This window comes from Dendrobates tinctorius, unplaced genomic scaffold (genome assembly GCF_039654945.1).
Source record: "Dendrobates tinctorius isolate UK_male_01 unplaced genomic scaffold, ASM3965494v1 ptg000250l, whole genome shotgun sequence".
Lineage (NCBI taxonomy): Eukaryota > Metazoa > Chordata > Amphibia > Anura > Dendrobatidae > Dendrobates > Dendrobates tinctorius.
The window spans coordinates 44,406,171-44,478,259 of NW_027361917.1; the positions used below are offsets into that span (position 1 = coordinate 44,406,171).

Below are 72,089 nucleotides of genomic sequence, written 5' to 3' on the forward strand. Positions count from 1 at the left end.
CTCTCCAAACGCACATGACACCCGCAGACCATTCAGTCTGCATTCCAAAACGTCACTACTTCCCTTCCGAGCCCTGACGTGTGCCCATACAGTAGTTTTCTCCCACATATGGGGTATCAGCGTACTCAGGACAAATTGGACAACAAATTTTGGGGTACAATTTCTCCTGTTACCCTTGGGAAAATAAAAAAATGGGGACTAAAAGATCATGTTTGTTGAAAAAATGCGATTTTTTTTATTTTCACGCCCGGTCGTTATAAACTTCTGTGAAGCACTGGGGGGTTCAAAGTGCTCACCACACATCTAGATAAGTTTCTTAAGGGGTCTAGTTTCCAAAATGGGGTCACTTGTAAGGGGTTTCCACTGTTTAGGTGCATCAGGGGCTCTCCAAAAGCAACATGACACCAGCAGACCATTCCATCAAAGTCTGCATTCCAAAACGTCACTACTTCCCTTCCAAGCCCTGACGTGTGCCCATACAGTAGTTTTCTCCCACATATGGGGTATCATCGTACTCAGGATAAATTGGACAACAACATTTGGGGTCCAATTTCTCCTGGTATCCTTGGGAAATAAAAAAATTGGTGACTAAAAGATCATGTTTGTGGAAAAAATACGATTTTTTTATTTTCACGCCCGGGCGTTATAAACTTCTGTGAAGCATGGGGGGGGGGTGGTTCATAGTGCTCACCACACATCTAGAGAAGTTCCTTGGGGGGTCTAGTTTCCAAAATGGTGTCATTTGTTTTGGGTTTCCACTGTTTTGGTACATCAGGGGCTTTCCAAACGCGACATGGTGTCCGATCTCAATTCCAGCCAAAAATGTCAAATGGCGCTGCTTCCCTTCCGAGCTCTGCCATGCGCCCAAATAGTGGTTTACTCCCACATGTGGGGTATCATCGTACTCAGGACAAATTGCACAATAACTTTTAGGGTCCTGTTACCCTTGGAAAAATAAGAATTGAGGGTGAAAAGATCATTTTTTTGGGAAAAAATATGATTTTTTTATTGTACGGCTGTACTTTATAAACTTCTGTGAAGCCCTTGGGGGTTCAAAGTTCTCACCACACATCTAGATAAGTTCCTTGGGGGGGTCTAGTTTCCAAAATGGTGTCATTTGTGGGGGGTTTCCACTGTTTCGGTACATCAGGGGTTTTCCAATCGCGACATGGTGTCCGATCTCAATTCCAGCCAAAATAGTCAAATGGCGCTGCTTCCCTTCTGAGCTCTGCCATGCGCCCAGATAGTCGTTTACACCCACATATGGGGTATCAGCGTACTCAGGACAAATTTCACAATAACTTTTAGGGTCCTGTTACCCTTGGAAAAATAAAAATTGGGGGTGGAAAAAATATGATTTTTTAATTGTACCGCTGTACATTATAAACTTCTGTGAAGCCCTTGTGGGTTCAAAGTTCTCACCACATATCTAGACAAGTTCCTTGGGGGGTCTAGTTTCCAAAATGGGGTCACGTGTGGGGGATTTCCACTGTTTAGGTACATCAGGGGCTCTCCAAACGTCACATGGCGTCCAATCTGAATTCCAGCCAATTTTTCATTGAAAAAGTCAAACGGCGCTCCTTCCCTTCTGAGCTCTGCCATGCGCCGAAACAGTGGTTCCCCCCCACATATCAGGTATCAGCGTACTCAGGACAAACTGCACAATAACTTTTGCAGTCCAATTTCTCCTGTTACCCTTGGTAAAGTAAAAAAAAAATTGAATCTGAAGTAATTTTTTTGTGAAAAATAGTTAAATGTTCATTTTTTTTAAATATTCAAAAAATTCCTGTGACGTATGTGACATACCTGAAAGGTTAATAAACTTCTTGAATGTGGTTTTGAGCACCTTAAGGGGTGCAGTTTTTAGAATGGTGTCACTTTTGGGTATTTTCTATCATATAGACCCCTCAAAGTGACTTCAAATGTGATGTGGTCCGTAAAAATAAAATGGTGTTGCAAAAATGAGAAATCGCTGGTCAACTTTTAACCCTTATAACTTCCTAAGAAAAAAAAACTTTGGTTTCAAAGTTATGCTGATGTAAAGTAAACATGTGGGAAATGTTACTTATTAATTTTTTTGTGTGCCGTATCTCTGTGATTTAAGGGCATAAAAATTCAAATTTGGAAAATTGCAACATTTTTGCCAAATTTCCATTTTTTTTCACAAATAAACGCAAGTTATTTGAATGAAATTTTACCACTAACATGAAGTACAATATGTCACGAGAAAACAATGTCAGAATCGCCAGAATCCATGGAAGCGTTTCAGAGTTATTACCTCATAAAGGGACAGTGATCGGAATTGTAAAAATTGGCCTGGTCATGAACGTGCAAACTACCCTTGGGGGTTAAGGGGTTAAAGAGATTGTCCCTACTCAGTGAACTCCTCAATCCCTATGTTTCCGCCTTGCAAAATAAAAACATTTATACTCGCCTCCAATGCCAATGCCATTCCAGTGGTGTCAACACTGGCTCTCCCAGCGATCTCGTGACATAACAATGCCATGTGATCCCCAGGAGAACCAATGCCAACATTGCTGGAACAGCGACAACACTGGAGGTGATTATAAGGGCTCATGTACATTTTCTCTGTGAGAGAATAGGATTGATTATGTTAATGATACTCTGCTCTGAGTTTGAGCAGTGTGTCAGCTTAGGCCTGTTTCACATTTCCGTCTTTCAAGGTCCATCAAAATCCGCCAGGTGGCTAAAAAACGGATCCGTCTCCGTCATGGGCCAAACTGATGCCATTGGATCTGTTATGTATATGGATCAGCTGCAGCCAGCAAGAGGGTGAAATTTAAAGCAACCGCAGCCTGGAAAAAGAGGAGAGAGAGAGAGATTTAACGGCTTTTCTGGAACGCTATTCAGGGTTAAAATCCCTGCCAGAGCAAATCTGCTGGGCATGCGCAATGCAAAATAGCGGACCGCCGCTCTGAAAAAAAATGTTTCAGAGTCCGTCTCCTCCGCCCGGGAGCCGCTAAAATTCTGATGGATCTGTCAAAAAGGTACTAGAGAGATTGGTTCTCACACGTCTCCGTCCTCTAGTGAGCTCGGATATGGACCCTCTCCAGTTTGCCAACAGGCCGGGCATTGGTGTGGATGATGCCATTATCCACCTTCTAGATAGGACTCTCTCTCACCTGGAGAAACCTGGGAACACTGTGAGAATAATGTTCTTCGATATTTCTAGTGCTTTTAATACCATACAGCCAGGTCTACTGAGAGACAAGCTGGGCCTTGTTGGCGTGGACCTCCAGCTCTCCACCTGGATCCTTAACTACCTCACGAACCGACCTCAGTTTGTAAAGGTTCAGGACAGTGTGTCAGACACAGTGATCTGCAATACAGGGGCATCTCAAGGTACAGTTCTTACCCCTTTTCTCTTCACACTGTACACTGTGGATTTTAAGTGCAACTCATCTAGCTGCTACTTGCAGAAGTATTCTGATGACTCTGCAATAGTAGGCCTTTTCACAGGAGGAGATGAAAGAGAGTACAGAGATACTAACCAAGCTTTTGTGAAGTGGTGTCAGAGGAACCACCTTAGGATTAATTCCGGGAAGACCAAGGAATTGGTGGTGGACTTTCGCAAGGGAAAAAATCCACTAGTAGTGGTGAACATTCAGGGAAATGACATTGAGATAGTCGACACCTATAAGTACCTTGGTGTGATCCTCAATAATAAGCTTGACTGGGCCCATCACTTGGATGCAGTGTACAGGAAGGGCCACAGTAGGCTTTATCTGCTCAGAAGACTGAGAGCCTTCGGAGTTAGGGGGGCACTCCTTGCATCCTTCTTCAACTCTGTTGTGGCATCAGTCATCTTCTTTGGTGTGGCGTGCTGGGGAAGTGGCATATCAACCAGGGACAGGAATAGGCTGGACAAACTGATTAGAAGGGCCAGCTCTGTCCTGGGATGCCCCCTTGATCCAGTTCAGGAAGTAGGCGACAGGAGGATACTGGTCAAGGTGAGCTACATGGTGCAGAATGATTCCCATCCCATGCATGAGACCGTGACAAAGATGTGCAGTACTGTCAGTGACCGGCTACTTCATCCTAAATGTGAGAGGGAGCGCTATCGAAAGTCCTTCCTTCCTGCTGCAGTTAGGCTGTATAACCAGCACTGTCCAAAACGGAGAACGACCCAAACAGTGAACTGATAGATCCAAAGTTGTGATAGTCCGGTTATATCTTTTTTTTTTTTCGTATATGTACCTACCTACTGTCAATGTAATGCCTTTATGCATCTGTATCTGTACTTGTTCCTGCCTTGCTGCTGTAATGCTCTGAATTTCCCCTTGGTGGGACGATTAAAGGATTATCTTAAAAAACGGGTGAGACGGATGACCGTCAGTCAAAATCCGCCGCTAATGTAAGTCTATGGGGCAAAAAATGGATCCGCCAAAAAAGGGGCAGATCCGTTTTTTTCTAAAAGTGGCGGATATTGACTGACGTCAAAAAACGGAAATGTGAAACAGGCCTTAGTGTGAACCAGCATGAGCATGAGCGAATCATAGCACAGGTGCGGATAGAGAATTTAATTTCTCCATCTTCTCCACTGTTTGTGTCCACGGTAACTGGACTACACTCGGATGACGTAAATCTTGATGATTTTTATGGGCGGACCTTTTGTTTCTCTTCTTTCATCATTTCCATATGATTAACACACGTATATGGATCCTGTGATTTTCATAACTCCATGACTTGTGAGAATTCTACCTTGGCAGGACATAAGCATTGAATACTGTACGAGGACAGCAGGATAAATTGTAGATATAGCTGTAGCTATGAATGATCCAGACTAATCTTAAATGTTGTCCAATATCTTGCCGGTTTCCTAAAACACAGAGTTGTTTTTAATATCCAGTGACTTTATAATGGAGGGATTTCTTTTTTCTTTTTTTTTATTAACCAAATTCTTTAGGACCGTGCGGTTAACCTCAGTATTCAGGAGGAATTACAGAATCATATTAAGCTAAATTCTGCCACCTAGAGGCATAATATAAAAATAACAAATTCAGTACAGGGCAGTCTGTGCACGTCTCTCTATAGCATTTTTTTTTTTTATTATTATTATTATTATTAATAATCATCTTTATTTATATAGCATCAACATATTCCCCAGTGCTTTACAATTCAATCTAGGCTATGCCGTACTTTATGCATTTTGTGCACTTGTTCATTCAAATGTCCTTGTACAAGTGTCTTCAATACATTTAGAAATGTTACAGTGACTGGTATTACACCCTTTGCTGACTGTTATGATTTGTGCATAAGGATATGGACACCCTCGAGGAAAATTTATTTTACTTTCCTGCGTGGCTACAAATTTTTTTTTTTTTAAGTTGGATTTTATTACAAACTTTACACCGCTTGGCTTTTAATGGCCATTAGGCTGTGTGCCCACGTTGCGTTTTTTATGCGTTTCCTCCGTGTTTTTACAGCCGCGGAAACGCTTCAAAAACGCATTCCCATGCAATCCTATGGGATTCCGCAGTTGCTGTGTCAATGCTGCAGATTTTACCGCTGCGGAATCGCATAGCGGTAAAATCCGCAGCATGTCCATTATTTCTGCGGAATTGCGGCGATTCCGCCTCCATAGGATTGCATTGAAACGCTCACTTTATGCATGTGGCTATGCCCACCATGCGTGAAGTGAGCACTTCATGTGTGGATGGTACCCAGGGTCTGGAAGCGAGGAGACTCTCCTCCATGCCCTGGGTAACATAATCCTGTAAAAAATAGAATTAAAATCAAAAATAGGGATATCCTCACCTTCTGTCGGCCCCCGGAGCCCTCCCGCCTGTCAGCCACGCTGCCAGCATCTTCCGGTCCCAGGAATGCATTGCGAGAATGACCACTGATGACGTAGCGGTCTCACGAGACTGTACGCCATCAGAGGTCATTGTCGCAAGGCATCCCTGGGAACAGAACTTGCCGCCAGCGACAATGAAGTCCGGGAGGGATCCGGGGGCCGACAGAAGGTGAGTATATCCCTATTTTTTTTATTATTATTATTTTTATCATACTATTGATGCTGTATAGGCAGCATCAATAGTAAAACGCTGGTCACACTTGTCAAGCACTATGCTTGACAAGTGTGACTAACCTGTCAATCACTTTTCCAAGCGATGCTTCAAATCGCTTGGAAAACCGCAAGCATTCTGCAAGCTAAAAACACTTGCAAAATGCTTGTGTTTTGTGGGAAAATGCATGTGAATTCCGCATTTTACGCGTTTTACTCACGGCAGGGAGTTGCGGAAATGCTGCGGACATTTCCGGAGCATTTCTGCAACGGGGGCACATAGCCTAATTGCGAGAGTCCAACCTCTATACATACAGGACTTTGGGGTATCCATTTGTAAATGTAAATTCTATTGTGATCACTATGCAAACAGAACAATAAAATATAATAGGAATTGTTTTAATGAAACCATCACAAATGGACCCTAGTGACAATGGGGCTGTCTTTTCCGAAATCTTTGGGGTCCACTATTATGTTACACCCACTATGAAAGGCAAATGGTGTTTAATGATAGGAGAATACAAAGTAAGAAAACTTGAATAACTGGTATAGTAAGGGGATCTGATTTCCACTATCCTGCTCTATTGTTACAATGTTCTGGGAGGAAATATAAATATAAATCTGTCACCAGATTTCACCATGTAAACTGCATTCAGTACTAAATAGCTATATAAGGAAGAAAATCTATTTTAGTATGGCTGTAAAATCCTTTTTGAACGTCTTACCTGATAATTAATTGAGCAAATATCTTTTGAGAATGATTCTACATAGACATTCAAACATGGACTTTTTTTTAGGTAGGTACACCATGGTCTAAGAGATCTAGTTAATAATTAGTACAGATTGTAATGTGAAATCTGATGAAAGATCCACTTTAATATTGAAACTTCAAATGTCTTCATTAGGATGTGTTCACAAGAGTTGCAAAGGAATTAATTCCATGGAGTGTTCCCACGCTACAAACTACATGATTCCACCTGCTGTTGGCTTCTGGGAGGCCATACAGGAAAACCTATTGAATGGGAACAACTTGTTATGTTATTATTATTATTATTATTATTATTATTATTTATATAGCACTGTTAATTCCATGGTGCTATACATGAGAAGGGGTTACATACAAAGTTATTTACAATGACAGACTGGTACAGAGGAGAGAGAACCCTGTCCTTGTGGACTTACATTCTACGGGATAATGGGGAAGAGACAAAAGGTCGGAGGTGCAGCAGCTCTGGTGGTGGTAAGGTGGCAGAATAGTTATTGCAGGCTGTAAGCTTTCCTGAAGAGATGGGTTTTCAGGTTCCATCTGAAGGATCCAAGGGTGGTGGATAACCGGACGTGTTGAGGCATGGAGTTCCAGAGGATGGGGATATTTGGGAGAAATCTTGCGGCGGTTGTATGAGGAACAAATAAGTGTGGAGGAGAGAAGGAGGTCTTGGGAGGATCAAAGATTACGTGAGGGAAGATATTGGGAGATTAGTTCAGAGATATAGGGAGGGGACAGGTTGTGGATGGCTTTGTAGGTTAGTGTTAGTAATTTGAACTTGATTCGTTGGGGAATTGGGAGCAAGTGGAGGGATTTGCAGAGGGGAGAAACAGGGGAACAATGAGGAGAGAGGTGGATTAGTTGGCCAGTAGAGTTGAGGACAGACTGGAGTGGTGCAAGAGATTTAGCAGAATGAAATGTTATGCATTTCATTCTGCTGTTGCTAGGGAGAAGCTCTAACCCTTGAAGTTTGTCCCTTTTTCTCTCCTGTAGTTGATGATATTAGCTTTTGCTCCTCCCTTCTTCCTCATTATTAGTTTGCTGTAGCCATCTTTGGATGTACATGTATACTTCTCTGTTTGGGATTACTCTTTCCACCTGCTGCATACTTAATACAAGATTTCAGAGAAAAATCAACTCTGTGTCTCATTTACTCTTATTACAAGTCAGTGTGGCCGCGAGTTGGAACTATCTGAAGACGCCTGGCATGTGAGTACAACAATCATATAGTTATCTAAGGGATTGATGACTAAGGATTTAGAGATTCATACTGTCTTGAAGAGTCAGAATACCTATCACTGGCTCAGACAATATGGAACTTTACCATTAATCCCTCTTCTTTTTAGGCATTGTATCACTGCGTTATTTGGATGCTAAATGACAGTTTTATTTGGGTATTGAATAGCAGTAGATTCTATATCCAAATGCAAGAGCAAAAAAACAAACAAAAAATAGAGATGTTACATGACTGATGTAGGGTCCTGGGAAATGATGATTTGTTAAAGATTGTAGGTAGAGATGATGTTTTTAAACAACCACCATGATGTCTTCCAGCGGCTTTCTTTTTAAGTCTGGCACAGTGGCGTCTTTGCTTGCATAACCGACAGGAAGAAGCATGAGTAATTTTTCATTGACGGGACGGTCGAGCAGTAATCTCAGCCGAGGGCCACAGTTGAGAGGAGTTGTGGTTACTGTCACCAAACCTGCATTCTGGAACAAATGATCGGTTGTCATTACAAATTGGTAAATCGTTGATATCCACAATATCTATGTGTAAGGACAGAAACTTTTTTCAATTCTTAATTGGGCAGGAGTCTGATATCAGACACAGACAATGGTCTAGAGAATGAGGGAGAAGAGTTCTTCTAATCTCCTGCACACTATTTATTTACTGTAATTTATGTAAAATGCATCCATTAAATTAAATCTGTCAGTAAGATAAACCCCAGAAACCACATTTATGGGTATGCAGGGCCTTAAAATGTAAATCAATCTACACTTTTATATTTTCTATCGCATTCCTTAGTAATTAGCATTGTCAGTCATATGTAAAAGAGGTGCTAAGTGCTCTGGGTGTGACAGGGCAATTAAGGAACCACTCCCTCCCCAGGTCCTTCCCCTGCCCATCATCCGCCTCTTTAGTGTGATTGTTGGCTCACTTTCTAAGGTATGTCAGGCACCAAGCAAGGAAATCAAACAGTGAAACTATCAATCAGGTTGAAGAGGTCAATCTTGTGTAGGGAAACAAGCTCTGGAGGCAGAGGCTCGAAAAGTGGCCTCATTAGTGCCTCATTAGCATATATGCATGAAAGTGCAATTTTCTTGGGAGTGCAGAGACAGATAGAAGATATAAAGGTGTCAATGGATTTACATTTCAAAGACCTACATGTCCATTTGTGTAGTATGAAGTGGACGAGTTACTAAAAGATCTCCTTTAAGTTTTTCATTTAAAAGAGGACTTTTCACCAATTAGATCTTGTTGAACTGGACACACTATGTATTACTGGCTGCAGAGTGGAGGAAAACTTCCACTCTCAGTTGCGGATATATTAGCCATCCGAGTATTTGACATCTAATGAGTTAACTTTTGTTTAGTCCAAGCAGGGGTGGGATTCAAATTTTTAACAACAGATTCTGTGTTTATGTGTAGGAAAACCACACCCATTTTTAAGCCACACCCATTTACACACACCTTTTCCTCAAACATATACAAGTAGGGGCGCAGTCACACAGTTGAAAAAAAAATAAATTGGAATGACATCAGAACAGTGCACATTCTGGCCAGCGGCTCTCCTGACCCGAGTGTGACAGCTGCATATATTTCTATGCAGCTGTCTCACTTGACTGACCAGCTGGCCAGGCTGTGCACTACATTCTGATATTAACAGTTCCCATCAAACACCAGATCACTCATAAAACCAGCAGCTTTTGTTCTGGTCAAAAAAATTTTTTAAGCGGATACCACAACACGGGAGATTCTTTCGGCCGGACCCTACTCTAAAAATAAATATATATTTATGTATTTTTCATTAAGGGAATGAGTCACTTACATTAACATTTTTTTTAAACAACCACTAACATTACATACAAGGGACAAATATCGTCACACCATGACCAGACCAGAGTCACCGAATAATATCACATACAAGGAACAAGTAACGTCGCACCATGACCAGACCACATACAGTGGGGCAAAAAAGTATTTAGTCAGTCAGCAATAGTGCAAGTTCCACCACTTAAAAAGATGAGAGGCGTCTGTAATTTACATCATAGGTAGACCTAAACTATGGGAGACAAACTGAGAAAAAAAAATCCAGAAAATCACATTGTCTGTTTTTTTTTTCATTTTATTTGCATATTATGGTGGAAAATAAGTATTTGGTCAGAAACAAAATTTCATCTCAATACTTTGTGATATATCCTTTGTTGGCAATGACAGAGGTCAAACGTTTTCTGTAAGTCTTCACAAGGTTGCCACACACTGTTGTTGGTATGTTGGCCCATTCCTCCATGCAGATCTCCTCTAGAGCAGTGATGTTTTTGGCTTTTCGCTTGGCAACACGGACTTTCAACTCCCTCCAAAGGTTTTCTATAGGGTTGAGATCTGGAGACTGGCTAGGCCACTCCAGGACCTTGAAATGCTTCTTACAAAGCCACTCCTTCATTGCCCTGGCGGTGTGCTTTGGATCATTGTCATGTTTAAAGACCCAGCCACGTTTCATCTTCAATGCCCTTGCTGATGGAAGGAGGTTTGCACTCAAAATCTCACGATACATGGCCCCATTCATTCTTTCATGTACCCGGATCAGTCGTCCTGGCCCCTTTGCAGAGAAAAAGCCCCAAAGCATGATGTTTCCACCACCATGCTTTACAGTAGGTATGGTGTTTGATGGATGCAACTCAGTATTCTTTTTCCTCCAAACACGACAAGTTGTGTTTCTACCAAACAGTTCCAGTTTGGTTTCATCAGACCATAGGACATTCTCCCAAAACTCCTCTGGATCATCAAAATGCTCTCTAGCAAACTTCAGACGGGCCCGGACATGTACAGGCTTAAGCAGTGGGACACGTCTGGCACTGCAGGATCTGAGTCCATGGTGGCGTAGTGTGTTACTTATGGTAGGCCTTGTTACATTGGTCCCAGCTCTCTGCAGTTCATTCACTAGGTCCCCCCGCATGGTTCTGGGATTTTTGCTCACCGTTCTTGTGATCATTCTGACCCCACGGGGTGGGATTTTGCGTGGAGCACCAGATCGAGGGAGATTATCAGTGGTCTTGTATGTCTTCCATTTTCTAATTATTGCTCCCACAGTTGATTTCTTCACTCCAAGCTGGTTGGCTATTGCAGATTCAGTCTTCCCAGCCTGGTGCAGGGCTACAATTGTGTTTCTGGTGTCCTTTGACAGCTCTTTGGTCTTCAACATAGTGGAGTTTGGAGTCAGACTGTTTGAGGGTGTGCACAGGTGTCTTTTTATACTGATAACAAGTTTAAACAGGTGCCATTACTACAGGTAATGAGTGGAGGAAAGAGGAGACTCTTAAAGAAGAAGTTACAGGTCTGTGAGAGCCAGAAATCTTGATTGCTTGTTTCTGACCAAATACTTATTTTCCACCATAATATGCAAATAAAATGAAAAAAAAACAGACAATGTGATTTTCTGGATTTTTTTTTCTCAGTTTGTCTCCCATAGTTGAGGTCTACCTATGATGTAAATTACAGACGACTCTCATCTTTTTAAGTGGTGGAACTTGCACTATTGCTGACTGACTAAATACTTTTTTGCCCCACTGTATTACCACCTCATAGTCATGGAATAATACCACATACAAGGAACAAATACCGCCACGCCATGGCCAGACCACATATTACCACCACATAGTCACAGAATATTACCACATACAAGGAACAAATAACGCCGCACCATGGCCAGACCACATATTACCACCACACAGCGACTGAATAATGCCACATACAAGGAACAAATAGCGCCACACCATGACCAGACCACATATTACCACCAGATAGTGACTGAATACTACAATACTGATCATTAATTAAAAACACAATACTAAGTGAAATTGTATACAGGAACTCTGTATTTACTGTCAGTGTATAGGTAACACACTGACTCACCAGTGACGTCTCTAGCTGAAGTCCTTCATATTTGCTTTTCTTTTTCATCCAGCACAGATCGCCATCACTCTTCCAGCCAGGACTCGTCTCTGCATGAAATAACACAGTTACCTAGAGCATAGCTTCCAGAGCACATTCCCCACTTTTTCCCTTTCTTCTACACTACACATCTGAATACAGACATGCACCCACCATTAATACATAATTGGTTATTATGCAACCCACCATTGCAAATATAAATTATAATCCATCACTGTGCACCCACTAACTATAAATGCCATTTTCCCCATTTAATATATAAATTAGCACCTGTACTCTTTCCCCCAATTCATTACCAGGCACTTCAACCTCAACACCCCCCACTATGTACCTCCCGCTCTAACCCTAACCCCGATTCATTATATTTACATGCCCCTCCCACCTCAATTCATTGTCATGTCTTTCTCTCCCACCCTCTATTCATTATCAACTGCTCTACCCCACATTCAATACTTCACTTACTCCCCCACACTCAAAATTCTTTATTTGTTCTCCAGATAGATTTGCTCTCCTCACCCCCACCTTCAATTAATCATTTGCTCTCCTCATCCCCTCACTTTAAATTAAATTGCTGTGCCCCATCACTCACACTGAATTCATAATTTGCAGTCCCCCGTCCTCTCCCCCACATCATCATTTGCAGTCTCCACACTTTAATTTGAAGTACCCTTACTTCATCCATTGCAGGTCCCTATCACCCCTCACTTCATCTGCAGTGCCCCTTCATCATTTGCAGCCCCCTATCCCCCTTCCATTTCATCATGTGCAGTCCCCCTTACCCCCACTTCATCATGTTAAGTCTCCCTTACCCCCCCACTTCATCATGTGCAGCCCTACTCCCCCATCATCATGTGCAGTCACTCTTACCCCCACATCATGTCCCCTTTACCCATTTCATGTGCCGTCCCACTTACCCCCAATTCATCCTGTGCAGTCCCCCTTACCCCCCACTTCATCCTGTGCAGTCCCCCTTACCCCCCATTCATCAAGCGCAGCCGCACTCCATTGTGGGGAAGAGGACTCCCAGACAGTGAAAGGACAGGTACCCAGGGGACCGCCATCAGGGTTCCTGAGGGAACGATACTGGGAGGACAGTAAAAGGAAAGACTTGACTGAAGTTGTCAGGGAAGCAGGGGGCGGGGCAAGCTTAAAAGGAGCAGGGGGCGTGCTGAAGTGGCAGTTGACAGAGAGCAGGACAACAGACAGGAAGCCGTGTGAGACAGAGAGGACTGAGGGAGCAGACGGTGAGTTGTGGAGAGACCGACAGGGGCCTGTGAAAGGAAAGCTATGGACTCACCGACTAGTGACACGTGAGAGACTTGCACCGGCAGCCGCTCCCCGCATACGGTCCCATACAGTGACTCCCGCTCCTTCCCACTCTGTTGTGACAAGGTGGCTACCTCGGGCGACCGCTGCAACGACAGACCATTCCTTTACAGCGGTCAGGACACTGCCCCCCTGCCTTCTCCCACAGTTACGGCCCTGTCATCACCGGCCCCAGGGGGCGCCACCTCGCTACACGCGGTAGTAGAGGCCCCCGTCCGATTTGCTAAGGGACCCTGAGCAGAGGTTGGTGAATGGTTATATTTAGAGACTGCGTCATCACCGCGCCCCATTAGCACCGTTTCTTCAGGGCCTGTTGCGCCCCACCGGCATCGCTTCTTCAGGGCCTGTTGCACCCCACCGACACCATTTCTTCAGGGCCTGTTGCGCCCCACCGGCATTGTTTCTTCAGGGCCTGTTGCGCCCCACCGTCATCGTTTCTTCAGGGCCTGTTGCGCCCCACCGTCATCGTTTCTTCAAGGGCCTGTCGAGCCCAGTTTCTTCCCGGAGTGTCGAGGCGTCAAGGCAGCCGCATCAGCGACCTCTACGCGGCCACGCCTGTGATCCTGACAGACCCCTGGAAGGATAAGTGTACTATAGGAGATAAGGACCCCCAGTTTGGTCATACGTGGCCTATAGCACCCGGGCCAACCGGGTTAGTCGCATTTACCACAAGAAAGTGTTGTTAGGTTTGTTGAGTCCCTGCGTGGACTGTTGTTTTGTTCATACTTTTTGTTTGCTCGATATAGCCCCAGCGGCTACAGTTTATAAAAGTTATTTTCACAAACCACACCCAGTCTCGTGTCTCGTCACTGCATCCTGCGAACCTGCTAGAACCCTACACCATCATGTACAGCTCCACTTCCCCTTCATCATGTGTAGCCCCACTCCCCCCACTCCATCATGTACAGCCCCACTCCATCATGTATAGCCCCACTCCATCATGTACAACTCCCACTACATGTACAGCCTCACTCCCCCCACTCCATCATGTGCAGCCCCACTTACCCCCCTCCATCATGTACAGTCCCATTCACCCCCCTCCATCATGTACACCCCATTCTCCCCCTCCATCATGTGCAGCCCCATTCACCCTCCTCCATCATGTACAGCCCCCGCACCCCCCTCCATCATATGCAGCCCCATTCACCCCCCTCCATCATGTGCAGCCCCTTTCACCCCCTCCATCCTGTACAGCCCCTGCACCCCCTCCATCATATGCAGCCCCATTCACCCTCCTCCATCATGTACAGCCCCCGCACCCCCCTCCATCATATGCAACCCCATTTGCCCCCCTCATCATGTGCATCCATATTCACCCCCCTCCATCATGTACAGCCCCCGCACCCCCCTCCATCATGTGCAGCCCCATTCACCCTCCTCCATCATGTACAGCCCCCGCACCCCTCTCCATCACATGCAGCCCCATTCACTCCCCCTCCATCATGTGCAGCCATATTCACCCCCTCCAACATGTACAGCCCCTGCACCCCCCTCCATCATATGCAGCCCCATTCACTCCCCCTCCATCATGTGCAGGCATATTTACCCCCCTCCATCATGTACAGCCCCCCCACCCCCCTCCATCATGTGCTGCCCCCTCACCCACTGAATTCATTTAAAAAAAAAACAGTTTCTCATACTTACCTCACAACCGCTCCCCAGCAGCTCCTCTCTGCAGCCAGCATCTAGGTACATGTCGGCATTTGCGCGATGACGTCATGGTGCAGGCCCGACACCTGACCCAGAAGAGAGAGCGGGAGCTGGGCAGCTGTCAAGGTGACGGCCGTGCACAGCTCCCTGCCCGATACACTGTGACGCGGGCGGCTGTGTCAGACAGATCTACCTCTCTGTACCTGATATTACCCCCTTACTAACCAGAATCCTGCTTTGAGCAGGGGGTTGGACCAGATGGCCCAGTAGGTCCCTTCCAACTCTACGATTCTATGATTCTATGATTCTATGAATATCTGTCCGATATTTCATCTTTCTGCTATGCTAGATTTCTAAAACTTAACATGGGTATATCAGAATTCATCATCTTTCCACCATCACACTCACCCTGCCAACAGACCTATCCATCAAAGTCATTGGCTGCTCACTCTCTCAAGTCCTGCAAGCTCGCTGCCTTGGGGTAACCCTTGATTCTGATCTCTCCTTCAAACCTCACATCCAAGCCCTTTCCACTTCCTGCTGACTCCATCTCAAAAATATCTCCTGGATCCGCCCATTCCTCAACCAAGAATCTGCAAAAGGGCTAGTGCATGCCCTCATCATCTCCCACTTCGACTACTGCAACCTCCTGCTTTGTGGCCTCCCCTCTGACAATCTTGAACTCCTCCAATCTATCCTTATCTCTGATGCCTGACAAATCAAGCTATCTCTGCGCTATTCGCCGGCCTCACCCCTATGTCAAACCCTTCACTGGCTAACCCATTGCAAAGAGACTCCAGTTCAAATACCTAACCTTTGCATACAAAGCCATCCACAATCTGTCTCCTCCATACATCTGAGACCTAGTCTCCCGGTATTTAACTGCACGCTACCATCGATCCTCACAAGATCTCCATCTCTTAGTCCAAGAGTCCTCCTCATGCATCACTGGTGGCTCAGTGATGATTCATCAGACCGCAAACACGGTCCAAAGCCATAGAACACCCAAGATTGTGAGGCACCAGAGAAAATGGGGATAAAACATAACCTTTATTCCATTATTCCAGCCTTAAATATCACATGGTGAAGTACTATTGAGGTAGACGAGGGAAGCAACGTTTCGGCCCACAAGGGACTTTTTCAAGCAAGAAGTAAAATAAAAATTACAGCCTCATTGTACTTTACCATGTGATTTTTAAGGATGGAATAATGGAATAAAGGTTATGTTTTATCTCCATTTTCTCTGGTCCCTCGGAATCTTGGATTTTCTAAGATCAACTTATTTACTCCCCTCTTATCTCCTCTTCTGACAATCACATACAGGATTTTTCCTGTGCATCCCCTCTACTCTGGAACTCTGTACCCCAACATATCAGACTCTGGCCTATTGTGGAAACCTTCAAAAGGAACTTACAGACCTCTTACGACAAGCCTACAACCTACAGTAACCCTTGTTCCACCAAACCGTTGCACGACCAGCTCTGTCCTCACCTACCGTATCCTCACCCAACCTCTATCCTTCTGTACCAGTTGGTGACTCATTTTGTTCAAGATAATTGTACCTGTTTTTTGTTATGTTGTTATGTATACCCCTTTTCACATCTAAAGTGCCATGACTAGAGTTGAGCGATACCGTCCGATACTTCAAAGTATCGTATCGGATGGTATCGGCCGATCTTTAAAAAAAGTATCGGTATCGCCAATTCCGATACCGGAAGTCCCATTCAAGTCTATGGGACTTCCGGTATCGGAATAAGAAAAACCCTTTCCTGCCCTTGTACAGCCTCTCTGGGGTCTGTACGGGCCTTTCGGGGGGCTGTGCCGGCCTGCCAGGGGGTCTGTGCAGGCTCCGGTGGTCTGTGCCGGCCTGCCGGGGGGCTGTGCCGGCCTGCCGGTGGTCTGTGCAGGCTCCGGTGGGCTGTGCCGGCCTGCCGGGGGGCTGTGCCGGCCTGCCGGGGGGCTGTGCAGGCTCCGGGGGGCTGTGCCGGCCTGCCGGGGGGCTGTGCCGGCCTGCCGGTGGTCTGTGCAGGCTCCGGGGGGCTGTGCCGGCCTGCCGGGGGGCTGTGCCGGCCTGCCGGTGGTCTGTGCAGGCTTCGGGGGTCTGTGCAGGCATCGTCCGATGGGACTACAAGTCCCATCGGGCGATGCCTGCTACCATGACAGTGATTGACACATTAGCCAATGATGGGACAGTAGTAGTCCCATCATCCGGCTAATGTGTTAAATGTAAAAAAAAAAAAAAAAAATTACATGCTACATACATACAACATGCATACTACATACATGCTACATTCATACTACATACTACATACATGCTACATTCATACTACATAAATACTACATGCAACATACATACTACATATATACTACATACATACTACATATATACTACATGCATGCTACATACATACTACATGCTACATACATACTACATGCATGCTACATACATACTACATGCTACATACATACTACATATATACTACATGCATGCTACATACATACTACATGCTACATACATACTACATATATACTACATGCATGCTACATACATACTGCATGCTACATACATACTACATATATACTACATGCATGCTACATACATACTACATGCTACATACATACTACATATATACTACATGCATGCTACATACATACTACATGCTACATACATACTACATATATACTACATGCATGCTACATACATACTGCATGCTACATACATACTACATATATACTACATGCATGCTACATACATACTACATGCTACATACATACCACATACATACTACATACATGCTACATACATACTACATATATACTACATGCATGCTACATACATACTACATGCATGCTACATACATACTACATGCTACATACATACCACATACATACTACATACATACTACATACATACTACATATATACTACATGCATGCTACATACATACTACATGCTACATACATGCCACATACATGCTACATACATACATATATACTACATGCATGCTACATACATACTACATATATACTACATGCATGCTACATACATACTGCATGCTACATGCATGCTACATACATACTACATACATACTACATGCTACATACATACCACATATATACTACATACATACAATACATTCATACAATACATACATAGACATACAGTACATATAACATAGAGTAACATACTTACCAATACTTATCACATTGTTCCCCGAAGCCATTGTCTTTTCCGGAATAAATATTAACATAACAAACCACAAAAATACTCACCCACGATCCGAAGCAGTCCACGAGTGTGTCCCACGACGATCTTGGGTAGAGAACTGCAGCATCAGCTGATGCTGCCGTTCTCTACGGGCTGCAGGAATCCAATGACGGAAGGTAGGTATCCTTCCGCACTGTATTCCTCCGCCACTTAAAAAAAAAAAAAGTCCCTAGTCTCACTTTATGCCATTGCTGTGTGGGAATTTCCCACGCAGCAATGGCATAAAGTGAGACTAGGGACTTTTTCCCACGCAGCAATGGCATAAAGTGAGACTAGGGACTTTTTTTTTTTTAAGTGGCGGAGGAATACAGTGCGGAAGGATACCTACCTTCCGTCATTGGATTCCTGCAGCCCGTAGAGAACGGCAGCATCATCTGATGCTGCAGTTCTCTACCCAAGATCGTCGTGGGACACACTCGTGGACTGCTTCGGATCGTGGGTGAATATTTTTGTGGTTTGTTATGTTAATATTTATTCCGGAAAAGACAATGGCTTCGGGGAACAATGTGACAAGTATTGGTAAGTATGTTACTCTATGTTATATGTACTGTATGTCTATGTATGTATTGTATGAATGTATTGTATGTATGTAGTATATATGTGGTATGTATGTAGCATGTAGTATGTATGTAGTATGTATGTAGCATGCATGTAGCATGCAGTATGTATGTAGCATGCATGTAGTATGTATGTAGCATGCATGTAGTATATATGTATGTATGTAGCATGTATGTAGTATGTATGTGGTATGTATGTAGCATGTAGTATGTATGTAGCATGCATGTAGTATATATGTAGTATGTATGTAGTATGTATGTAGTATGTATGTGGTATGTATGTAGCATGTAGTATGTATGTAGCATGCATGTAGTATGTATGTAGCATGCATGTAGTATATATGTATGTATGTAGCATGTATGTAGTATGTATGTGGTATGTATGTAGCATGTAGTATGTATGTAGCATGCATGTAGTATATATGTAGTATGTATGTAGTATGTATGTAGTATGTATGTGGTATGTATGTAGCATGTAGTATGTATGTAGCATGCATGTAGTATGTATGTAGCATGCATGTAGTATATATGTAGTATGTATGTAGCATGTATGTAGTATGTATGTGGTATGTATGTAGCATGTAGTATGTATGTAGCATGCATGTAGTATATATGTAGTATATATGTAGTATGTATGTGGTATGTATGTAGCATGTAGTATGTATGTAGCATGCATGTAGTATGTATGTAGTATGTATGTAGTATGTATGTAGTATGTAGCATGTATGTAGTATGTATGTGGTATGTATGTAGCATGTAGTATGTATGTAGCATGCATGTAGTATATATGTAGTATGTATGTAGTATGTATGTGGTATGTATGTAGCATGTAGTATGTATGTAGCATGCATGTAGCATGCATGTAGTATGTATGTAGCATGCATGTAGTATGTATGTAGCATGCATGTAGTATGTATGTAGTATGTATGTAGCATGCAGTATGTATGTAGCATGTATGTAGTATGTATGTAGTATGTATGTAGCATGTAGTATGTATGTAGCATGCATGTAGTATGTATGTAGTATTTTTTTTTTATTTTTTTTTTAACATTTAACACATTAGCCGGATGATGGGACTACTACTGTCCCATCATTGGCTAATGTGTCAATCACTGTCATGGTAGCAGGCATCGCCCGATGGGACTTGTAGTCCCATCGGACGATGCTTGCACAGACCCCCGGACATCAGCACAGCCCCCCGGCAGGCCGGCACAGCCCCCCGGCAGGCCGGTACAGACCCCCACAGGGTGCACAGACCACCGGCAGGCCGGCACAGCCTCCCGGCAGGCCGGTACAGACCCCCACAGGGTGCACAGACCACCGGCAGGCCGGCACAGCCCCCCGGCAGGCCGGTACAGACCCCGGGCAGTCCACACAGCCCCCCGGCAGGCCGGCACAGCCCCCCGGCAGGCCGGCAGAGACCCCCGGAAGGCCCGAAGTGACGGCGCATCATGATGCGCACACACCGCGCATCATGATGACGTCAGTCTGTCAATCAACTTTGAACTTCCGATTCCGATGCCGAATTCCGATATTGAAAAAATATCGGAAGTCGGTATCGGAATTCCGATACAGCAAGTATCGGCCGATACCCGATACTTGCGGTATCGGAATGCTCAACACTAGCCATGACGCAATAATAATAAATAATAATAAAGTTGAGCTGCAGTACATGGGAATGGCCACTACTAGTGCAATAAGGAGCTGGGGTATTCTGGTTCCATTCGCTGTGTATTTTGGCATCCAAAATATCAGGTGTTAGCGACAAGCGAGTGTGGATATCCAAATCTATGAACACGAGACCTGGATTCAAATAAGGTGTAAATAACAATAAAGTGACTGTTGGTCTAGTATAATATCATATATCTTTTTCCTTTTATATATATAATTATGCTCAAAACATGAATTACTAACATGATAGGCAGACTGACATATGACAAAAAAAAAACACAATTATAAAGTGTCCTGTACCTGAATGGCAGCCAATAGAATTCCACAAGCTATGGAGACACTGATCTCATTATAATAATGGGTCTTCTTTCTGTTGTTAGAAAGAATTCCATATACTTGTTTGAAGATCAAGATTAAATAAGGTGCGGTATCTAAATATTCCTTAACCCAGTCTGTTCTAAAATATAAAAAAAAATGCTGTTAACAAATTGATGCACGAACATTTTATAAAAGTAATAAAAAGGCAACACATTTTGAAGGACAATCTAAAAAAAAATACCCGAACCTAAAATGGAGGATAAAATAGAGATATACTTTCATTATGTGGTTGCAATGTGTCCATCCACTGGGACTCTGCTAGTTACAAGAATTAGGGGATCACACTGAGCTTTACCTTTTACTAGAAATGTATCTAATACCTAATACTGTATGTAAGCAACCATGGACAAGGGGCAACATTTTTATCTAGGTAATGGAGCAGACTCCAATATGTGTAGACATATGGTAAAATGTGGACCAAACAATGTGAAAAATAAACAAACATTAATTTAATTCAATGATTAAGCTTTTAAAGGAGCTTCTCATAAGGATACTACACCCCTAACTAATGGTATGTGTGAAAAAGCACTGCAATGGTGAAATAATACTTACCTTACCTGTATAATTTCATTTTGATATTTTAGAGTAACCCAACATTTAAGTTTTACCAAAGCGCATGGGGGCGGATAGTACACTTACAGCTCTCTTTCGCTTTCACACTTTTCCCCGTTGCCAGACTCTGGTTTCTGAGGAACAGGTCACTCTAGTGACCCACCCCACATGAGACTTTGCCTCTGTGCTAGCGTGGCACCCCTGAGGTGCAGTTGCCACAGAGGTACTGCGCCTCAGTCAGAGGTGTAGTGCTCCGCTCTCGGATATGGAGGGGACGTCACCCAGAACCCACACATTTACATCCAACATCAGACCTCTCAGGGCCCGAGTGGGACTTGGTGGAGGGTGTTGGTGGAGGAAGTGAGAAGGGAAGTAGTTAGAGAGTGGTGTGCAGTGGTCTGAGAGACCAGAGGGACAGTCTGCTGTGGGGACTGAAAGAGCCAGGAGCTCGTCCCCAGATGACAGAGAGGGAAGAGAGTAAAGAAGAAGAGAGAGTGACTCCAGAGGGAGGAAGAAGGGGTCCTAGGGGCACGGGTAGCAAGGAATCCACCCGTGGGGCTCGTATGCACACCAACCATAGTCAAGTGGAGGGACCAGGTCGCAGTAGGGGACCGGCCCCAGACTAGTGGAGAAACTAAGGACTCAGCTAGCTAACCAGAGGTTTCAGTACCTGCATGTGCTACAGCCACATCCAACACATTTGCTGAAAACGCAAATAGGATCAAGGGGACCTAGAGCACATCACCGACAAGATCCGGGGCTGCTGGCTTGGGACACTGTGTGTGATGGTGCAGGGCAGGAGAGTGCAGGAGAGGAGGGAGCCAGCGCAGTGAGACAGCCAGGAAAGGAACATCTGAAGGGGGTTCTGACACCGCAATTTACCACCTCGGCTTGGGATTGTAACATCAGAACTGTGAGTAAAACCTATAAAGACTGCACACTGCTGTGTCCTCCAATTTATTTACTGTGTCACTTGCCCTGCACTACAACCACCATCATCACCATCGTATTGTAATACCACGGCCGCCGGGCGGTAGCCTCCGCAGCCATTCCGGTACTCACTGTGATGGAAGCTGTTCCATCCCTGGTATGCTGATCACCTTTGAGGCTCAAATGACTGCAGACAGAGGCTGGAAACAACTTAAACAGTTCAACTTTATTCTCTTCAGAGCACAGCACATCCACATGGCTTCAGGACTCTTTACACGTTACCAGTAATACATCTTCATCTAGAGCAGCACACTACTTCTTCTTCTGTTACACACAGTTGGACCACACAAGCAACCGAGTATGCCACACGGAACACGGTGAACACAGCACTTCGACCCTTCTTCCTGCGACCGACTTCAGCCCACGAAGGTACCTGTCTACTCTGTTAAAGTTCACCCCTTTTCGGCACTGTTGCTCCTGTACTTGTACTAGGCTTGCAGCTCACTAGACTCTTGAAACAACTCCCGCACTCCAGCTGTCACTTCCACAGGGGCTCACTCACCGACCTCCCTGGCTTGACCAATTCCAGACACGGGCTGGTTTCCATAGACTGGCTTTCTGTGACTTCAGCTCTTTGTTTCTAGCTGACTTGACTTCTGAGACTCTCCCATTAGTCTCCCTAGCCCTTTAGCTTTAGCTCTCAGTCTCTAGGTAAAGGGCCTCCAGTGACACTACTCGCTGACTGCTGCTGTAGGCATTTTCTTCACACTTCTTCTCAGGATGGCTACCCCAGGCTCAAATAAAGCAAGAAATCTGTCTCCTTTTTGCTCCTGGCTAGCCACTCCTCTAGTTAACCCTTCTAAAGGCTCCCATCTAGTTGTGCTCAGTGCCTCCATCTAGCGTCCCTTTACTAATACCACACTTATCTAACAACCTAATGTCATGTGGCCGCAAACACACATACACATGACATACATACTGCACACAGACATGTTAAGAATACAGAAAATAAACACTTCTACAGGGCTAGGCCCAAACCTACCTACAGTATCACACTACAATTGCCCTGGGGTTTAGCTCTTTCTTTGGAGAGTAGTAACATCTCTGCTGCATCACCATCAGCCGCAGCGGTCTCCTCAAGCAGCATCGGCTAACATCTCCTATTTGCCGAATACCACAGGTGGCGTCACAAACTATATTTTATAAACTTTATTCCTATTTTATCATCATTTTTCATTGGACGCCCAGAGCAACGGGCTGGGTCACTGCTGCTGTGTGACACATCCCCATAAGAACAGGCCCGGTACTGAGTATCCTCACGGCTCTGGCTGGCGCTCCACTAGCATTGCCCAGGGTCATCTTTTAAGAGGGGGTGGAGCATGCGCAGATCGATTGTCCATCTCTCGCAATGTCATCAGGACTTTACTTTGCATGCACGTCCTCCTCTCAGGAGATTACCCCTGGCACCTGCCCTAAATCTCCGGATATTAAGGCAGGACATTGACACAGTAGTGACCTTTCTGTTAGAGACTGGAGACTAGCGGTGGGTGGAGAAAAACGAGAGAGCGTAAAAAAGTTGAACCTGCAATGTCTGCCCAATTGCACTTGTGCATCTTTAGCATAAAATGTAAATGCTCGATTTCTCTACGAAAGATTAATTCAGCACTCACATTTCATTACGGGTGTAATATCTAATAACAGACTCTCTGTAAGGGAAAATTGAGATTTATAGCATTTGTAAAATAAGATCATGAAGTAGGTGGAGATAATTGATTTAAAGGGAATCTGTCGGTAGGATCAACCCTCCTAAGCCGTCTATATGGACATGTAGGTCATAGGAAGGTGAATAAGATGATACAGTGATATCTGCGATCCAATGTCTTGTTACAAAGAAATCATTTATATCTATATGTAAATGAGCTGTTAAGACTTATTGGCCAGATACAGATTTCCTTTAGTTTGCCTCCAGAGCTTATTCTTAATGACAGGAGGCAGTACCGCTGTGAGACATGTTTTCACTGACAGTCTGCTCTCCTGATCTACATGTCTCACAGTGGTAACACCCCCTTTTATTTAAAATAAGCTCTGGAGGCAGATTCTCAGTGAGATCAGAATCCCATCCATAGCCTGGAAGAGGTCATTTACATATAAGAAAAACATGGGTTTCTTTCAAATAAGACAATCGGATTGCAAATATCGAGGTATCATTTTATTCTGCTTACTATGACCTGCATGCTCATACAGCATTAGCAGGGTTGTTCCTCCTGATAGATTCACTTTACATTATGCACTCCTCACTGAACACTATAGACACTGCATGGCATTCTTTAAGGACTGTTTTTTAGGACAATATGTGTGACTTGTAGACTGTGAGCCCTCGCGGGCAGGGTCCTCTCTCATCCTGTACTAGTCATGACTTGTATCGTTTAAGATTATTATACTTGTTTTTTATTATGTATGCCCCCCTCACATGTAAAGTGCCATGGAATAAATGGCGCTATAATAATAAGTAATAATAAGAATAATTGCTTGACACTAATTGGCCACAATATGTCATTGTCTGGTCATTTAACCCCTTTCTGACATCTGACATACTATCCCGTCAATGGGACCCGGTCCCCTATGCCCATGGATGGGATAGTACGTCATAGCGATCAGCAGCGCTTACGTGGTGAGCGCCGCTGATTGCGGCCGGGTGTCAGCTGATTATCACAGCTGACACCTGGCACTATGTGTCAGGGGCGGTCGTGGACCGCCCCCGACACATTTACCACTGGCACACTGCGATCAAACACGATCGCAGTGTACTGAGGGTTTAGTGAAGCATCGACAGGGAGGGGGCTCCCTCCGTGCTTCCCTGAGACCCCCGCAATGTGCAGCGCTGCTGCGGGGGCCCAGATCCAAAATGGTGGCGGGGACCTTCGGGGGCCTGCAGGGAGGCGGCTTCCTCAAGCCTGCAAAGCGCCGGCATGAGGAAGCCTGCAGCACTGCCTGTGACAGATCGCTGATCTGTCACAGCGATCTGTGATGTGACAGATCAGCGATCTGTCACATGACAAGTTATGTCACCCCTGGGACATTGTAATAAAGTTAAAAAAAGTGTAAAAATAAGTTATAAAAAAATCGCTAAGTAAATTAAAAAAAAAAAATATTCCCTAATAAATTCATTTTTTGGAAATAAAAAAAACCCAAAACAATAAAAGTACACATATTTAGTATTGCCACGTCCGTAACAACCCGCCCTATAAAAGTGTCCCATTAGTTAACCACTTTAGCAAACCCCTTAAAAAATAAAAATAAAAAACAAAAAAAATAATGCTCTATTATCATAACACCAAACAAAAAGTGCAATAACACACGATCAAAAAGACGTATATATATAACCATGGTACCGCTGAGAACGTCATCTTCTCCCGCAAAAAAACAGCTGAAATACAGCGTCATCAGTGAGAAAATTAAAAAGTTATAGCTCGCAGAATAAAGCGATGCAAAAATAATCATTTTTTATGTAAAATTGTTTTTATTGCATAAAAGCGCCAAAACATAAAAAAAGACATAATTGAGGCATCGCTGTAATCGTTGGGACCTGTTGAACTGCATTGTGCTCGAAACGGCTGTCGTCCGTCTTTTTGCATTTCTCCCGTGCCATTGCCTATGCTTTATTAATATGAAATAAAGTGAATCATTTCAAGAGAACGGTGAGTGCCATCCTGCTGTCTTTTTCTACAAAGAATAAAACTGCCTTATCAATTTTACCGCACGCGGAACAGTGTAAACGCACCCCCCAAAAGAAATTCTTGAAATGCTGGTTTTTGTTCATTATGCGTCCCAAAAATCAGAATAAAAAGCGATCAAAAAATGTCACGTGCCCGAAAATGATACCAATAAAAACGTCAGCTCGTTCCGCAAAAAATAAGACCTCACATGACTCGGTGGGTCAAAATATGGAAAAATTATAGCTCTCAAAATGTGGTGATGCCAAAATAACTGCGACCAACCGCTTCCGGTAACCATCAATGAGTTTCTTACAATGCTCTGCTGGAATTTTAGACCATTCTTCTTTGGCAAACTGCTCCAGATCCCTGATATTTGAAGGGTACCTTCTCCAAACTGCCATTTTTAGATCTCTCCACAGGTGTTCTATGGGATTCAGGTCTGGACTCATTGCTGGCCACCTTAGAAGTCTCCAGTGCTTTCTCTCAAACCATTTTCTAGTGCTTTTTGAAGTGTGTTTTGGGTCATTGTCCTGCTGGAAGACCCATGACCTCTGAGGGAGACCCAGCTTTCTCACACTGGGCCCTACATTATGCTGCAAATTTGTTGGTAGTCTTCAGACTTCATAATGCCATGCACACGGTCAAGCAGTCCAGTGCCAGAGGCAGCAAAGCAACCCCAAAACATCAGGGAACCTCTGCAATGTTTGACTGTAGGGACCGTGTTCTTTTCTTTGAATGCCTATTTTTTCTCCTGTAAACTCTATGTTGATGCCTTTGCCCTAAAAGCTCTACTTTTGTCTCATCTGACCAGAGAACATTCTTCCAAAACGTTTTAGGCTTTTTCAGGTAAGTTTTGGCAAACTCCAGCCTGGCTTTTTTATGTCTCGGGGTAAGAAGTCGGGTCTTCCTGGGTCTCCTACCACACAGTCCCTTTTCATTCAGACGCCGACGGATAGTACGGGTTGACACTGTTGTACCCTCGGACTGCAGGGCAGCTTGAACTTGTTTGGATGTTAGTCGAGGTTCTTTATCCAACATCCGCACAATCTTGCGTTGAAATCTCTTGTCAATTTTTCTTTTCCATCCACATCTAGGGAGATTAGCCACAGTGCCATGGGCTTTAAACTTCTTGATGACACTGCGCACGGTAGACACAGGAACATTCAGGTCTTTGGAGATGGACTTGTAGCCTTGAGATTGCTCATGCTTCCTCACAATTTGGTTTCTCAAGTCCTCAGACAGTTCTTTGGTCTTCTTTCTTTTCTCCATGCTCAATGTGGTACACACAAGGACACAGGACAGAGGTTGAGTCAACTTTAATCCATGACAACTGACTGCAAGTGTGATTTAGTTATTGCCAACACCTGTTAGGTGCCACAGGTAAGATACAGGTGCTGTTAATTACACAAATTAGAGAAGCATCACTTGATTTTTCGAACAGTGCCAATACTTTTGTCCACCCTCTTTTTTATGTTTGGTGTGGAATTATATCCAATTTGGCTTTAGGACAATTCTTTTTGTGTTTTTCATTTAAGACAAATTAAATGAAGATAATAATACCAAAGAATTTGTGTTTGCAATCATTTTCAGGAAGAAACTGAGTATTATCTGACAGAATTGCAGGGGTGTCATGTAGTAAATCAAACCCCCCTTTATCACCCCCTTAGTTAGGGAAAAATAATCAAATTAAAAAAATGTATTTATTTCCATTTTCCCATTAGGGTTAGGACTAGGGCTAGGGTTAGGGTTAGAGCAGGGGTTAGGGATAGGGGTAGGGTTAGGGCTGAGATTAGGATTAGGGGTGTGTTGGGGTTAGGGTTGGAGTTAGAATTGGGGGGTTTACACTGTTTGGGCACATCAGGTGGTCTCCAAACGCAACATGGCATCTGATCTCAATTCCAGCCAATTCTGTGTTGAAAAAGTCAAACGGTGCTCCTTCCCTTCCATGCTCTGCTATGCGCCCAAACAGTGTTTTACCCCCACATATGGGGTATCAGCCTACTCAGGACAAATTGCAAAACAACTTTTGGGTTCCAATTTCTCCTGTTACCCTTAGGAAAATAAAAAATTGGGGGCATAAACATCATTTTTGTGGAAAAAAATATGATTTTTTTATTTTCACGCCCGGGCGTTATAAACTTCTGTGAAGCACTTGGGGGTTCAAACTGCTCACCACACATCTAGATAAGTTCCGTGGGGGGTCTAGTTTCCAAAATAGGGTCAATTGTGGGGAGTTTCAACAATTTAGGCACATCAGAGGCTCTCCAAATGCGACATGACACCAGCAGACCATTCCATCAAAGTCTGCATTCCAAAACGTCACTACTTCCCTTCCGAGCCCCGACGTGTGCCCATACGGTAGTTTTCTCTCACATATGGGGTATCAGCATACTCAGGACAAATTGGACAACAACTTTTGGGGTCCAATTTCTCCTGTTACCCTTGGGAAAATAAAAAAATTGGGGACTAAAAGATCATGTTTGTGGAAAAAAATATGATTTTTTTATTTTCACGCCCGGGCGTTATAAACTTCTGTGAAGCCCTTGGGGGTTCAAAGTGCTCACCACACATCTATAGAAGTTCCTTGGGGGGTCTAGTTTCCAAAATGGGGTCTCTTGTGGGGGGTTTCCACTGTTTAGGTACATCAGGAGCTCTCCAAAGGTAACATGACACCCGCAGACCATTCCATCAAAGTCTGCATTCCAAAATGTCACTACTTCCCTTCTGAGCCCCGACTTTTGTCCATACAGTAGTTTTCTCCCACATATGGGGTATCATCGTACTCAGGACAAATTGGACAACAACTTTTGGGGTCCAATTTCTCCTGTTACTCTTGGGAAAATTAAAAAATTGGGGACTAAAAGATCATGTTTGTGGAAAAAATATGAATTTTTTATTTTCACCCCCGGGCGTTATAAACTTCTGTGAAGCTGTTTAGGCACATCAGGGGCTTTCCAAATGCGGCATGGCATCCAATCCTAATTCCAGCCAAAAAAGTCAAATGGTGCTGCTTCCTTTCCGAGCTCTGCCATGTGCCCAAATAGTGGTTTACCCCACATGTGGGGTATCAGCGTACTCAGGACAAGCTGCACAATAACTTTTATTGTCCTGTTACCCTTGGGAAAATAAAAATTGGGGGTGAAAAGATCATTTTTGTGGAAAAAATTTGATTTTTTAATTTTACGACTGTACGTTATAAACTTCTGTGAAGCCCTGGGAGGTTCAAAGTTCTCACCACACATCTAGATAAGTTCCTTGGGGGGTCTAGTTTCCAAATTGGTGTCATTTGTGTGGGGTTTCTACTGTTTTGGCACATCAGGGGCTTTCCAAAAGCGACATGGTGTCCAATCTCAATTCCAGCCAAAAAAGTCAATTGGCGCTGCTTTGCTTCCGAGCTCTACCATGCGCCCAAATAGTCGTTTACAGCTACATATGGGGTATCGGCGTACTCAGGACAAATTGCACAATAAATTTTAGGGTCCTGTTACCCTTGGTAAAATAAAAATTTGGAGTGAAATGATCATTTTTGTGGAAAAAATATGATTTTTTTAATTGTACGGCTGTACGTTATAAACTTCTGTGAAGCCCTTGTGGGTTGAAAGTTCTCACCACAAGTCTAGATAAGTTCCTTGGGGGTCTAGTTTCCAAAATGGGGTCACTTGTGGGGGTTTTCCACTGTTTAGGCACATCAGGGGCTCTCCAAACGTGACATGGCGTCCGATCTGAATTCCAGCCAATTTTGCATTGAAAAAGTCAAACAGCGCTCCTATCCTTCTGAGCCCTGCCATGCACCGAAACAGTGGTTTCACCCCCACATATCAGGTATCAGCATACTCAGGAGAAATTGTACAATAACTTTTGCAGTCCAATTTCTCCTGTTACCCTTGGTAAAATAAAAAAAATTGGACCTGAAGTAATTTTTTTGTGAAAAAAAGTTAAATGTTCATTTTTTTTTAAACATTCAAAAAATTCCTCTGAAGCATCTGAAGGGTTAATAAACTTCTTGAATGTGGTTTTGAGCACCTTGAGGGGTGCAGTTTTTAGAATGGTGTCCCTTTTGGGTATTTTCTATCATATAGACCCCTCAAAGTGGCTTCAAATGTGATGTGGTCCATAAAAATAAAATGGTGTTGTAAAAATGAGAAATCGCTGGTCAACTTTTAATCCTTATATCTTCCTAACAAAAAAAAATTTTGGTTCAAAAATTGTGCTAATGTAAAGTAAACATGTGTGAAATGTTACTTATTAAGTTTTTTGATTGCCATATCTCTGTGATTTAAGGGCATAAAAATTCAAAGTTGAAAAATTGCGAAATTTTCAAAATTTTCGCCAAATTTCCATTTTTTTCACAAATAAACGCAAGTTATTTGAATTAAATTTTACCACTAACATGAAGTACAATATGTCATAAGAAAACATTGTGAGAATCACCAGGATCCATGGAAGCGTTTCAGAGTTACTACCTCATAAAGGGACAGTGGTCAGAATTGTAAAAATTGGCCCGGTCATGAACGTGCAAACCACCCTTGGGGGTAAAGGGGTTAATGACCATGTGAGCACAATATGAATCAATGTTATTTGAACAAACTACAGTACTCTAGCATTGTTTGGACCTAAGTGGGCAAATGATGTCTATATATGGGCACTGAATGTAGTATGGGTGCACAATACGCAATATAACGAGTATAAGTTGTGCTCTAGAAATGTGTAATGTCAGGTTAACCAAGGACACTTTGGAACACAAACAGTATGTAATAAAAAGTATAAGGAATAAATATGAAAGATCATAAAAACATTATAGATTACAAAAATACAACTTTTATTACAACCTACTTTAATTTTTTCAGATCATTAACCCATTTGTCTCCCATTCGTTTTCGGTAGTTTATCTCTTCCTCTTCTTCAATAATTTCTCTAACCTTATGCTTCACCTCTGGATCTTCTACAACCACAAACGTCCATGGCTCAGTATGAGCTCCACTAGGAGAAGTCCCTGGATATTATGGGAAAACAGACTATTCTTAAAACATGATTGAAGCCTATATTCCAAAAAGGAATTCCAATGCAATTAATAGCACACAGAATAAACATAGAAAATCATATCAGTGCTACTCCATAATAAGTACACAACTCCACATTTTTTGTATTGATAATTAAAATCAAAAAACAATGAAATTAAGGGGAGACCAATGAGAGGCACAAAATAATGAAGATAATCCACAAAGTAACCACCAGATGGCAGAATTCCAAAGACTAATGATAACAGATATGTATATGTAAAAAATGTATATATGTACAGTAAATCCATAGAATGAATAGTAATATAATTCACAGTTCAAGTTCACCCATCACTAATCCTAAAGATAGGTCACCAATATTAAAGTAGTAGACAACGTCTTTAAGGGTATTTCCTCATTATTTATTCAAATTTTTCTACTGATTGTACTGATTGTGTGCATGACACTGCACCAATCCTTATAGGTTTAACTTTTTGAATTATATTGCTAATAATTCTGTGGATATACAGTACTTATATGCATTTTTACATACACATACCTATGATCATCATGTTTTGGTATTCTGCCATCTGGTGGTTACTTTGTGTACTATCTTTATTATTTTGTATCTCTTTTTGGCCTTCCTTTATTTTCATTCTTTCTTGATTTTAATTATCAGTTTTTAAAAAATACTTAGTTGTGTATTTCAATAAAATATTTATTGTTTATATATGCTTCTCTGCTTCCTTGTTATTATAGAATAACACATGTGATTTTCTATTTTGAAAACATATTAGTAATTGAAGTAAAAAACAATATTCATTAATAGCTAGTTTAGAAGCTCATCTGAGATACAAAATACACTCTGCTTTTTCTTATAGTAGAGGTTACTATAATTAAAAGAATGAATGCCTGCAATTTGAGTAGACTGTTATCAACCTGTTGGAGATTGCTATATCATATTTAAAGAGAACCTGTCATCAGGTCATAATTGGCCAGATTTTGCTTTTATGTTATTCCAGCTTCTTTTGAATATTCTGCTTTTTACTTATTTTTTAAATCGGCCATATGGTTCCAGAGATATGGGCCCTTTTATTGAGAGCTAATTTTATGACCTTTGAAAGGGGTGTGGCTCACAGGATTCTCTGGAGGTGTGTCTTTAGGAGGCTTTGGATAATTATCCTGTGAGCCACAGCCCTTTAAAAAAGAAAAGACCATAAAAATGATCATTTAATAAAAAAAGCTTATATCTCTGGAACTTTAAGGCAGATTTAAAAAACAAAAAAAAAACAAAAGCCAAAATAATCAAGAGAGTAGCAGGAATAAAGTAAAAATGGGCCACTTTTGATCTTGTGACAGATCTTTAATATCAAAAAGTATAAAATTCCAGCAAAACAGATTAGGGGACAGAGGGCGGCGGCAGTATCAGACACCGGCAGCGGCACGCTGCACATCAAAACACCCCCTCATCCCAGCAGCAATGTTCCATTCCGGCCTCCTTCAGCACCACCCCCAGTAAGCAATAATATGCATGGATTATAAGATGCACCACCATTTTATTAAAAAAAGTTTTTTCCCTATTTTTCTCCTCAAAATTTGGGGTGCGTCTTATAATCCGGAGCGTCTTATAAAGCGAAAAATACGGTATGTGCTTTTTTTCATTTTGGTTGATTTTGGTGTGGACTTGCAGTAACTGATAAAACGCAATTTTTAGGCCCAATCAATATCAAATGCAAATAGATACTACTGTGAAACACCATGTGATGTGTCCAAAAGATGAGACATGTGTCCAAGGCGGAAGGGGATACAATGTAATGGCGGATGGTTAAGTGAAGCTTCCAACCAACAAAGTTTTATAATCCGACTTTTCTTATTCTCTCTCTGAAAGCCTTTCACTATGCATGCTCAGTTTAATCTGTTTTTTTTTTTTAATCCTTTGTCGACTTTTTGTTGTAGTTTGCAACCAAGAAAATTGTATCCTCTATACTCGTTCCGGAAGGCATAGTATACATTTTCGCTTTTGTTATTACTGGAACACTTCAAACAAAACTGTACTGTAATAATTTAGCAAGCTCTGCCTTTCCAAGTAATGACTGAGAGTAGAAGAAAGAAAAAAATCTTTATCTTAGTTGTGTGTTGTTTGGTAGATATCTACAAGACTAAACACATGACTAAACATTGTATGGCAATCATGGACTGAAATGAGACCATTTGTAATTGTGTGCCTGAAGGTCTACTAAATATTACAGTCAAAAGGTAAAAATAAATCACCTGCTGCCCGGATGATGTTGTCGATGACTTCTCTTGGAATGGCTTCATCACTGATAAACCTCATAGATCTCCTTTGGTTGAGCAACTCATAAAATTCCTTTGATCTTTTTAACATTTCCTCTTCAGGGTAGCGTCTCGGGCTAAAGGGAACATGTAAGAGGTTTTCTTCATCCATATCTTGCCATTCATCTTTCCCCTCTGAAAAATAAACATAATAAAGATGTATGGCATGGAATAGAAACAGAACAAACATCCTTTATGCTATCACTATTAACCTCATTTAACCTCAAGACATGATTACAATACTCCTATATCTCCGATGCCTAGACCCCGGTGTCAAGCATTGATGTTGGCAGTACAAATCTGTCCTACTGATGCCTGCACAGAGTGCCATTGCTGCAGTCACTTTCATGTTGCTAATGTGTGTTTCTGTGATTAACATTGACATACATACAGGGAGAGATTTAGAAATCACTGGGTACACCATTGCCAGATTGATACTGAAGAAAACACAAACCAAAGCTTATAGATGATATCTGATTAGCTTCGGTATAGATAATATGCAAGTGTGTATTTTTCCTATACATGTATTTGTGTCTGCATGCATGTACTGTATTTATTTGTGCATGTGTGTTTACATAATATATATATGTAAATATATAGTAAATATATATATAGTCTATGAGCGCCGCAATGCGCCGGATCCGGCGAAAGCCGGATCTGGTGGCCGGATCCGTTTTTTTGGGTCTGAGCATGCTCAGTAGCTCTGCCCACAGCACACATATATAAAACCATGACAGTGGGACCCTCAGTCACACCCAACATGCCACCCAAGACAGGAACCAGGCGCAGGAGAAGGCAGGAGACCACTGCAGCACCATCAGCACCACCACCACCCCAAATGGAGCAGCAAAGCGAACATGCTGAACAATGGGAGTGGAGTCCACCAGCAGATGAGAGATGGTAATTATCAAATCCCCCATTCCTCAAAACTAGGGCCATGGAATATCAAGATATTCATTAGTCCTTTGTTTCTCTTTATTCAACAGCCGCCCAAGAGATGCAGCAGCAGCAGCACTGGCAGCAGCAGCAGCAGCACCACCCACAGGCATGGAGTCTGGCCAGCAGGAGGACACCACATCTTCTTCTTCGGGGAGCCCTCCCTCGCATCGTCAGCGTTTGACGGTAAGTTTTTATTTCCAAAATCCATCATCTCTGTAATATATGTCTATTCATTGGCTTTTATTTCAAAACAGGAATCACAAGATGAAGAGGAGCTCCCAGAAGAAGAAGGAAGGGGTGGACAGACACCTGGAGTGGGCTCACAATTGGTAAGTTTTTTGCATCAAACGCAGAAACACAACATCACACTACACACAACACATAGAAAACAATGTACCGCAGACATCACACAGCAAACAAATATGCCAACATCCAAACACATAAATTTTTTTCTTTTTTTCTCTAGTCTTCACAATCTGGTGCTCGGCCAAGAGGTCCTCGCAGTGCCTCCCAGGGTCGTCGGCGACAGCAACGCGGCGGTCACCAGCGTGTAAGTATAATATTTAAGTTAAATTTTGGTACACTTTTTATTTCATGTCTTAAAGTGTGGTGCCTAATTTTGCTATTATTCTCTTTTACTTTAACAGCCTTCACAGCGTGCTCCCGACTCTGACGGTGAGGATGGAGGAATAGATGTGGACCACCTCATCGATCTCGTCAGAGAAAGGGAGCCGCTATGGAATATGGCTGACCGCCGCCATGCTGACCTGATAGTTACCCGACGGCTCTGGGAGGAAATCTGTTCGCTCCTTGTGGACCGCTGGGAGGACCTCGATGCTCGTGCCCAGATTAAAGAGCTTAAGTATATACAGTACCGGTTGCTTGATGTAAACCAGTGTTTCCCGAACTCCAGTCCTCGTGGTCCCCATGGATCATGTGTTCAGGATTTCTATTTACTATGGAAATCCTGAAAACATGACCCCTGGGGACCATGAGGACTGGAGTTTGGGAAACACTGATGTTGTATACTAACCACTTTGTCCTTTCTCGTTTCAGGGGAGAGAATTGTGAAGCGGTGGCGGTCTGTGAGGGATCGTTTCAAGAAGGAGTTCAATAAAGAGGTGCGGGCCCCGAGTGGATCTGGAGGACGCAGGAGCAAGTACAAGTACGCACGAGCCCTGTCGTTCCTCTGGGATACAATGGTCACCAGAAGGTAAATATTACACACCACATGTAAAAAAAAAATGTTTAGATGTAAACAATTTTTTTCAGCCAGGACCATGCCATGTCACTATTTTAATTGTTTTTTTTTCTCTTTATTCCACAGCATGGTGAGCAGCACTCGGTAGCCTGCACGGTTGGACCCTTCTGAGGCGATCCCTGAGGAGAACGGCACCGAGGGACACTTTGACCGCCCCGGTATATCTGCACCTTCCCAGCCTTCCCACACATTAGACCCATCTGTCCCATCCACCAGCACCGGAGCATCGTGGCCGACAACATTACATGGAGCTGCTGGGGAGGAGATCGCTTTCCCTTTACCCCACCCTTCTGCCCCTGCCACCTCTAGTACACCTGCGGGTACTGGGCGGCAGCGGGAGAGGGGTCAGGAAAAGACTTATGCGCCAGAGTTCTTGCATCTGAATGCATCTTTCCAGAACTGTCTAAAAGTATTGTCAGAGCAAATCTCCGCAGGCTTTCAGCAGATCAACTCCAGCATTCTGGAGGTGAAGACACTTCTGAAAACCATGCATTCAGAAGCAAGATCTTCGCCAAACCACACCTTTTTCAGGTCTGTTGTGGAGCACATGGAAACACTCTCCTAGCCAGCAGATGCATGTAATGCATTTGTGCCACGGTGCTCTCCAGCACGTTACCTCCCAACCTCCTCCTCCCACCCCAGTAGTTCCTCCACCTGCACCCCCTCCAGCCACTTTCCATCATCCCCCTCCTATTACATACCAGCCGCCTCCCCAGTACCAGCAACCTCCCCAGTACCAGCAACCTCCCCATTACCAGACATCTCCCTACTTCCAGCAACCTGCCCCGTACCAAACTCCTTCCCCGTACCAAACTCCTTCCCCATACCACTTTCCATCCACATCATCTGCTCCTACAGTCCCTGCCCAACCCTCCACTCCACCACCTCTTCTGCCTCCCACATGTCCACCCATTCTCTAGCTTTTTCCACACCTTCACCTCTAACTGTTCCTTCCCCACCACGATCCCAGTCCTCTCTCCACACTCTCAGTGTCGAAGTGTCCCGCAGCCCCTCCAGCAGTACTTCCACCCCACACTACACAAATTTATAATATGTGTGTATTTTAATCAAAATGACCAGTTTTATGGTTTCAAAGGTTTATTAAAAAAGTTTATTTAAATTTAAAAACAGTTTACTCAAAAAAAAAAATTTTCAATAAAAGTTAAATTATTGTTTACACTGGTTGTTTGTCATTTCTTTCTGCGGCGAAATATGTTAAAAAAAAAGGTTAAATACAGGGTATTTAAAAGGTATTCAAAACCAGGTATATAACTGTGGGTAAAAGGTAAATAAATTTTAGCTTTTTGCCACAGTTGTGTTCCTGGTTGTGTTTGAAGCAAAGTATTTCACCTAAAAAGTTGTGTTTATTGTGAATGATTTCCTAACAATGTACACAACTTTTGTTAAAAGGTGAAATACTTTGCATAAAACACAACCAGGTACACACCTGTGGCCTAAAGGTAAAAATAGTAAGACCATGACAAGATAGCCAACTTTGGTTGGCAAAGGTATATACTGTTGGTACAGAAGGTACACAAGTTTGGTTAAGGGCACAAATCTTTCACACTCTGTCATCCTGCCAGTGTACTCTGCTTTGAGGTGACATAAAGTATAGTGCAAAATTGTCCCTCATTACTGAATCCGTCACAGAACTTCTAGTGGTAATGTTCTGGTAATCTTGCAAGGTGGTTTCTTCAGAGGTGTCCTCAATGGAAATGGGTTCCTTGCAGATAACAAAATTGTGGAGTACCACGCAAGCTTTGATCACCTCGTCCACAGTTTCTGTCTTGAGGTTGATCGCAGTCAATAGGACCCGCCATTTGGCTGTCAGAATACCAAAGGTACATTCAACCATTCTTCTTGCTCTTGTGAGGCGGTAATTAAAAATGCATTTTGTTCATGACAATCCTCTGCTACCGTATGGTTTCAAAAGGTGTTCTCACAGCTTGAAGGCTTCATCCCCTACACAGACAAATGGCATAGGTGGTCCAGATGTTTGCGGCAGCGGTCTAAGGGATGGGAACTGGAAGGTGTTTCCATACAGTTTACGCCCCATGGCAGACAGTTTGAAAACTTGAGAGTCATTTGAGCGACCATAGGCCCCAATATCAACAGCAATAAATTTGTATTCCGTGTCAGCGATGGCCATGAGGACAATTGAAAAATATTTCTTGTAATTGAAATATTCCGATCCCGATCCAGCTGGCTTTACAATGCGGATATGTTTCCCGTCCACAGCGCCCAAGCAGTTCGGAAACTGACATATCTGTAGAAACTTTTCAGAAATTTCAATCCACCTCTCTGTTGTGGGCTCTGGTAAAAAGTCTTCAGCTAAGGAGTCCCACAGTGCACGGCATGTGTGCTTCACTATTCCAGATATGGTGGAAATCCCGAGTCTGTACTGGAAATGCAGTGACGAAAGGGATTCTCCAGTTGCAAGAAATCTGTGGGGAATTAAAAAACAATCAATTAGTTTTAAATCACAGCATTACATACCAAAACTCAGCTATAACACTTGGAGATACAAACTACTACCAACAAGATTGCAGTGAAAGTGTGCTCTGATGCGAGCATATCCAATAAATGTGGCTTACCTTAAAGTCACCATCAGACGCTCTGCGGGTGAAACAGAGAAGCGGCAATAGGTGTCCGGTTTTCTTATGAGGTGTGCAATGCGCTCCACCAAGTACTCAAAATTCTCCATTTTCATCCGAACATATCCAAAAAATTTCTCCGGGTTTTGTCTAAGGTCCATGCAGAGTGTAGAATAGACCCCACGCGTCATTCTCTTGGCTGTGATGGGGTGGATCCACAAACGTCGTCTACGATGCCTGATGCGCTGCTGTCTCGGCAGTGTATCAAATACTTATTTTTCCCCACTATATATATACAGTATATATTTATATATATATATATATAATTTTGCTTCCTTGGTTTTTTTCAGAGATTATGAATGATAACATCAAAACTTTTTCCCCACTCATGGTCATGGTTAGTGGTTGGGTGAAGCCATTGTCAAACTACTGTGTTTTCTCTTTTTAAAACTTTTTCCCCACTCATGGTCATGGTTAGTGGTTGGGTGAAGCCATTGTTAAACTACTGTGTTTTCTCTTTTTAAATCATCATGACAACCCAAAACATCCAAATGACCCTGATCAAAAGTTTACAACCCCATTTATTAATACCGTGTATTGCCCCCTTTAATATCAATGACAGCTTGAAGTTTTTTGTGGTAGTTGTGGATGAGGTTCTTTATTTTCTCAGATGGTAAAGCTGCCCACTCTTCATGGCAAAAAAACTCCAGTTCCTGTAAATTCCTTGGCTGTCTAGCATGAACTGCGCACTTGAGATCTCCCCAGAGTGGCTCAATGATATTGATGTCAGGAGACTGAGATGGCCACTCCAGAACCTTCACTTTGTTCTGCTGTAGCCAATGACAGGTCGACTTGGCCTTGTGTTTTGGATCGTTGTCATGTTGGAACGTCCAAGTGCGTCCCATGCGCAACTTCCAGGGTGATGTTTGCAAATTTTTCTCCAGCATTTGCTGATAACGTGCTACATTCATCTTTCCTTCAACTTTGACCAAGTTTCCTGTGTCTTTGTAGCTCACATATCCCCAAAACATCAGCAATCAACCTTCATGCTTTACAGTAGGAATGGTGTTCCTTTCATCATTGGACTTGTTGACCTCTCTCCAAATGTAACGTTTAATGTTTGTGGCCAAAAAGTTCAATTTTGGTCTGATCACTCCAAATTACCTTATACCAGAAGTTTTGATGCTTGTCTCTGTGCTGTTTTGCATATTGTAGGCGCGATATTTTGTGGCATTTGCGCAGTAATAGCTTTCTTCTGGCTACTCAACCATGCAGCCCATTTTTTTTCAAGTGTCTCCTTATTGTACATCTTGAAAGAGCCACACTGCTAGATTTCAGGGAGTCCAGTATTTCAGCTGATGTTATTTGTGGGTTTTTCTTTGCATCCCGAACAATTTTTCTGGCAGTTGTGTGGCACCCCAGGAGTCAAGTTGCCACAGTGGCTTTGCCTCCCTCACAGGGAGTAATGTCTTGCCTGGACGCAAGGAGGGGTCCCCTTAACAGGTGTCAGTAGGAGAGAATTCAAGCAGAACCTAAGGAGTGGAGCTGTGATTAAACTCACCCCAGAGCTGAGAGCTAGCAACCGGATACAGGAGTCCATGGTTGCATTGGTACTGAATTCCCGGCAGCTAAATCCGGAGGGCAGGGGACTGCAGGTCTCCTGGCCCGATCAAATACCCGGCGTCACAGCAGCATACCAGAGCCTGGAGCCGACACAAAGGAGCTTCACCTGTGATAGGCTCGAGCAGCCTGCCATGCGGGCAACAGTTTGTTTTTAAAAACAGAGAGACACTTAGCAGCAGGAGGGTGAGCTGTTAGGCAGCAAGGAAAAAGGTAGGACAGCGCAGAAGGAAGGCCTCAGTACTTACCTGGCCAAGTGTATCCAAAATTGCTTTCAGGCTGCCCGGCTCTCCATTGCTATCTGTTACCAGTGCCCCGGTCTGTACTAACAGCCATCAAGTAAAGGAAATGAAAACTACAGTCCTTGTGTCCTCCAGTGATCTCTTGCGCCCTGATTCCTGCACCACAAGGTACACGAAGCCTGACATAAACAGAACTGGTAGCTCTGGGGCCCCGCTCCACCTATGGGGAGCAGAACCATCCCAGCCGTGTCACCATCAGCCCCAGCGGTCTCCTTTAGCAGCATCTGTTGCCGAACACCACAGGTGGCGTCACGTTAAATCACATATACATATTCCCCATTTTACGGCACAGCCAGGGCCACGGAGTTGGGTCACGGCCCTGTGACTTCCCCAAAGAACTGTCTGACCCAGTTCTGAGTTCCCCGCAGCCCTGGCGGGCGTGTCAGTTGTGAACAAAATTTTTGTTGGTCTACCTGACCGTGTTTTTTTTTAACAGAGCCCCTGATTTTCCATTTGTTAGTCATAGTTTGAATGCTGTTGACTGCCATTATCAATTCCTTGGATTTCTTTTTGTATCCCTTTCCTATTTTCTACAGTTCAGCTCCCTTTTCCCGTTGATCCGTTGACAAGTCTTTTGCTTTATCCATGACTAACAATCCAGAAACGTCAGTAGCTGGACGAAAGATGCAAGAGTCTGTCTGGATCCCAGAAACTCAGCTTTCATGCATACACACTGATTACAAGCAAATAGGTCACAGGTGAGGATGTTACCTTTAGCATGTTATCAGGCCAAAATCACCAGGTTATGTGAACTTTTGATCAGGGTCATTTGGATGTTTTGGGTTGTCATTATGATTTAAAAAGCTAAAACACAGTCGTTTGACATTAAATGGCTTGACCCAACCACTAACCATGAGTGGAGAAAAAGGTTTGGTGTTATCATTCATATATTCTCTGAAAAAAGGCCTAGAAAGCAAAAATTCTGCTGGGGTATGTAAACTTTTAAGCACAACTGTACACATTTTTTTTTATTATGTAAGTGTATCTGCATGTGTAACACATCAGGACAAGTTTTCAATTTGATTGAAAGTCAGAAATATAGTGTTGTATGTCCACCACTCAGTATTTGGAAGCATGACAAAGGAACATGAGTTCTTTGGAATCTTGAAGGGATTTTACTCAGAGCGACCATTAAACAGAATCTTTCGCAGTTATGTGAGGTAACAGCTTTCAGGCAGAGGTTGATTATAAGGTTTTACTTATCACTTCTCTTTATACAATGCTTCCAGGAAACATATATGAAAGTCTCTTCACAGACAATTTCTCTTCACACACAGTGTCTTTACACAGAGTAATACTATGCCTTCATCATGTATTGGGGAGGGGGGGATGAGTCCAGTGTTGGCTCTCTCAAACTCTTATTTTGAGGCAACATTGATCATTCCTGGCTGTCCTGACTGCCTATAGTCTTCGAGCAGTCACTTGCCTGAAATAGCTGGTCTTGGCAGCTTATCTTAGTTCAGTCTGACAGGAGACTTTCTCTGTCACTGCTTCCTGGAAGAAAAACTCAGACACAAGAACAACTTTCCCAGAATCACCTGGGGCTGGACTAACCATTCCCTGTCTCCTGTAACCACTTTAACCCCTCTAGTTGCTGGATTCTAAATCATCAATGCAGCTTCTACTTGTCACAATAGGAGTAATGTTAAAAAAACAACAAACACGCGTTGTGTATTATAGACATATATAAAATACTAGCTGCTGGCCCGATTCTAAAGCATCGGGTACTCCAGAATATGGCCAACCGCAGAATAAAATTAAAAATATGATATACTTACCATCCGACGGCCCCCGGAATCTGTCCCTCCTCTCCACGCAGCAGGCATCTTCTGTTCCCAGTACTGCTTTGCGCCAAAGACCGTTGCTGACGTCCTCTCGCGAGAGCGCGACGTCATTAGCGGTATTTCGCACAAAGCAGTACTGGGAACGGAAGATGCCGGCAGCGTGGAGAGGAGGGACAGATTCCGGGGGCCGTCGGAAGGTGAGTAGATCACTATTTTTTATTTTAATTCTATTGTTTACACGTTTATGGTACCGAGGGTCCGAAGGAGTCTCTTCTCCTCCGGACCCTGGGTACTGGCTAGTGCCGGGCATCTCCGGCTGTGTCGCTGCTGACGCCCGTGCGCCTGGAGATGACCTGCGGCAACCGTCGGGAGATCAGCGGCTAGCGCCGCTGATCTCCCGACGGCACGATAGCGGTGGCAAGCGTCCTGCTAATTGCGGACTGTGCCTGCTGCTGTTTGGTTGCGGCCTGGTGGGGGCCTGGCGGCCGCGACCAATCAGCGCAGCGGGATTATGGTTACAGACAGACATGATAAGGCGTTTATATATATAGATTACCTTTATCAAGTATTTTGCTCACCCTTTGCATCAATAGTACAACAAGTGATCTTGCACACATAAAATAGTCCAACCACTGCCCCCAACCTCTCCAACATAGAAGAATGTTATTTTATTTAACATCTGTAATGTGTTACAGGACTTCAAAGCACATTATTTGAAGACAATAAATGTTGTTTCTCCTCACATATTGCACTTTTTTGTGCAACAGAATAAGATAAGAAAATTACATTTATCAGTATTCTACTATGTGTTCAAAATACTACACCAACATTTATCCCCTGTTCCTGATGTATTGACCTCTGAAGTGACGTTGGTAAGTCGTGTGAGCTGCCCTGAAGTATAGACTGTTAAATATTTTGAGTAAATCAAAGAAAAAAGACGATGTTGCAAAATATCTCACAAAGGTTTCAAATTTTATTGAACATAAGATTGACAAAAATAATAAAAAACAGAGTAACTCAATTTCAGGCTGTAAACACTTCACTCAGGGTTACAGACAGTATGTAAACAATATAACCATATATCCATTGAAGTATATTCCTGAGTGGATTGCATACACATCAGTTATAATAATATTAAATGCAGTTTTACAAGATAATGATATGGAGCCTTGTCATGTTTGTTACCCTGCGTTGCATCGCACATTTCACCCAGTTTTGTCATGGGGCATGTCAGCAATGAACATTGGGTGGCAGGTGTACACACCTAACAGGGCTCCCTACCATTGTCATGTACGACTGCATTTAATATATCACTATAATTGATGTATATGTACAACTCAGTGGGGAATAGCTTATATATATTTTTTCTTTAGTTTATCTACTGATATTTAGATGCCTCTCTCTTACTGAGTCCAACATTGTTGGCTATAGTAAGATTAGTTGGTCTAACTAATGTTTTAATATTTTAAGTTGTGTCTGGTTTATACAATTAGAAAATGGTAGGAGTTGGTCCTACGGGTGGTAATGCTCTTCTGTTGATTAAGTTTGTGTCATCTCAGATACTTATTCCATAAAGCACGCCCCTGGTTTCATTTTAATTCAAAAGATTTGTTGTTTAAATTTAATTATACAGAGAGTACACCTGACCAGATTGATCACTCATGTATGAAGTGGTCTGGATGAGTGTGGACATGTGCATATGTGGTTTTCTGATCTCCCTATACATTCTAATATAAATGCTCATGAGAGAAGTACTAGTCCGCACAGCGAAGAGTCCAAGCCTCAGCACGTGTCTAACAATTAAGCCGTATTCACATATTCAGTGGCTATTGCTCCAACAGAATCCGGGTGCCCCTCCGATAAGACAACACGTAGAAATCCTAATAGAGAAGTAGAAGCGGATGGCACTCACCAATAAAAGTCACTGTTTATTCCAATGATTAAAACATTGACGTCGGGAGGATGGGAGCGGGAGTGCAGGAGATGACCACGGCCATTTCGCGCTGCGGTTGCACTTCTACGGGTCACTGCTGCTCCCATCCTCCTGATGTCAATGTTTTAATCATTGCAATAAACAGTGCCTTTCATTGGTGAGTGTCATACGCTTCTTCTTCTCTATTAGAATTCTAATATTAACCCCTTTCTGACATTGGGCGTAATAGTACGTCCAAGTTGGACTCCCCCTGTTTGGTGCGGGCTCCGGCTTTCTGCCCGCACATTTCTGGGGCACATGACAGCTGATCTATTCAGCTGACATGTGCCACAACAGCTGCGGGTGGAATCGCAATCCACCCGCGGCTGTTAACTAGTTAAACGCGGCTGTCAATCTCTGACAGCAGCATTTAACTTGCGCTTACCGCAAGCGCGTCGCTAATCCCGCCCATCAGTGACCCCGTCACATGATTGCAGGTCACTGATGGGTCGACATCACAACCAGATGTCTGCAGCAAACTTCTATGGTTGTCATTGCCAGATTGCGATGAGCGCTGTCCCTTGGTCGGCGCTCATAGCAAGTGGGCACTTCTGCTACACACCGGCGATCTGATCATCACCTGTGTGTAGCAGAGGCGATCGAAGTATTGCAGCTTCTAGTCTCCCATGGAGACTATTGAAGCATGCAAAAAGTAAAAAAAATGTTTAAAAAAAATATTTAAGAAATATAAAAGATCAAATCACCCCCCTTTCGCCCCATTCAAAGTAAAACAATAAAAAAATCAAATAAACACATATATTGGAGTCGCCACATTTAAAATCGCCCGATCTAGCAATATGAAAAAAGAATTAACCCGATTGCTAAACGGTGTAACTAGAAAAAAATTCAAAACGCCAGAATTACCTTTTTTTTCTTTTGGTCGCTGCTACATTGCAAGAAAATGCAATAACGGACGATCAAAAGATTGTATCTACACCAAAATGGTATCAATAAAAACATCAGCTCGATGCCCAAAAATTAAGCCCTCACCCAGCCCTAGATCACGAAAAATGGAGTTGCTATAGGTCTTGAAAATGGCTTAATTTTTTTAACAAATTTTGTCATTTCCAAACATAAAACTTAAAGGGGTTGTCCACTACTAGGACAACCCCTTCTTGATCTAAATGTTTGGCCCAGATGCAATAAAAAAGCTTATATTCACCTCCCAAACCAGTGTCATATCAGCAGTGTTTGCATTTGGGGTCCTGGGGCTCTTATGTGGTTGTTGCGAGATGTGAGCCCGGCACTCAATTAGCGCTGGCGTCACTGTCACTGCCTTCTGTTAAATTGAGCATGAATAGGAAGCCAGGGCTGCAGCTGATCTCTGACTTCCTCTTCATGTTCAAGTCGACAGAAGGCCGGGACAGTGATGCCAGCGCTGATTGGGTGCCTGGCTCACGTGTCACAAGTACACGTGGGAATGGTGCTGGCTTGGGAGGTGAGTATAAGCTTTTTTATTTTATTGGGGTCAAGCATGGAGTATGACAAGGAGTGGTCTAATTAGTGGACAACTTCTTTAAGTAACGGTAAAATGCTATAGATTTAAAGGGGTATTCTCAAGTTTAAAAGTTATCCCATATCCACTGAGTAACGGATAACTTTTTTAACGCTTGGGGTCCGACTGCACTGAAGCCCACAGATTCCAAGAGCTGAGGCTTTGAAGAACCTTGTGTGAATGGAGCTGAGATGCATACATTCATTCTTAAGGCAGTCCAAGATCAGCTTGGCTAAAGGTGGTCCCTTTAAGAATTAGTAGAGTGGTAGTGCGCATGGTTGATCTCCGCTCCTTTAACAAAGGGCACTTCATAGCTCCAGTTCTTGGTATCAGTGGGGTCCTAGCAGTCAAACCCCAGCCATAGGGAAGATATCCCCTATTCTATGGATAGAGAATAATTTTCAAACTTCAGAACGCCTATTAAAGAAGTTGTCAACTACTTGGATAACTGCTTGTCATACCCCACACTTGAACCCGATAAAATAAAAAAGCTTATACTCACCTCCCGTGCCGGCACCATTCCAGCGATGTCTGCACTGGTGGTCTCGGGGCTCCCATGCAGCTGTTGTTACATGTGAGTACGGCGACTAATCACCGCTGACATCAATGTACCCACCTTCTGTCGAATTGAACATATAGAGGAAGCCAGGGCTGCGTCTGATCTGTGATTTCCTTTTCATGTTAAATGCAACAGAAAGGGTCAACAGTGACACCAGTGCTGATTAGGCGCTGGGCTTACGTTTTACAGCAGCATGGGAGCCTCGGGGAGAGCGATTGCTGACACCTTGGGAACAGCTGCAGGACAGGAGGTGGGTATAAGCTTTTAGATCAAGATGGATGTCACGCATGCAGGTGATGCCCGTGGTTCGTGGACCCACTGTGCCATGGACCAGACTTACCTTTAAGGGGCAAGACTAAGCAGCTTCCTTGGTGCTTACGGGAGCATTTAGTGAAGAGGTCATGCTTGTGTGGCAGGTAGCTGCCAGGTGCCACTCCAGGGCGATGTGCGGCAGTATCAGCTGACTCTGAGGGTATAAGCCGTTTAATCAGATTGCAAGACAGGACAGGACGGTCACTTGGGATAGGTTCAGACTGTGCAGACCAGATAGTAGACAAGACGGCTTCAAGGACAGGTTTGGATTATGCAGTCTCTGGATAACAGACGGGATGGCCACAGGGACAGGTTAGACACACTGGTCTCTGGAAACAGGTCAGTTATCGCTGATACGGTTACAGAGTATGGATACCACCGAAGCAAACGGGAACAAGGACTAACTATACTGGACACAAGATACAGACACAGGAAACATTAACAGACTAGGAACGGGGAACCTGGCAACCTACAATTGCACACACTAAACCACCTAACAGAAACTATAGGGTTGCTCAGGCACATCCCTATTGGGGAGGGTGCCTTTTATGCAAGTTGCATTCCAGCTATTGGCTGGTAGGCAACTTGCAAGTGAATACTTTAAATACCTCCCAGCTGAAAGCTGGGGTCAGTTTACTATGTGCGCACTGCCCCTTAAAAAGCAATGGAACATGCACACATGCGTACTAGGTACGCCAGTGAACTAGAGTGCGGCGCACTCAGAGGAGAGGAAAGAGGCACACGGGAATGCTGCTGCGGCTGGGGCGGTGAGTAAGCCCCTACTTGGTGGGAGAAGAGAACCATGCAGAGTCGGCAGCAGAAGCTGCAAAGGGGTTGTCCTAGTAGTGAACAACCCCTTTAATAGTCTTTCAAGAACAACAGTATCTGCAGAAAATTATAGGTGAAAAGTGGAAATATATAAAAGGAAAATCCTTTCAGCTATTTCTACTTTGCGTCATTTATTTACTATTGTGAGGCGGTGTTACATGTAGCGGTCGCTGTGTGTTCCCCCTAGGATGCTCACAGAGGTGTATTGCGGTCATGAGTGTTAGGAACAGCGGAACGCACTAAATAAAAATAATAATAAAGTGCGTTCGCCGCTCGGGGTCCACCGTGCAGTAGGTAATATAACTGCTGCTAAGTGGTGGCAGGAGCAATATGGCGGTAATGCGCACAGGGTTAAATGTCACCCAGGTGCGCAAAGCAATATTTGTTAAGTCACAGAGATGCCAATCAAATAAAAACACAAAAGATTGAGCCTGTTGAAGTCACAGTACACAGTATAAATGCACACACGGTATCAGGTCACAGGAGTAGCCCACGACAACGGAACTACATCCATCTAGACCTACCATGTGTGCAGCATCGCAGCTGCGGACGCTAAGGAGGGCTGCTACTGCAGCGCGGCGTAGACACTGCCGCTAAACGACAAGGCAAAGATGCAAGTGCAATGTTGGACGCTAGCATCTGTGGATGTTGCAGCAGAGGAGCGCTGGTGCTGATTCTAAACTCAGTCCCTAACCACATATGTAATATCAAAGGGAAGGGGTTTCATAATGAGTCATTTACTAGAATCATACATCCGTCCTCATACAAACAGCAGCAAGTAAGACTATACTAGGGCATGGCGGAACACCCATGCGCGCCTTTTATAGCAGCCGGGACCTTCTGCAAGCTTCCAGATCTCTGAGATGGACCAATAAGATCTGGAGCAGGACCTGAGCACATGACTCTCGATCTCCAATCGTCCCATGAGCATGCTCAGTAGGAGGACAGAAGGACTTAGCCTCAGGAGAGATTTGCTGCAAGGCAATCTCTTCTACAATCTCCTCTGCAGTAGATAAACAGCAGGAGACTGCAGAATGTGAGGGTCTGGATCCCTGCAGAGTAAACGCAGAAATCCGACGCCTATCGTTACCCCCCCTCCTAGGGCCCCCTCCCCCTGAGCCTTCTGATCCAGCAACTTGTGCCCATCAGAGGTATAGACCTCAGACTCGTCCGAAGGCAAGTCAGATGTCCTGGTAGCTGACAGAGAGACCCAGGACAAGTGGAAGGCATCAGGGGCGGCAAGGTCGCCAGGTTTGAGACGGGACCCGTGGGAGATGACGGGAGAGGAAGTTAAAGTGGAATGCCAGCGTGTGACGGCAGGCGTCTCCACCCTTCGTTTGGGGAGGCTATTCTGAGCACAAAAGGCTCAGGCCCGAATATATTTTTTAACATCCCGAGCCCTGTGCGGCCACCAGTAAGACCCTGCCAGGAGTTTTGTGGTCTGCATATAGCCACTGTGACCACCCCTCCTGGACGCATGTGCCCACGCGAGTACCTTCGGCCGAAGGAGAGGAGGAACAAGGGTCTTGCTCGGCGGCACAGAGTTTGGCCGTTGCGCGGCACTGTTGTCCTGAGAAACAGCGTGTTGACAATGATAACAGCAACTGGAGTCTTGTGCCGGACGCGCCTGGAGAACGGTGAGAGACACCTCCATGGGCTCTGGGGGTGGAACCTCTGGCTCGGGTAGTTCCAGAGGCTCAAACAAATTGGGAGTCGAGGTAACCTTCCGTTTGGTTTGAGCACGCGCCATACCGCGCTCCGAAAAACAGAGATCAATGCGGGTGGATATGACAATCAGCTCTTCGTTATCCGAAGAGTGGGTGGAAATGGCAATCAGCTCTTCGTTATCAGCTCTTCAGCTATCCATTTTTGGACACTGGCTTCCGAGCTGGAGTGGTCTGACAAGGCCTTCATCCCTGTATTTTGTGAGGTTTGGGGGAGCATGTTAAAGATGCTCTCTCTACTAGAGAGGTTCCTGCAAGTTTGGAGGCCCTCAAGCTGCCGAATACACTGTAAGAGTTGCTGCTGTTCTGCCATCACTAGCCAGACCCTGGCGGTAATATAATGTTAGGAACGGCGGAACGCATTAAATAAAAATAATAATAAAGTGCGTTCGCCGCTTGGGGTCCACCGTGCAGTAGGTGATATAACCGCTGCTAAGTGGTGGCAGGAGCAATATGGCGGTAATGTGCACAGGGTTAAATGTCACCCAGGTGCACCAAGCAATCTCTGTTAAGTCACAGAGATGCCAATCAAATAAAAACACAAAAGACTGAGCCTGTTGAAGTCACAGTACACAGTATAAATGCACACACGGTATTAGGTCACAGGGGTATCCCGGGACAGCGGAACTACGTCCATCTAGACCTACTGTGTGTGCGGCATCGCGGCTGTGGACGCTATGGAGGGCTGCTACTGCAGCGCGGTGTAGACACTGCCGCTAAACGACAAGGCAAAGACGCAAGTGCAATGTCGGACGCTAGCAGCTGTGGAAGTTGCAGCAGAGGAGCGCTGGCACTGATTCTAAACTCAGTCCCTAACCACATACGTAATATCAGAGGGAAGGGGTTTCATAATGAGTCATTTACCAGAATTATACATCCATCCTCATACACACAGCAGCAAGTAAGACTATACTAGCGCATGGCGGAACACCGATGCGCGCCTTTTATAGCAGCCGGAACCTTCTGCAAGCTTCCAGATCTCTGAGATGGACCAATGAGATCTGGAGCAGGACCTGAGCACATGACTCCCGATCTCCAATGGGAGATCGTCCCATGAGTATGCTCAGTAGATGGCATAGACGGCGGTGCAGACACCCATGGCAACAGATAATAATAATAATAATACATTTTATTTCTATAGCGCCGAGATATTCCACAGCACTTTACATTTCAGAGGAGACTTGTACAGACGATAGACATTTCAGCATAACAATAATCACATACATCATAACAGATACCAAGAGGAATGAGGGCCCTGCTCGCAAGCTTACATTCTATGAGGGAAAAAGGGGAGACACGAAAGGTGGGTGGTAACAGTTGCCCTGATTGTTTGGACCAGCCATAATGTTAAGTGGGTAACAGTACGGACACAGAGGGCTAATAGATGCATAAAGCATGTGGGAACATGATACGGGGAACCTGGTTATGGTAAAACTTTTGACTGTGCCACACAGGGATAGATAGGTTAATGTGTTGAGGCGGTAGGCCAGTCTGAATAAATGAGTTTACATCTTTGGTAACAGATCTTGGAGGTAGACTGTCCTGTGCCTGGCAGCGATCCAGAGGTGGACTGTCTTGTGCCTGGCTGTGACCCGGAGGTGGACTGGCATGTTTATTGACTGCAATCTGGAGGATATGGTTCCAGGCTGCGATCCGGAGGATTTCATGTGCTGTGTTTTGCTGTGAGTTGAGCATTAAAGAGACTTTTGTTTTGAACTTTGCTGGGTGACTGCCTCATCACTGCTCAGTGTGAATACCGCTGCACTACACTAATTATTACTATATTAGTTACTATCTGTAAAACAATCTCCTTATAACTAGTACAAAGTACAGCACTAAAGTTAAGTCTAACATTATACCTGAATTTTTCTGTATGCAGAAGAAAATTTAAACTAAAGCTGCAGCTACGTTTTATATAATTATCACAATCTTGCATCAGAAGCTTCTCTGGCACTGCTATAAATTATTGTTCTATTTTAGTAGAAATATCTTCAGTAAAAGATATTTTGAGACAAAAGAAACAGTACAGGGAGCATTCATAGCACATATGGTAAAAACACACTGTAGAAATAATAGAGAAATTCAATCACCAGGTGCATAAAATACTTGTGATGAACAAATCAAACAAGCAAAAAAATGGTAAATAAAATATATTACCTACATAATAAAGAAGCAATCACTAGTTTGTTTTATTGAATTATAGTTCAAAAAGTCAGTGTGGCAAAAATGGTAAAATCAGGTAAAAAAGGTATATAGAGTCAAGACTTTTACTGGGCTTTTCATTACTGTCCCCGTGGGAGCAGTCTAAAGACACACCCTTTTAATAAGGACTATAAAAAATAGCATTAAATAAAAAGTTCCATATCTCTGGAACCATACGGTGGATTTGTGATACTCACAGGTACGCAGGATCCAGTGACAAGCCGGAGACAGAGCAAAGGCCAAACTTAACTTTTATATATGGATAAAGAGTAAAGCTAACAACGGTTTTCCATGCAGGGAAGCCAGACACAAATACACAGGTACACAATGCTAAACAGTACGGCGCGAGACGATAACTATATGTCCACGATACGGCCGGCTACAGGTCCTTGGACTAACTATAAATGGAAACAAAGTGTCACTTATCAATCTCTGATGTCCTGCAGAGTTGTTGTCCGGGAGATGTCTGACTGGCATCTCAGCCGCCGGGTCCAGTCAAAGAAGAGTTGATGCAGACTTTACGCGTTCCTACGTCCTGGTGCCGGGGAAATGATGCAGGTCCCAGGCCGGTTCCCCTCCACTGGGGTTGCTTCGTTGGGAGAAGAGACAGAGTCTCGCTGTACAGGCTGCAGCCGCGGTATGGAGCGGGGCAGTGGCGGCCGTGGGTCTCACTGTACAGGCCGCAGTTGCGATATGGAGCGGGGCAGTGGCGGCTGCGGGTCTTGCTGGAGCTCCTGCTGCTCGGCACAGTACTCCCTCCTGGTCAGGTGAGCCCCCGTCTCTCCTGTCTCTCGTCTCCCGCGTCTTTCTCCTTGCCGAGTCCCTCCTGCTGGTCTCCATCGCTCATTTTATAGTCACCCCGCCCCCTTTCTTTATCCCGCCCCCATGTCTGCTGATCGACTGTTGGTCCTGGCCTGCAATCATTTCCCCCGGGAACATACCCCCTGGGAACCCGGGTGACAGCCCCCCCAGTTCCGCCCCGGATACACAGCAAGCCCCTTTTCCGGGGCTCTCTCCCCTACATATTTACTGTAGAAAAAATAACAAACAAAATGGAATATTAAAAGGAAGAGAGGGAAACATAAAAGCAAAATCTGATGTCAGCCAGGTCCTCTCTAAACCAGGTTAAGCTGATTTACTGGAAAAGTGGCTACAAGGAGAAAATGAAGTTATATTCTCACTTCAGCCACTCACTTTCATTCATTGGGACGGAGCTGGGGCTGCGACAGTCACTGTTCACAATACATTGAGCATGCTGTTATTATTTCTTTTGAACCTTGTTTGATAGCCGTCTTCACTGTGTGTGTGTGTGTGCAAAACTCGCTGTGAGTTATGCTGCAGGGGGTGTAATAACAGCATTACATAGTGGTGACTGTCATAGCTCCTTGCACTGTCCAGGTGATCATTTTCTCCCTGTAGCCACTCTTTCAGTGAACCAACTTAAGGCCTCGTTTAGATGTCTGTTTTGCATGTACTTGTTTCATCTGTTTTTTCTTTTCACAGATAGAATGCATACCCATTATAGCCTACAGTGCTATTCATATGTCTGTGTTTTTTCATGGACTGTATTTCCATGGAAAGCTCACAGAGACATGTCTCATGGATGAAAAGTGGCAATACGAGTCTGTGGGCCCATGGAAAATGCATACCACACTCAGACAGCATACACGTGACATTCATGTGCTCTCCGTATCTTGCATTTTAAAGAATAAAATAAGCTTTGTAATTTATTTATCCATGTATGAAAAACACTGATGACATACTTATGATAAAAACGGACACATGGACCGTACACTGATGCACACTGATCAAAAGATTGATGACACCTGTGATGAATCCGTACCTCGCCACCCTGCCAGATGTCACTATTACGACAGATGGATCACGTAATGTGATCTTCTCACATTCACCTTCATGATATTCCGCACCCCCAGGGGACAGGTAAGGTCAGCTTTTTTACATTTTTGCACAGACGCCCCCTGTCCACATGGGCCGAGGGAGGCATGGGGAGTGAAAGGATGTGATCCACACAGTCACTGACCTGGCACCACACTCGCTCACAACCCTGACAGGCTGAGAAGACCCTTTCATTAGCACCAGTGAAACAGAGCGCTGCCAGCCCAGTAGGACTGCCACCAGTGCCTCGTTAGATTTAAGCCCGGTACATTAACGGGATTATATCAGGCCAGAAACCAGCCCTGGTAGGAAAGTTAAACCAAGAAATGGACATGTGATTTCGTGGATCGAGATAAAAGAGCATCCCAAGGTTAAATTATATATTTAATCGCCTTATGGGCACACTAACCAATACACTATATACACAATGGTTATACATTTACAATGATCAGATATGCAAATACAATAGTGATAGGACAAACGATGTAACTGCTTACATGGATCATGTCAAGTAATGGGTTGATGTTCGACCATGCATGGTCTGCCAGCTGGATGGTAGGTCATTCACAGCACATTACTCGACGTGATCCCCCTTTCTAAGTGGATGGCATGCATAACAGAGAGAGCAACCACATGGCCTTACATTAGACTCTATCCCTTTTGAGTCACTCCCATCCTGACCTCTGGGCTGAACTCAAATCCCCTCCCTTTGCCTCTAGAAACTAAAAACTCCAAAACCTAAGATGAGTCATAACTCTTTAATGGACGGTCCTAGGGAGGTAGTTTTGGTGCCATTCGATCTGGCCAGGCCCTTGCTACACGTTGAGACTAAACACATCTTTGCTATCTGGTTTCTACTGGCCAGTCTACATATCTTCCCTCCCTGGGGTGTTAGAATGGATCGAGACCCTGGGAGGAATTGGGTCCGTTGCAGAGATCTCGAGAATGTAATTATGGAGTTATTTTTCTAGAATGTCCTTTGGTAAACTTCAGCATGACTCTAAATTTCTTGCAAGCCTTTGCTCAGATTTGAGCTTACTGGTTCAAGATGTGAGATCTGCCACTCACAGCCTTTGGAGGCTTGACCCCCCTAAGCTAGATGCCAGCTTTCTTCTTGAGGCTTTGAGAATATTGTACTTCCGGCTGAGTCCCTGCTGGACATAGGAAAGAGGCTTTTATAAAATTATATCTCCAATATTCATTACAACACCATATCATTTTTTCACATTTTTTGCATCAGTGATATGTCCGCCCATGGCTATGTATTTGCTATTTACCACTATATCAGCAGATAAATTACACTTTTGGAGATGACAAATTTCTTTTAAAATTACTATTCACAGAATATAAAAGGTCTAGTCCAAATCCTGAAAACCAGATTGCCTGATAATAAAACATGATTCAACACTCCAGAGAACAAGATTACACTGCCTTGGTGGTGGTGTTATTTATATCACTCCCTACTTCCCAACCATATATCCCATGGGACAGTCCCAGATTTAGGGAGCTGTCCTGCTGTACCTGACTTCAATTACCTCTGTGTCCTCAGGACACAATACAGTTGAATATAAAGGAGGAGAAAGGGACCATCAGATCCCTCTCGACCATTCTGTCCGGGTACAGACTGAAAAACCTGTAGGGACCTTCTGGTCATATGACATTCTCAGATGAGGAGACTGGCATCAGAAGCCAAGTCAGTAGCAGAGATCAGGGATGTGCCTGGGCAAACAGACAAGTGATATGCTTATGTGGTTGCCACTGTGGGATTGTCAAATTGTACGTTAGGGGACTATCATGGGGGGTCATCACACTGTTTGGGATGTACGCTATGAAGCATCATACTGTGTGTCAGGGCTTATGGTCTTCATACTGTGTGGAAGACATAATACTGTGTGGGAGAAACTTTGGGGTGCATTATACTATGGGAGAATTGTGGGGGTATAATATTTTGTGGGGAGACTCGTACAGCGTTGGGGCATCATACTGTGTGGGTGTGCCTGTAAAGGCATCATACAGTGTGGGGGGAAATGGCAGCATCAATATATGTGAGTTATCATATTGTGTGGAGGTCACTATGGGTATGTCATGATGTCTAGAGGGAATGTGTGAATATTTTACTGTGTGTAAAGGGACATTGGGAGCATTATGCCTGGGGATGTTGTGGGGGCATCATACTGAGTTGAAGGGCTGTGACAGTGTGGTACTCGCAGGACGCAGTGACGAGGCATGAGATGGTTTAGTGCTTTTAGTATTAACATTTATAGGTCTAGAGGTAACTGTCCTCAGTTGTAGCCTAACCAACCAAAGGGGTAATAAGAATTGCCCTCGCAGGGGCTCTATACACGCAAACTCAAACGGGGTAGAACACGACTACGTCTGGCAAGAGCCGGTCACTATAGGGCCGCGGTATGGCCGACTATGGGTCCTTAATTATATAGTCAAGTTAGCCGTCCAGATGTCCCTCGCCATTCGGGATGGTGGTCTTTCGGCGTAGCAGTCGCTGGGCCCAGTTGCTGAAGCGTTGACGAAGTCTTCGAGCGCTCTGGCGCTCCGATGACACTGGAGCACCACAGGCCCCGGAGGAGTCCTTGGATGGATAGACCGCAGCCCTTGGACTGGGGCAAGCGGCAGCGATGTGAGGTGGCGAGGGGCAGGCCACCTGCGCAGCTACCAGCTGCGACGGGGAATCCGCGGCGAGCAACAGCTCCACCCTTGCCGCGGACCGGAGCGGGACAGTGGTGGCCGGTGGCGGCACTGGACTTGCCACAGCCACAGGTAGGACCAGGGCGGCCGCGGGTGGCGGGGAACAAGTTGCAGCCGCGGGCCAGAGTGAGGCGGCAACAGCCGTGAGTGACCGCAGGCAGGCTGCAGCCGCAGGCAGGGGCGAGGCGGCAGCGGCCGCGGGCAGAAGCGGCCGCGGGCAGAAGCGAGGCAGCAGCTCTCGGACTGTCATCTCGGCGCCGTTCCTCTAATGTCCCCGAGGAATGTCTCTCCTGGCTCTGATAAGTCGCTCTTGTTCTCAGTCGCTCCCACGGTCTCCTGCTGCTTCTGTCCCAGTCTGCTGACTCACGGTGACTAGCGTTTCCCGCCCCTTTTATACTGGCTCCTCCCCCAGCCCATCTGTCCATCTCAACCGTCCATCCCTGAACTCTGTCCCCCGGGAACAGTTTCCCCCGGAACCTAGGTGACGGTCCCCTTGGTTCCGGCCCGGTCACGCGGTGGGGGCCCTTCGTTTCCACAACAGCATTATACTATGTGATGGGCTGTGGGAATACATTACTATGTGGGTGGACTGTGGGTACATCATACTGTGTTGAAGGAAATGCACTGTAGTGCTATCATACTGTGTGTGGGAGGGCTGTGGGGGAATGAGTGTTTGGGGGTCTACTATGGGTGTTATCATATTTTTTGCAGTACGAGTACTTTTTCAACAACTCAATTTAATTTATCATATAATGTCTTGATAAATGGAAAGAAATTATTTGAGCATTATTAAAAAAAAACATCAATTCTGCCATGTTTTTTTGGTTACATTTTTATAGCATTCACTGAGCAGTAAATATATGTTATCTTAAATTGGTTTTCCATTTTAAGAAAAGTGACCCCAACACTTTATGTGTAACAAACATAGCAGTTACTTACTCTCCCTCACTCCAGTGATGCCCCCAGCGTTGCTCTGCTCTCAGGGCCATGGCTAAAAGCATACATCACAGTTGCAGCCTATTAATGAACTTGGCAGCCTGTGCCACCTATGTCGGCACATTCAGTGATCTCTGTGATAGGCTGCAGCCATGATTTGAGTTGCTGACTAGTGATGATCGAGTATTCTCATTGCTCGGGTGTCCTCCGAGTATTTTGGCGTGCTCGGAGATTTAGGTTTCATCGTCTCAGCTGCATGATTTGTGGCTGCTGGACAGCCTGAATACATGTGGGGATTCCATAACAAGCAGGCATTCCTCACATGTATTCAGCCTGTCCAGCAGCCGCAAATCATGCAGCTATGGCGACAGAAACTAAATCTCCGAGCACGCCAAAATACTCGGAGGACACCAGAGCATGCTCAGAAAAACCCAAGCAACGAGTATACTCGCTCATCAGTATTGCTGACATAACAGCACAGCGGTATCCTAAACACTGAGAGCGGATCAGAGGCAGAGAAGCAGCGCAGGACATGAGGATGGTGAGTACCTGCTCTATTTGTGATGTTGCATATATGAAAGTGCTTGGGGGTCCACTTTTTTTTAAAGTGGAAGATGTTTCATTCTATGGATCTGTATGATTAAGACAATACTAAATTTACATTTACAAAAAATAATATGCGCTTTGTACTGGGCCCAGGCATGGGTAAGGATGGAATGGGGCTATTCTTTAGACTGACCTTGAGGTGCTGCTCACTGATCGTTACATAGTGGGAAAATAACTTATGTGGATATATTGGTATGATTTGATCAGTGTTGCACGCTATGTTACAACATTAAAAAACTTTCCCTGCCTCCTATCCCCCCTACTTCTGCCTGTATTTGATGCTGATACCTTTGGGTTGTGCAAAATAATGTATTATGCTGTTACATATTGCACTATGCACTTTAGCATATAATGTTTACTTAGTTGCACGCCTGCATGTATTGATTAGGATGCCCTCCATGGCTTTATGGTTATATTGCTGCCCGCTTGTTCTTAAAATGCTATTTATTAGCACTAATTTTTTGATATTAGTAGTTAAGTGATTGTTACACTCAAGACAATTTTCACTTTTTACGGAAGCTTGTCTTTTGACCGTTTTTTGTACAATTATTTTTACTACATTGTTGGTAATAGGATCAAAAAAACTCTCTGTTGCTCTGCATGTATTCAATAGAGGGTATAGTAGGAATGTAGATAGTTAATATAGGAGGGGTCACTTAGTTTTAGGGAAGGGAGCTTCCTGGTTAGGTGAAGTGGGGGTAAGGACACCGATAGAGCTCGGGTAGCCTCTGACTCAGGCAAGTTAGATACCCCGCAGAGTATTCCAGAAGTGAGTGTCCAGTCATCCAGAATGTGGGGAATAGCATCACCACAGCCAGAGCAAGAAGCAGTAAAATTACAGTTGAAGTGCAAGTAGCATAGCTATAGCTACAGACGTTTCAAGAGAAGAAGCTACATTGGAGTACACGACATGACAGACAGGCGATTTACTCATCATGCGGCAGTTCCTAGCATGGGCAGACATCCTCATGGCCGGGGTGAAACGGCTGGGGAAACTCTCAAAGTAAGCCAGGCTGCACAGGGAGAATACAGAGAAAATGTACAGAGCAGTACGACCTGATCTCGAGCCATGTAACAGAGCAAGTAAGGAACGGAAGGAAGAAGTGCTGTGTGATGTGAATACTGCTGTAAATGCAGTACTGGATCAGGATGTACTGCGAAGTTCCAAGAGTAAAATTTTGTATTTTGAATTATACTTCGGCTTTGTCTCTGATCATTCACCAAAGGCCAAAAGCGACCCCACGAAATTGAGGGTGGACCTCATCAGCTCCAAATGTAGTGTGTTTGTGAAGGGAGGCCAGGGCTCAGGTGCCCCAGTGTCCTCAGCCATGACTACGGCCCCGGCCGACCTTTACATATAAATGCAATTCCTCCTTTTTTTTTGGGGATGAGGTGCTATCTACAGTGGTCATTGTATGATTGATATAAATAACTGGTCATCATGATTCTCCAGGCTATTATAGATACAGTGAGGCCAAGCTTTTATTGATTTTTCTTTTTTCATTTAAAGGGCTTTCCGGTCTTTTGCTGTAAGCCTGCAGTCACTGTATGTGGCTGCAGACTTATGAATCCTCCCTGCGTGCATAGCGCACTGTCAGGATTCTCCAGTGGTGAGACCAGGCAGTCACGTGACCACAAGTATGCAGTTTGATATACAGTATATGGCCACCTCTTCGTCGAATCCCTGGTGTTAAAGCAGCTTCATCTGGTGGAATGTTACCCTTATAAAGCTATGATCTCACGTTATGCTTTTTGCTACATCTTTTTGCTGTTTTTTTTTGCAAATTAAAAGCTGTTTCTTACAATACCAGCAAAAGTTTTGAGATTTCAGAAATCTCATGCCCACATTTGTATTTATTTTCTAGCTGAATTGGAAAACTGCTCCTTTTTTAAAATCTGCAATATGTCACTTCTTTCAGCATTTTTGCAGCGTTTTTTCACCATAAAAAGCAATGGGAAAGTGCAAAAACGCTGCAAAAATGTAGCCTTGTGTTTTTACTGCATTTCTTGTGAATAAAACTAACTTTATTAAACATGTACTGCAGGCAAATAACAAATATATTTCTACCCAAAGAAACACAAAAAACCCCAGCAAAAATGCAACAAAACACATCAAACATGATTTTTATAAGCAGTTTCTTTACTGCCAAGAGAGAAGGTTTTGTCCACAGAAAAAAAATGTAGCAAAATCGCAACATGTGAACAAACGCTATGGCCTCATTTAGGCTATGTGCACACGTAGTTTTAGGTGCTGCGGATTTGGAAAAATCCGTAGGTATTTTCTCAGGTCAAAAGACCTGCGGTTTACCTGCGGTTTAGCCTGCGGATTAGCCTGCTGTTTAGCCCTGCGGTTTCACACCTCTACAATGGAGAAGGTGTGAAAGCGCAACGGAATCCGCACAAAGAATTGACATGCTGCGGATTTGAACCCGCAGCAAATCTGCATGAAAAATCTGCAGCATGTGCACAGCGTTTTTCAGTTTACCATTGAAAACAATGGCACTGTACAACACAGCTAAATCTGCTGCGGACCCACAGAGCCTGAAATGCTGCGGATCCGCAGCAGAATCCGCACCGTGTGCACATGGCCTTAAACGTCCATGTTTCACGTACATGTTCTATTAGTGATTTTCACGGATACAACACGTACCCATTGTAATCTATGGGGTCGTTCAGATGTCTGTATTTTTTTGCAGACCATGTGTCCGTGCAAAAATCACGTGGACATGTCTGCCTTTTATCGGTGATGAATAGTAGCAGTACATGTGTATGGGTCTGAGTCAATCACTGCAGTTAATAGAAGAAGCTTTGCGGTTTATTTAGTTATCCTTATGTGAAAATCACCGATGAAACGCTGACGGTGAAAACAGACACTGACCGAACACTGATGAAACTCAGATCCCAAAAACTGATGATACTTGTACAATTTTTTTGCGAATGTGAAAAATCTCTGAAGTGTGAATAAGGAATAAGGCATAATATTTCATTCTTGATGTTAACATTTTTATCTATTTTGTCTGAGCTTCGCTGGGTCACCTACAAATCCACACTGACTACATAACAACTCGCCCACATTGCCGTCCCTTACCATCTTCCTCTGCTGGGAGCGCAGTGCCATCTTCCAGATCCTCATCTATCCATGGACGAGATTCTGCTTTAGTCATCTTTTCTGCTTTTTCTTTTTGCCCTTCTGGTTTCTTCATACTTTGTAAAATGATAATTATTAACACACATATAACAGCAAGAAAAAACGGACTCAAAAATGAGAAAAAAGCCATGATTTCCTCCCTGACATTCACGCAGAACTAGATCTCTTTACCATTTGTTTTGCTTTAAAAGCAAAGATAACAGGAAGGGGAGGAATGTTGTTCAGATTTCACAATTTGCTTGGTTGAGACTGTAACATTGAACTCTTAACTTTTTACGGCTCAGTGAAGAGAGATGAGTGGGTTTTGTTTAGTTTAAGTAATTGACTTTTCTGAAGCAGTTGAGATCCTAATACGATATTAGTGGCTTCAGACAGTAAATAGAGGAAGCGTCTGTCATCGTAGAATGTGTTCAAATGTGTCACAGGGTATATGTGGGTCTGGTAAAGGGTGTGTTTGTGTGTGCACGTATGTGTGTGTATATACAGTTCCTGTCAAAAGTTTACATACCCCTGCAGAATGTTTGCTTTCTTGGCCTTTTTTCAGAGAATATGAATGATAAAACCAAAACTTTTTTCTCCACTCATGGTTAGTGGTTGGGTGAAGCCATTTATTGTCAAACTACTGTGTTTCTCTTTTTAAATCATAATAACAACCCAAAACATCCAAATGACCCTGATCAAAAGTTCACATACCCTGGTGATTTTGGCCTGATATCATGCGACTCGACCATTCAGCCCATTTTTCTTCAAGTGCCTCCTTACTGTGCATCTTGAAACAGCCACACCGCTAGTTTTCAGGATGTTACCCTTTAGTAGCCATTCAAACCCACTGGTGTCAACTTCTGTGCATGTTATCAGGCCAAAATCACCAGGGTATGTGAACTTTTGATCAGGGTCATTTGAATGTTTTGGGTTATCATTATGATTTAAAAAGAGAAAGCACAGTAGTTTGACAATAAATGGCTCCACCCAACCACTAACCATGAGTGGAGAAAAAGTTTTGGTGTTATCATTCACATATAAAGCGCCATAGAATAAATGGCACTACAATAATAAATCTATATACCGTATTTACTCATGTATAAGCCGACCCGAGTATAAGCCGACCCCCCTAATTTTGCCACAAAAAACTGGGAAAACTTATTGACTCGCATATAAGCCTAGGGTGGAAAATGCAGCAACTACAGGTAAATTTCAAAAATAAAAATAGATACCAATAAAAGTAAAATTAATTGAGACATCAGTAGGTTAAATGTTTTTGAATATCCATATTGAATCAGGAGCCCCATATAATGCTCCATACAGTACATGATGGGCCCCATAAGATGCTCCATACAAAATACACCCCATATAATGCTGCACAAAGGTTAATAATGCCTCCATAGATGCTCCACAGAATAATATGCCCCATATAATGCTCCATAAAGGTTATGGCCCCATAAGATGCTCCATAGAATATGCCCCATAAGATGCTCCATAAAATGCTTCATAGATTATGCCCCATAAAATGCTCCATAGAATAAGCCCCATAAGATGCTCCATAGATTATGCCCCATATGATGCTCTATTGATTATGCCCCATATGCTGCTCCATAGACTATGCCCCCATATGCTGCTCCATAGACTATGCCCCCATATGCTGCCCCATAGAATATGCCCCCATATGCTGCTCCATAGAATATGCCCCATATGCTGCTCCATAGACTATGCCCCCATATGCTACCCCATATGCTGCTCCATAGAATATGCCCCCATATACTACCCCATAGAATATGCCCCCATATGCTGCTCCATAGAATATGCCCCCATATGCTGCTCCATAGACTATGCCCCATATGCTACCCTATAGAATATGCCCCCATATGCTGCTCCATAGAATATGCCCCCATATGCTGTCCCCATACGATGCTCCATATATTATGTCCCCATATGCTGCTGCAAAACAAATGCCATAATCACCTTTCTGGCACCTGAGATATTCACCTGTCCGGGGTCCATCGCTGCTCATCGTTAGGTCTACCGCTTCTTGTGTCAGTGACTGTTCAGCCAGCAGAGGGGCAAGCGCGCACTAACCACGTCACTGCACCCCCTGCTGCCTAAACGTCACTGACACAGGATGCAGCAGACAGAGGTGAGCAGCGATGGACCCCGGACAGGTGAATATTCGATATACTTACCCCCTCCTGCCACGGTCCCTGCAGCCCCGCTTCTCCGACTCTCACGGTGTCTGGCAGCTCATCCTTCAGCGGTCACGTGGTACCACTCATTAAACTCATGAATATGTGCATATTCAAGAGTATAATGAGCGGTACCACGTGACCGCTGAAGGCAGATAGGGAGACCGTGGGAGAAGCGGGGGGGCTGCAGAGATGCGTTGGGGGGGTCACTATGGTCTCTGACACCGGCACTCCCCTTCCCCCGCCGACTCCCAGGTATATGACTCGTGAATAAGCCGAGAGGGGGACTTTCAGCCCCAAAAAATGGGCTGAAAATCTCAGCTTATACACGAGTATATATGGTATATAAAATTGAATGTGTGTGTGTGTATCACCAACCAATCACGAAGCATCTTTCATTTCACCAGAGCTGTTTAAAAGAAGCTGAGCTATGATTGGTTGCTATGAGCAACAGTTTTCTCACTCCACGACAACACCTCAGCGGACAGTGTGTTATGAATGAGTCACCGTAGGAGGCAAAAGCAGAAATACTAGCTAAGTTCAGAAAACCAGAGAAGTTGGCAGCTATCGGATTACAGACCCCTGAACCTATCAACAACAACTAGCAGTAGCCGTGGGGGGTTCCTACGGTGCCCTAGACCCCTCGATCACAGCCGGAGAACTACATAGCCTAAAGACAGAAAGGGAAATCTAAACTGCCCCAGAGCAGACCCCAAAGCAATAGGCAGCCCCCAACATATAATGACGGTGAAGCAAGATGAAAAAACACTCACACAGATAGAAAGATAGGCTGAGCAAACGATGGGGCCCAAGCTAACTACAAAGGACAGGATAGAAAAGCTGCTGTCTGTAATCCGCCAAAACCCTATCAAAAGAGCCAACAGCTGATAGGGAAAAAAGCCCTGAAGACGCTAGGCTTCAAAAAGACTATATCAGTACTCAGGTCTTTTCTGAAGACAGAGCAAAAAGGAATTCAGCACACCCCAGCAGGGAATAGCAGAAATCCAGAAAAACAAGGAAAAACAAAACCAAAACAAAAATGCAAAAAACAGAGCAGAGAACTTATCTTTTGAGGAGCAGGAATCAGACTGGTCTCCTAGAATCCCTCAGAGAGATCACCAGCAAGGCAGAAGTGCGTCGGCTGCCTTATATCCAGTCAGAAATTCCCGTCACCCAGTCATCATCATCCAGCTCAGGTGCTTGGTGATCAGCCTCACTACCTTCCTTCACCAGAAGAGGGAGTTCATCAGACCTCAATGGTGAAGGGGAAAATGAACTCACAACAACAGTGACTGGGAGGGAGAAATCTAGCATACCCGGGAACATAAGCTCCCAGCCATTGTCTGCTCCTCAGAAAGGAGCAGGGAGCACATGACAGAAATTAATTCCCCCCTCCCTTCCCATATCCCCATCACACATCCTCCATCCCATAGGCACATCTTCCCTCTTAAAGGGATCTCCGGTATGGAAGGTAGGGCAATTGCCTTCAAATGCTCTGGTACTGACCCAGGCCTCTATTAAAGGGATCAGTGGTATGGAAGTCAGGTCACATCCATCCAGCACTTTGGTTTTGACCCCAGGCCTTTCTTAAAGGGATTCCCGGTATGGAAGTTAGGACCGTTACACTCAGCGCTGTGGTTCTGACCCCAGGGCCTCTTAAAGGGATCATTGGTATGGAAGTTAGGGCAATTCCACTCAGCACTGTGGTTCTGACCCCAGGCTGCTCTTAAAGGGATCCCAGGTGTGGAAGTCAGGGCAAATCCACTCAGCTCTCTGGTTCTTACACCAGGCCTCTCTTAAAGGGATCCCCGGTATGGAAGTTAGGACCGTTCCACTCAGCTCTCTGGTTCTGACCCGAGACTGACGGGATGATGTGGGATATTAGGGGTAGTAGTCCGGTGGCTCTGGCTGATGCGATGATGTGGGATATTAAGGGTACTAGTCCAGTGGCTCTGGCTGATGGGATGATATGGGATATTAGGGCTAGTAGTCCGATGGCTCTGGCTGACAGGATGATGTGGGATATTAGGGGTAGTTATCCAGTGGCTCTGACAGGATGATGTGGGATATTAGTGGTAGTAGTCTGGCGGCTGTGATGGGATTATGTGGGATATTATTGATAGCTGTCCGGTGGCTCTGGCTGTCGGGATGATGTGGGATATTAGGGGTTGTAATCCAGTGGCTTTGATGGGATGATGTAGGATATTAGGGGTAGTAGTCCATTGGCTGTGACGGTGTAAAAGTGTGCAGTAATGGCAATATGCCACCACGGAACAGACGGACCAACAGTTAAAGGGGAGGTTTATTTACAGGGGACAATTCTGGTAAATTAAACAGTATCAGGAAGAATATTGGGTCGCCCTCCCAGGGCTGTGGGGTACTCGGTACCGGGCCGGTGTCAGTGGGATGTGTCACAGCAGCAGTGACCCGGTCTGTGGCCATGGGCGCCCAATGTCAATGGTGGTGTGTGGTTAATGGAATTGAATAGTTCGTGACGCCACCTGTGGTGTTCGGCAAGGGAGATGTTAAGCCGACGCTGCAGACAGCTCCGCTGGGACAGATGGTGTGGTGCAGCAGTGATGGTATAGCCCTCCACAGGCAGGGCTAATGTCCCAGGGCAGTGTAGAGGTGGATGGCACGGTGATGTAGCAGTGCCGTAAGGGTAGGAAGCAGACAAGACACAGCGGGGTGCAATTTATGTACCTTTACTTGATAACTGCAGTCCAGGGTCCTGATTACAGATGGTATTGGAGCAGGCTAGCCTGGAAGCAACTCAGGGATTCTCTCTCACAGACGGGCTGTGAAGTCTCCTTCCTAGCGCCTTGTGGTGTGAAGCACTCCAGTACTTAGTAACTCTAGAGTTCCTCCTGTCAGATGTTCCCTCACTTGCATGGCAGACAGCTGTAGCCTCTCTCGGGGACTCCTTTTTAGTCCTGGCTCTCTATTCAAGCTTCTGTTGTGCCTCAAGTCTTAGATGGGAGTAGGGTATTTACAGCCTCCTACTCCTCTGGTATCTGCTGTAGGACCTTTAGTATCCGTACAGCCGTGGAGACCAGGCTCCAGTTCGTGCGCTCTCAAGCCGAGGGAGCTCTCCTTCCTAGCTCAACCTCCAGCTTCTTTCTACCCACCTGCACACTTCACCCTCCACAGACTATCTGACCACTCCTTCCTCTTGGCCCTCAGATGGCACCCCTCCCCTTAATCCTGGTTCAGAGTTCCCCCTGCTGGCCTGGAGTGGAACTGTGTTGCATGTATGGATTGACTGCGAGAGAGACCCATCATAGCCTCCAAGCCTGGCATTACCCCCCCTGGAGGAAGGCAAAGCCACTGTGGTGGCCATACTCCTGGGGGCGCCACATTCCCCCTAGTGCAAGTCAGCACTCCTGGGCTGAACAAAAGAAAACATGAATAACATATAAACAGTTACAATAATAACATTTGTTCAAAATGTAAAAATGAAAAATGTACAAAAACCAAGTGCTTCAAAAAATGGTCCTATGAGGATAAGTCCAGCATCAATGTCCATGGTCCATTCCTGGGCAAATGGTAAAGTTTTTTTGACCACACACAAGTCCTGTGGTTCAGTGTCCATAAAACAAACTCCAAAGGAAACTCATACAGGTTACCTGTGTCAGAGACACCGCACTGAACTTGCTCACTGAGCCAGTGCGCGTGTCCTGAGTAAAGCGAACAGTGCTCAAAGCTACCTGTGGAGCGGGCAGCAACCGAATAGATGTGTACTTCAGAGCCGCAGGACCTGAAGCACGTGACTGCTAGAGGCATGGCTTAAACTCCACAGAGCTAGGAGCTGCAAGACAATTCCTAGCAGAGTAACTGCGAGACAAAGTTACCAAGGGGCATAGACAGTGAGAATAGTCAGGACGTAGCCAATGAGTCACACATAGAGATAGCTGCAAGGTACCAGAGGGGCGAGCAGAGAGTAGTCAGGTCACAGGCAATGAGTCATACACAGATAGTTGCAAGGTACAAGAGGGGCGAGCAGAGAGTAGTCAGGTCACAGGCAATGAGTCATATACAGATAATAACGCAGTACAAAATCAACAGGCAAACTCACAACGGGAAACAGAGGCGGATCAGAACCATATAAACAAGCTATAGCAACAAACAGGCACACGGGGGTCAGCACACTAGGCCAAAGGCAAAAGTATAACTGGCAGGGATTGAAGCTACCCAGGGGTTTATGAAGCTCTCCCAGAACCAGAAAGAGGCCACAATCATTAACCCCAAGTGTGCAGGTCAAAACCTGCACAGAGCTCCAGACATTAACCCCCGGTGTGCAGCTCAAAAACCTGCACTGGGATCATGACAGTACCCCCCTCTTAACGGGGGGCCTCTGGACCCCCAGGCTTTCCCTGGTACTTGGCATGGAACGCCTGAACCAGGCGATCTGCATGTACCGAGCGAGCAGGGACCCATGAGCGCTTTTCTGGTCCATATCCCTTCCAGTGGACCAGGCACTGCAAAGAGCGGCGCACCCGCCGAGAGTCCACAATATGTCCGACCTCATACTCCAATTGACCCTCCACCAGCATTGGAGGAACAACAGTCTCAGAGTTCTCTTTGACAGATCCTGCTGGTTTCAACAGAGACTTATGGAACACATTAGATATTTTTAAGGAGGCGGGGAGACGCAACCTATATGCCACAGGGTTGACTATCTCCATAATCTCGTACGGACCAATGAACTTAGGTCCCAACTTAACTGACGGTACCTTTAAGTTGATGTTACGCGTGGAGAGCCAAACCTTCTCTCCCACCTGAAACATGTCTCCCGAGGCTCTCTTTTTGTCCGCAAAATATTTGTATCTCCCCTGGGCTCGAGAGATATTACGCCGGACTTCAGCCCAGAGGTTTTTTAACCGTTGAACGGACCCCTCTGCTCCTGGACAACCGGAATCCACCCGAGAAAACTCCCCAAAATGCGGATTAAAGCCATAGTTAATCAGGAATGGGGACATGTAGGTGGACTGACTCACCCGGTTGTTAAAAGCGAATTCAGCCAACGGTAATGCATCACCCCAATCCTCCTGTCTGGCAGAGGTCAGACACCTGAGAATTTGTTCCAGGGATTGATTGGTGCGTTCTGTCTGACCAATACTCTCCGGGTGATATGCCGACGAGAAGGAGAGTGAGATGCCCAATTTCATACAGAACGCCCTCCAAAATTTGGCCACAAACTGCACACCTCTGTCAGACACAACATTCAGGGGTACCCCATGCAATCGGACCACATGCTGCACAAACAATCTTGACAACGTTTCTGCTGAAGGTAATGCTGCCAAGGGAATGAAATGGGCCTGTTTAGAAAACCTATCCACCACCACCCAGATCACGGTATTGCCCCTGGAAGGTGGAAGGCCGGTAATAAAATCCATGGAAAGATGAGTCCATGGCCTATCAGGAACCGGTAAAGGTATGAGTTCCCCAGCCGGTCGGTTATGCGAACTTTTGGAACGGGCACATATGTCACAAGCAGAAACAAATTCCTTGACATCGGACCTTAATGAAGGCCACCAAAATCCCCTGGCTACTGCCTCTCTAATGGCCGTGATACCTGGATGAGCACTCAGCCTAGAATCATGAAACTCCTGCAGAAGTCTAGGCCGCAATGAATCTGGAACAAACAGTTTATCGCTTGGACTGGTTGCCGGAGCTAGGGCCTGAGCCCTTAGGATTTCTTGTTCCAACTCAGTTGAGACCCCCGCCACTACCACCCCTGGGGGAAGAATGGAGGACGGCGGCTCAGGGGGAGACACTGGAAAAGTAATTGAGAACTGAAATCGTGAAAAAAAAGTGACCAACGGGCCTGTCTAGGAGTAAGCCTCTTAGCAGATTCAAGGTATGCCAAATTTTTGTGATCCGTAACAACCGTGATAGGGTGAGCCGCCCCTTCCAAAAAGTGCCTCCATTCCTCAGACGCCAGCTTGACCGCAAGAAGTTCTCTATTGCCTACATCATAGTTTTTCTCAGCTGAAGAGAACTTCTTGGAGAAGAAGGCACAGGGTTTGAGATTGGTAAGGGTGGCCGGACCCTGGGACAGCACAGCCCCCACCCCCACTTCAGACGCATCCACCTCCACAATGAATGGTTTGGACGGGTCAGGTTGCACCAACACCAGGGCAGACATGAAACATTTCTTAATCGCTGAGAAGGATTCCTTAGCGAGTACAGACCAATTTTTTTACATCAGCTCCCTTCTGGGTAAGATCCGTGAGTGGTTTCACCACTTGTGAGAAACCTTTAATGAATCTCCGGTAATAGTTCGCAAATCCTAAGAAGCGCTGGAGCCCCTTGAGATCTCGAGGCTGAACCCAGTCAGCGATCGCCAGCACCTTCTTAGGATCCATACGAAACCCCTCACAGGACACAATCAACCCCAAAAAAGACAGCTCCTGTACAAAAAACGAACATTTTTCCAATTTGGCGAACAATTGGTTCTCCCTGAGTCTCTGGAGAACTGTCTTTAGATGTTGCAAGTGAGATTGACTGTCCGGGGAATACACCAAAATATCATCCAAATAAATAATAACAAAACGGCCTATCAGATCAGAAAACACAACATTGATGACATTTTGGAAAATAGCGGGTGCATTAGTTAACCCAAATGGCATTACCAGGTTCTCAAAGAGTCCTTCTGATGTGAGGAATGCCGTTTTCCACTCGTCCCCTTCCCGAACCCTTATCAGATTGTAGGCCCCCCGCAGATCTAACTTGGAGAACCATTGGGCCCCAGCTAACTGGTTACATAAGTCTGGGATGAGGGGAAGCGGGTAAGAGTTCCTAACCGTTATCTTGTTCAGTTCCCGAAAGTCGAGGCACGGCCGCAAACCACCATCTTTTTTCTTCATAAAGAAGAACCCTGCTGCCACAGGTGACACAGAAGGCCTGATATGCCCTTTGCGGAGACTCTCAGCTATGTACTCCTTCATGGCTTGGCGCTCAGGCCCAGACAAATTGAACAATAGAGCCTTAGGTAACTTGGCTCCGGGTACTAAATCAATGGCACAATCATAGGGTCTATGTGGTGGCAGCGCCTCAGCCTCACTTTCGGAAAAAACGTCTTCAAAATCTTTCAGGTACTCCGGAATACCTTCCAGATCCACAGACGACACAGAGACGGATTTAACAGCGTTAACAGGATGTCCCCGGTTACCACATTTATTATTGCATCCCCATTGAGTGATTTCCCCTGTAACCCAATCAATGGTAGGATTATGGCGTTGAAGCCAAGGCATCCCCAGTACCAGTCCTGCAGGCAAGTTATCTAGCACCAGACAACTTAGTTTCTCCACATGAGTGGAACCCACTTTTAGAGAAAAAAGTTCAGACCTGCAACAGATACCATCTTGGGTAAGAGGAGATGAGTCAATTGCCACAAGTTTAACAGGATCATGAAGCCTGACTGTCCCTATCTTATTAAGAGTCATAACCTTGGTATCAATCAGGTTCACAGCCGAACCGCAGTCAATAAAAGCAGTAGTCTGAACAGGACCATAACCAAGTTCCAGTTCCACCTGCAGCACCATTTTTGCACATGAGGAAAATTGTACCTGAAGGTCTGGGTAGCCTCCTCGATTACTACCCAGACCTAGTCGTTTCCCGCCATCTTGGAGGATGACGGACAGGAGGGGCAGTCCTTCTTCCAGTGTCCAGATTTCCCACAATAGAAGCACAACTGCTTTTCCCGGCGGCGTCTTCTTTCCTTTCCCTCACAGGTGACAGCGCTCACCTCCATAGCCATAGGAAGAGTCTGGGTCTCATCTCCACTGAAGAATAAGGGTGATTCCCGTTGCATAATGCCTCTAGCCCGCAGCCTGCGATCCATGCGAACCGCTTGGACCATGGCATCCTCCAGGGAGTCAGGCGGAGGATGGAGTGCCAAAGCATCCTTCAGACGTTCACACAGGCCTCTGTGGAACAGCCCCCGAAGGGCGGCATCACTCCAGGAAATCTCCGCTGCCCAACGTCTGAATTCAGTACAGAACCATTCGGCCGAGTGCTCCCCCTGACAGACACTCATTACTTTGTCCTCAGCCAACCGCACTCTATCAGGCTCATCATAAATAAGCCCTAAGGCTTCAAAAAATGCATCCACAGACATTCTCTCAGGGGCAGAAGAGGAAAGTGAGAATGCCCAGGCTTGTGGGGACCCCCTAAGCAGGGACATCACCACCCCCACCCTCTGTTTCTCATCCCCAGAGGAGCGGGGTCTCAAAGAAAAAAAAAGCTTACAGCCCTCCTTAAATCCCCTGAACTCATCCTTGTTACCAGAAAATATATCTGGCAATTTAACCGGGGATTCAGGTGGGACTAAAATGACATCTCTATTCCCCACCTGCTGGAAGCCTGCGGAAAGTACCCCCTGAACTGAGTCCTCAACCCGCCGTTGGGACTGGGCCAGAGCTTGGTGTTCTAAACTAAGCTTCTTCAATGACTGAGTCAAGCTTTTCACCTGCTCAGATAAAGCACACATTGGGTCCATGCTGCAGAAGTGAGGAGAGAAAAAAAAATTGTAGGCCAGTTATAATGTCAGAGACACCGCACTGAACTTGCTCACTGAGCCAGTGCGCGTGTCCTGAGTAAAGCGAACAGTGCTCAAAGCTACCTGTGGAGCGGGCAGCAGCCGGGTAGATGCGTACTTCAGAACTGCAGGACCTGAAGCACGTGACTGCTAGAGGCATGGCTTAAACTCCACAGAGCTAGGAGCTGCAAGACAATTCCTAGCAGAGTAACTGCGAGACAAAGTTACCAAGGGGCATAGACAGTGAGAATAGTCAGGACGTAGCCAATGAGTCACACACAGAGATAGCTGCAAGGTACCAGAGGGGCGAGCAGAGAGTAGTCAGGTCACAGGCAATGAGTCATACACAGATAGTTGCAAGGTACAAGAGGGGCGAGCAGAGAGTAGTCAGGTCACAGGCAATGAGTCATACACAGATAATAACGCAGTACAAAATCAACAGGCAAACTCACAACGGGAAACAGAGGCGGGTCAGAACCATATAAACAAGCTATAGCAACAAACAGGCACACGGGGGTCAGCACACTAGGCCAAAGGCAAAAGTATAACTGGCAGGGATTGAGGCTACCCAGGGGTTTATGAAGCTCTCCCAGAACCAGAAAGAGGCCACAATCATTAACCCCAAGTGTGCAGGTCAAAACCTGCACAGAGCTCCAGACATTAACCCCCGGTGTGCAGCTCAAAAACCTGCACTGGGATCATGACAACCTGTAGGCACAAAACTTGAGAAAACAGTTACGTATTTACAAAATTTCAACATTTACATTAACTTTGCTATATGCGATATCTAAAGGGTGGTATACCTTGTGTGGTGCGGGTAGACCTGCGTAACTCTAGTGTGGGCAAACTGGGTAGCATTCACCTACCGACTCTTAGACTCACCAGGGGTATGGCAGATTCACCACTGGTAGGGCGAGGGTTCTCTGGCTCCACTGCTGGTGTGGCATCTGCTACCTGATTTTCCTGATTTTCTTGAGTCACTTCTTCTTGTGCTACCACTTGAGGAAATATCAACACTGGCACCACTATAGCATCGTTCACCTTAGTCCAATTCGCAGGGAATTCTCCAAGCACTGTGCTGACCTTCTCTTCTTCCACTATGGGTTGGATGTTATCTGGTTCTTCTTTTCTTTCTTTTAACTGG

At 44.7% G+C, this 72,089-nt stretch overlaps 1 protein-coding gene across 2 annotated transcripts; it reads right to left on the reverse strand.

Annotated features, from left to right (window-relative positions):
• Window positions 1-5,046: 5,046 nt before the first annotated feature.
• On the reverse strand, window positions 5,047-60,412 carry IYD (iodotyrosine deiodinase). Of its 2 annotated transcripts, XM_073557659.1 has the most exons (7): window positions 60,167-60,412; window positions 33,283-33,480; window positions 30,848-31,007; window positions 20,739-20,895; window positions 13,265-13,379; window positions 11,929-12,017; window positions 5,047-8,504 (listed from the first exon to the last, which is right to left on the reverse strand). In XM_073557659.1, exons 1-7 carry the CDS (start codon window positions 60,354-60,356, stop codon window positions 8,322-8,324), a joined length of 1,092 nt encoding a protein of 363 aa, XP_073413760.1. In that variant the 5' UTR covers window positions 60,357-60,412; the 3' UTR covers window positions 5,047-8,321. The 2 variants fall into 2 exon arrangements, with proteins under 2 accessions (XP_073413760.1, XP_073413761.1); XM_073557660.1 differs by lacking the exons at window positions 11,929-12,017; window positions 13,265-13,379.
• Window positions 60,413-72,089: the final 11,677 nt, after the last annotated feature.

What these genes read in the sequence shown, in the direction of transcription:
- IYD (XM_073557659.1), bottom strand. Translation starts at nt 60,356, where the DNA reads ATGGCTTTTTTCTCATTTTTGAGTCCGTTTTTTCTTGCTGTTATATGT. An exon ending in GCTCCCAGCAGAGGAAGATG is followed by an intron (nt 33,481 to 60,166) that starts GTAAGGGACGGC and finishes TTTATTTTTCAG; the next exon opens with AGGGGAAAGATGAATGGCAA. An exon ending in TTCTATTGGCTGCCATTCAG is followed by an intron (nt 13,380 to 20,738) that starts GTACAGGACACT and finishes CTGTCGTTGCAG; the next exon opens with CGGTCGCCCGAGGTAGCCAC.